At 45.6% G+C, this 59600-nt stretch overlaps 1 protein-coding gene and 1 pseudogene across 1 annotated transcript; both read right to left on the bottom strand.

The window, feature by feature from the left end:
* Positions 1-20037: 20037 nt before the first annotated feature.
* On the bottom strand, positions 20038-34974 carry LOC134453810 (uncharacterized; annotated as a pseudogene).
* A 13785-nt stretch (positions 34975-48759) lies between these two features.
* Positions 48760-53140, bottom strand: LOC134453809 (uncharacterized). Its single transcript, XM_063204558.1, has 7 exons — positions 52614-53140; positions 52115-52191; positions 51841-52027; positions 51615-51736; positions 50771-50999; positions 49771-49917; positions 48760-48965 (listed from the first exon to the last, which is right to left on the bottom strand). The coding sequence occupies exons 1-7, from the start codon at positions 52873-52875 to the stop codon at positions 48760-48762; spliced, it is 1230 nt and encodes a 409-aa protein (XP_063060628.1). The 5' UTR covers positions 52876-53140.
* Positions 53141-59600: the final 6460 nt, after the last annotated feature.

Here is a 59600-nt window from a genome sequence, read left to right as displayed (position 1 = left end):
TACCTCGTAATATGTTGAGGGTATCCACACATAAACCGAAGTGTCCAAAGCCCTTCATGTATTCTTGAAAGGTCTGCAGAATGTGTTTTGTGAAGCTACTACCTTGACAATATCTACAGTTTCGGTCAAGCCAACTATTTGACACAAAAGTCCACAAAGGTAGATTGCCGAGTGCGTCGCATCATCAGCTGTGGTTACTCGCTGTGGAAATAATCATAGCTGATGATGCGACGCACTCGGCAATCTACTTTTGGACTTTTCTGTCAAACAGTTTGCTTGACCGTAACTGTAGATATTGTCAAGGTAGTAGCTTTACAAAACACATTCTGCAGACCTTCCAAGAATACATGAAGGGCTTTGGACTCATCGGTTTATGTGTGGATACCCTCAACATATTACAAGGTAAGCGTGACGTTGTTTTGAGCTGTGCAAGACGTTAAAATGTTGTGTTTTTGATATGTGTAACCGCCGAGAAACGATGCCTGCAATCTGTCCTATTGCATAGCTGATATGGCTAATGAGGCTAACGTGATATTATGAAACTTTCCTTTTGCCTTGATTTTGCCCTAGAGTGACTGTATTTCACCCCAAACATGCAAAAATCAGGCAAACTTGTTCCAACTCCGGATAAATCCTTTAATGCCATCGAAAACTCGAGCTGTGACTCTCCCTCTTGTTGTTTTTGTTAGGTGGTGGGCCCAGTCTCATATCTTGTCAGTTCGTTGGTGTTAACGAGTGGTAACTTTATTTTTGCTTATATAACCCCCTGACAACCCATTAATCAATATTTTGGCTGTTGCCATCCTCAAAACTTGCACATTGATTTATAAAAATGACAACAAAAAATAGCCGACCGAGTGACGTCACGTCAATGCAAAGTCAACGAGGCAGAATACAGCTAGCGCGTGCATGCTACCCGGAACCGTCAGATTTCATGGCAAAAAGTTACAAGTTGGGGGGTAAGTGGGCTCACTTGTTGTGTACATGCAAAAAAAAAAATATTTTTCTCAAACTTTCAGAAGTGCTCTTTTTCGCTGTTAGTGTTCGACTGTCTGACCATCATTGGGCAACGAGAGATAAATGTCAAAAAGAGGACAGGTCTGTTCCCTCAAAGCAATAGAGCAATGAGGTGACGGGGGTAGATCAATTCGCCAAAAAACTACGTGTCAGTAAAGAAATGCAAGCTGTGTTATTTTTTCCAGTAACAGGAAAATGGTCAGGAATGAAATGCCTACGTTGTTTCAATGATTAGGTGAATTATCTGCCTATGAAAAAAGCCCGATATGCGGATAAATATTCCCTTTTCAACTTTGAGGGGCGGAGACTTCCCATTGACTGTGCATTGTGTGACGTCACCCCCAGTCTTTTTTATTTTCGTTATTTTTTAATATCAACGTGCAACTTTTCAGCGTGGCAACAGCCAGAATATTGCTTTACATATTGTCAGGAGGTCATATTAGAAAAATCAAGTTGCCACTCGAGAGTGAGAACGAAACTCGTTTTCTAAAGGAGCTACGAAATCTAGCCCACCGTCTATGTGGGGAAAAAAGCTGCAAGGCCAGATACGACAACCGTAGAGCTCCAGTAAGATTTCAAAAATCTTCTCCGGGTTTTCCTTTCCTTCTCGACAAACACTGAATCTCATCCTGTGCCTCACTCTCCAAGTGATAGAAAAGGAAATAGGATCAGTGGTGCTCCTTCATTCAAACAACCATACTCATACACTCATTCATAAACCATATAACAAATTTCCCTCTGGATTAATAAATCATATTCTATCACTCACGCTAGTGGTGCGCGGGCCGTTGATATTTACAGCCCGCCCCAACCCAACCCATCACGCAGCCAACCCAACCCAACCCGGCCCGAAATATTACACAATGATTTTTAACCCGACCCGACCCGCCCCGCTTATTTTTTGTTTTTGTTTAATAGGCCTAAATAAATGTGTATTTTGATATAGCCTATGGGCCTATTAAATAAACATAAATTAAATGTCTGCGGCGGCGCCGAGGGGATGCGTAATGTCCTAGACTGCCAGCTGCGTGTGGCAGCCATTCACCCTTTATTTCCCTCTTGGATCAATAAAGTTAGTCTAACTAGCATCTTGACCGCAGCACATCCACCTGACGATTGTGGTTTTAATTCCATTTTTCGTTGCCACATCAGACACCTAAGCTCTGTGCGTGCCATATGAATTTACTATGATGTGGGGTGCCGGTCGGGTTGTCTGTGTGCTCATGGCTGTGAGACGTGGTGGGGTCGCCACCTGTTAGGAAGCGCATGGACAGCGCTGGTTTTTCCCCTGCCCTTGTTGGAGCTTGTGGGTTGTCAATGGAAGGAGAGAAATAAGCGTGCGCGCGTGCTGGACTTTGCTATTCCCATGGAAAGATGACTACTTTCACAGAATTGCTGTATAGCCAATTGTTATTAAATAAATACTTGGAGATGAATTGCATTTTAGTAGGCTACATGCAAAAGTGACAACGATAGCGAAAGCGAATAGGCTACCTCAACAGCCGAGGTTACAATGTCCAGGATCTCCTGCTTTTAACACTCGGGAATACAAATAGATGCTATTCAAGTAAAACTAAGGAATATACCACAACACATTTATTTAGGCCAATTGATCTATTACCCCCAACACCAGGTAGCCTATCAATCAAGACCTATGGACACCCTTGCAACCTCTACCTCGCATAACATTTAAACTTCACGATAGGCTGCAATAAAGATTGCGTTTGAACTGATATGTATTGTAGCCGACATGAGTGTGTCAAGGGATAGCTGAGTTTTAAAACGTTAAATGAAGACAGGAATGGCATTATCTTACCATTTGACACATGGGACACTGCTACTCACTTTCAGCTGGCTGAGGCGGTATTCCAGGAATCAATAAGATAGCCCTGATGTCCTTATAAATGTTTCGATTCAAGTCATCGAACAATAAGCAGTGATGTCCGGGGCGCATAGCTTGTTTAAAGCCTGCGCAAGCGTCGCGTGCTTTAGTTTCTTCATTTTTTTCCAATAGCCCTGAAGTATTCCTCATCTCGCGCCTTGACCAATTATTCGACATAGTCGGTTGTCTCTTTGCAAGACTGTCCTGAACATACATGAACATAAATTATTTTCCTTTCGGACCATTCACTAGCATCTGAAGTAGGCAACCGCTCAGTAGAGCTCCTTTGATGAATGCAAGACCAACAGTTCTCTACTAATAGCCTATGATTTGAGGATGAAGTAGCCACTCGCCTATTTTCAATATGCTGGATGACAAGACCATGTAGGCTATAGACGTGTCTTTTTTGTATTGATTCTAAAACTCAACCGATGGTGGTCAATGCAAAGAATGTTACCGATAGGTTACTCTTTGTAGACTGAGAGGCGCGAGTTTAACGCATTTGAAGCGCGTTGAGTTGTGGTGCATAACACCCTGGATATCAGGCCATAGCCTATGGAAACATCCTGGGTTGGGGCAAACTTAAAAGCAGGGCATATTCGTAACGTTTACCTCGCCAGATATGCATCATAACGTTAAGCCCGCGATGGGGAAAATGCGCGTTACTCGCAAGGCTGGAACACTTCACCTTGGGAAAGTGACCGCCTCGCTATAGGAGCGGAACACAACAGCCTTCGGGGGCTGAACGCAAGCGCATTCATAAAGGACAGAGAAAGCAAAACGGATTAAATAGCCATAGTCTTTGGAGAATTCCATGATATAAAATAATAGATTAGCGTACCCTTACCAAAAAATCCTATAGGATTTCCCGTTTTTCCTATAGGATTATGAAAATCCTATAGGATTTATGTACATTCCAATAGGATTTTCGTTTTTTCCTATAGGACTGTAAAAATCCTATAGGATTTATATACATTCCAATAGGATTTTCGTTTTTTCCTATAGGACTATGGAAATCCAATTGGATTTACATACATTCCAATAGGATTTTTATTTTTTTCCTATAGGACTATGGAAATCCTATTGGATTTATATACATTCCAATAGGATTTTCTTTTTCCCTATGGGACTATGGAAATCCTATAGGATTTATATACATTCCAACAGGACTTTCTTTTTTCCCCTAATAATATTCTACAGGATTCTGGAAATCCTATTCATATAGCCTAGGCCTAAAGTTCTTTGTGGTATGAACATCCAAGTAATAGGGTAGCACCAAAAAATAAACAAATTGCACCATTTTTGAAAAAGAGGAATGTATTGAAATTAACATTTAATCTATTTCAATCATGTTCGGTTGTAGTGACACATATATACATTTATCAATATCCATAAAAACAACCTTTCTTTTTATTTCACTGTATCTCACTGCAACTGTAGTGGGTGTTGCAGTTATCAATTTCAAGTGTCCCACTGTCTCTGATGCAAACATTGCATTAACAGATTTAAAAAGATTTACAAAAAATACAGGCTCATTTCCGTCTACACTTATGATGGCTGTGATCTTTCCTATCGTTCCATTTTTTAGCTCCACAGTATAACTGTTGTGTTTGTGTGTAGACCCATACCCCTCTGTTGTGACAACTTTTCCATTTAACACTGCACGATTGTAATATTGACCAAGTGTTGTTGTGCCTTGAGCCCCCCAGATATGCGAAAGCAAGGACAGCTCTACATTGTTGAGTTCTTTTTGCTTTGGGCATCCAATTAATACAACATTTGTCAGCTCTAATGCTTTTACTCTTAACGGGTATCTTCGTATCCAGTCTGTAACTATTTTCTCAATTCTAAGTGTTATTTCACTGTCATTTTTTGAGTCTTCCAATAGATTAGGCAAAGATGGCAAAATTGAAAAACGGAAAGCTATTTGTTGCGGTATGTACTGTGTGCCATGGCACAAATTAGTTAATTTTTGATTTTGGCCTTCGAAGACAAACGCTGAAGATGACCACAGTGGGCCATGTAATTGTACAGAATCTGTGAGATGTTGTAATTGGTGGACATTGTAGGACATGTGGCACATTCCATACATTTGGAGGATCTGATTTACAAATTTTTTTATGCAAGTTGATGCATTGGCCAAATCTAAGTTTATTACTTTGTCTTTTGGCAGGAGAAAAAATGCATTAACTAATAATGACCCATGTTTTAGGTATTTGTTTGGTAAAATCATGTTTAGAACTGGCAGACTGTAAAAAAGTAACCAGCTTCTGCATTCTGCTGCTTTCCATTTATGTGCAACATGCACAGTGCGTGGCACTCTGGGAACATCAGAGGGTGGGGTAATGGGTAATAGTTTTGCATCAATTTTGTTTTGAGACGTTCCGATATACCACGGTTCACTATGGTGTTTGCTGTTGAGCCAGATGTCTAAGAACTGTTTTGTGACCCCTAGTAGTACACAGTGCATGTAGTCAATGGTGAAGCTCTTGACCATGTCAAAACCATGCAATAAAATCAATGGTGACACAGACTTCACCCCAAGAACATGGTTCACACCTTCATTGACCGCCTTTGCCCCACATTCAATGATATGCTTATGGCTTCTGTTTTCTGCCTCAACATCAGGATAAACCCTGGTATAACCCCTCCCTTTGGCCACAACCATCCCTTCATTTAAACAGTACCCACATCCATATGACCCATTGAACTGATGAACACCCTGAAGTACGCATTTTGCTACTGCATCACATGTGCAAGTAATAGGGAAAACCCTGGAAATGTGAGAAATGCCAGAGTTTGGATGGACCCACTCAATACCCTGTGTATTTATGTCTTTAATGTCTCTAACAAATTGGTGTAAAAATGTGGCCATATCAGGTTTGCCCTGTCCAAACCAGACCCCAGCCAGCATCACATTTTTGAGGCGTACCTCATCAGGCAGTTCATTGATAACACACTGAATGGGCCAGAGAGAATTAGCTGAAGAATTAAAAAGTGGAACACCATCACAGTTCCACAGTAAGGACACATCTCCTGGTTTGTAATCAGTTTTTTGAAGTAAAGGGTGCTTATTTGTATTGTCACTGATTCCCTCTTTTTGTATGATGTCACGAATTTGATTGGCTAATGAAAGGCTAATAAAGAAATCACCGTCTTTGATGTTGTCAGTATTTGATTCCTCACCACAGCTAGTGCAGTTATTGTGCTCTTTAGGTAAATGTGCTCCACAGCCTTGGCAAAAAAAATACAATTTGATTGTGTCTGAGGAATGTTTCAGGAGTTTTTTGAATATGTATAGAGAGTGTGGTAGCATGCTATTTGCTGGTAAAATGATGCTTAATAATTTCAGTAGATCTTCAATCGCTGTGCTAGATAAACTATGCCTTAGGGAAAAGGCTAGGACAAGGACAATGAATTGGGCCAATGTCACATCTGACCCAGGATGTAAAGGCATAGACCTAGGCCTATCATTTGGGCATTGGGGCAACTGGGCATTGGGCAATTGGGCATTTTGTGTGCGACATTCAAAAGGAATGTCAGAAAGTATGTCATTGTCCTCCTCCACCATGTCATCGTCCTCACTGGCCTCAGCAGAACTGTGGAACTGTCTTTGCTCATCCTGGCTAGTTCTCCATTTTGATGTCCTGGGCACCTCATCAAGGACATCAGGGTCTAAAACCCTAAAAACATGAATGGCAGATGCCATACATTCACTGAAATTTAAAATTTAAATATAGCCATATTATGCATTAATAAATATATAGCCTATATATAGGCCTATTGAAGGCAAAATATCATTGCCTTCCATAAATACCTTTTATATTTTCCCTTTTCCTTTGTAGATCTAGGCCTACTGGTTCCTGATTCCATTCAAAAGCTATAAAAGAAAAATACATAGGCCTATAAATTATGTCATATTAAATACTAATACTAAATACAGTAATTAACTAGACTGCCTGTGCAGTCGCCTTCGACTGCTTAAGGTATATCCCCGAAACGCGACGCTTCCAGTCCCCCATCATTCCTACCACTCCCGTCCACCATTTCGTAAACGTATATGATACATACAGACGTGACATGACGTGCATAGGCTTAAAACCAAACGACTATTGTGAAAATGAAGCAAAAAATGGGGCAAATGGTAATACTGTTTTAATGGTTCAGTGGATATACCACATTAGGTACAGTGTAATAACCAGTGTAACAATATTTAATACAATGTAATTTTTTTACTTACATCATGTGTTTGTGCGTAAGTGGTATTACATGGTATTGCATATTGTTACACTGGTATTACACTATATTACATGGTATTGCATACTCGTTATTACACTGTACCTGATATTGCATATTGTTACACTGGTATTACACTAGTATTACATGGTATTAAATATTGTTACATTGGTTATTACACTGTACCTAATATGGTAGATTCACTGAAATGGTGAACCATTAAAATAAGGTGTTACCGGGCAAATCAATCCACCCATTCAGAAGTTATGGGCCAAATGAAAATTCCGCCATTTTGAAAGTGTTGTCTTCCAAACTCGAATCAGTTCATGAATCTACCCTAGAGCATTCACACACAAAATCTGGGACAAATCCATCCACCCGGTCAGTAGTTATGGGCCAAAGAATAATTCGGCCATCTTGAATTCAGCCATCTTGAAAGTGTTGACCTCCAAACTCGAATCAGTTCATGAACCTACCCTAGAGCATTCACACACCAAATCTGGGACAAATCCATCCACCCGGTCAGAAGTTATGGACCAAACAAAAATTCGGCCATCTTGAATTCAGCCATCTTGAAAGTGTTGACCTCCCATCTCGAAGCAGTTCATGAACCTACCCTAGAGCATTCACACACCAAATCTGGGACAAATCCATCCACCCGGTCAGAAGTTATGGACCAAACAAAAATTCGGCCATCTTGAATTCAGCCATCTTGAAAGTGTTGACCTCAAAACTCGAATCAGTTCATGAACCTGCCCTAGAGCATTCACCCAAAAAATCTGGGACAAATCCAAACATCCGTTCAAAAGTTATCGCGTTAACACGAAAGACCTTACGCGGCGGACGCGGCGGCGGACGCGGCGGACGCGGACGCGGCGGCGGCGCACGCAAAACCATTACATCCCCGACGCTCCGCGTTTCGGGGATATAATAAACATGATTCATCAAAATAGGCTACAGCTTTCCCTTCCCTTCAGTAGGCCACATTAGGCCTACTGCGCCAGGCCCCACACTAATGAGCTCACCCGCGTGAGATGTGAGTAGTCTCTAGAACGCAGTGGGCTACTTCAAAAAGCAGCAGTTGGTAGGCCTACGTCCAGGGGGCAGCAGAAGCGGTCTGATTGACAAAAAAGGAGGACGACATCTATGTGAGTTACGGTATATTTCTGTAATTTATGTGATTTAGTTATGAGATTTGGTCAGACAAACTTGAAATGCTATTATAACAGGCTATTTAGTTTTTTTAATGTGACATTACGTCAATGACGTTAATGCTAGCTGGTCTAGGCTAGCTAACAGAAAAGTAAACACATTATTGTAGGCTTAGTACTTAGTAGCCAATCTGTTAAAAGAAATTACGACTTCACTCACTGTTGACAATGAGATAGTAGGAGCGGCGTAGTCTACCGTAATGTTAGATGTGTTGATGGTTGATTTCTAGTTTCTAGATCAGGGGTGCTCAATAGGTCGATCGCGGTCGACCAGTCGATCGCGGAGGCAGTATTGGTAGATCGTAGGAGGACACTTAAAAAAAAAAAAGTTCCCAGATACCCAGAATCTGACAGGCTAACTTCAGACGTCTACACTTTAAATAGCCTACCATAAACACAACGACGTCTTCAGATAAGGAGGATAACTGTCAAGCGCCACACTCAAACTCTTCATAAGTCGTAACATTCGTAGCACAAAAAATAGGACGGCACGAGACGTTTACCGATACCGTGCGCTGTTCAGTTACAGGCAGCGTCACCGCTCAAAAGAAACAGCCAGAGAAGAAAACAACAGCCCGCACACCGGCAATCCCCTGCTTTTTTTGAGAAGTGCAGGCAAGATGCAACTCCCGCATTGAGCGTGGAGTTGGCTATTTCGATTAGATTTCATAGGCGTGCAAGGGGAGAGTGAATGCTGTGTGCCTGTTTAACCTGAGTGCAGGTGCGTCTTTTCAAATGGTCTGTTCAGTGCGGCCGCTAGACAGAGAGCGCGCTTTTCGGTCCATTCAGTAGATGTCTCCTTGTTTATTTTTTGGAACTAGGGATGTCTGTAACGTTCACGAAGACAATATCATCCACGTGGAAACGCCAAACGCCCGCAAACCGCTCTCCTGTCTACTTCTCACAGCGGCATTAAAAAAGTCCTCCATGAAATCCCAAACCAACATCACTTCAAATAGGTGACAGCAAGCATGCACACATGAAATAACACTTCAGGGAGGGAGAAAATCGCTCTGTACTCATATTAAAATGAAAAGGGGATTACATAAAATCTGTCCAGAAACCAAGAGGGCACATCAATAACAGTCTTCATTAATATTATGTTCATTTATGAAAATTAAATGTATCATAAACTTGATAGCCTACTGGTCTCCCTTTGTGATCAAAAACGATTCACCTTTCATTATTGATGTGTAGTCATACAAATACATTTCCATATTGTGTTAAAATTGCATTTCTAACAGCTGTATTTTCAAATTTTTGCGGGGGAGAAACCCCCGAACCCCCGGTAGATCACTGTCACACAACCATTTCAATAAGTAGCTCACATGTTGAAAAAGTCTGAGCACCCCTGTTCTAGATGGTTTCTTCTTGTAATCATTGAGCCATCAGTGCTGTGTCTACGAATAGTGCAATGTTTAGCCGTTGCGAAGCAAGCGCACGGGCATAGATTGAGAATGTTTCTGTATTCTGTATTCCCCCCTATGTTATAGAATTATGTACGTGCTGATTGAATGGGTGGAGGACCCCCCATCGTGGGATGTGGTGCCGCTTAATAAAATTTTAAACGGAATCTGCGAGGTGGGCTACGTCTGCGACGTGCAGTATCAAGAAGAATCAAGCCCGGCAAAGGTCCTCCAGAAAGGTGCGTGCTTGTTTTGTTTGTTGTTTATGAAAATGGACTGAATTGTACTTATTTTGATGACTGACACCCGTGTTCTTTATTAGGGAGTCGAGTTAAATTAATGAAGGTGTTGGTGGAGATGGAGAGGCGCAGAAACGCTGGAAACGCCGTTCCGGAGTCTGACCGTGGCAGAGGATGCCGAGACAAACGCCCCCCGGCTCAGTATTCACCAGCCAGCAGTGAGGATGACGAGGTGAGTAAAGCAATGGAGAAAAACGAACACTACTATCGATGAGATTATCAAAGTGGAGGTTGTTTAGAACTAAGAACTTTAAATTATCTGAGGTTTCCTTACACCACTGCTATTATAATCTCTTATATAGGCCTACCTAACATCTTTATGTAGGCCTACCTAATTTGCTTTTATAAAATCCTTTACTTATTTTTTCTTTATCACTGTGTGACAAGCACAAGTGGAGGAGGCAAGGTCACATATTGGGATGCACCCATAGGCTACTAATGTAATGCAATAAAGTAAAATGTCCAATAACAACCAACTGTAAACTTGTTATAGGTGGAAAGCACCCCCCCACCAAAAAAGAAAAAAAAAAAATCTCTCAAAGGCACGGTCTCTGCAATTTCTGCACGAATACGAGGACAGTCAAGGCCAAGAACTCTCCAGAGATATGGCAAGTTAACTCATATTATTATTACTTTTTTGGTAGGCTAGGCCAGTTTGTAGGCTACAGTATGCAACCAGATGCCTGATGCCCCCCCCCCCCCTCCCTCTCTCTCCCCTGTTTCTCTCCCTCCCCAGAGTCCAGCATCTCCCCAGAGTCCAGCCCCTCCCCAGAGTCCAGATAACATCCTTCAGCTGAAGGACCAGCTAAACGAGCAGAGGGAGTTATTGGTGCAGATGATGGCAAAAATTGACAACTTGGAACGCATTGTGAGAGGTGTGTATTCTGCACTCTGAATATTAACACAGAGCTGAATAGTTTCTTGACAATAATTGTGGGATAAGGTACGTACCATGGCGAATAGACTAGGGATCTGTTGGATGCAATAACATATGTGTTTGAATGTGTGAGTGTATTTGCGTGATGCTGAAGGTGATACTAGGCCGGTGGTTGTGTGTGCGTGCAGTAATTTACCTTTTGAGCATTAGACATGGTAACAATGCAGGAGTTGGATTTGTTTTGTGTTACACAGAGAACATTCAGCTGCAAGCACCAATATCATCCTCACCATCATCAAGAGGGGTCAGCCCCATCACCCATTCCACCACCACCACCACCAACAACAACAACAACAACAACAACAACAACAACAACAAACCCCACCAATGCCACCACATCACCATCCCTGGTAATCCTAAAATTTCAAGACTCATTAATCATTAAAGACATAAATCTTTAAATGTAGCATAGGTCTTTGTGTAAATAACTGTTAAGTATTTATCATCTTGGGTAATCAGACCGATCTGCTCAAGCCTGGATTGGTGTTCATTAAAATGTGTGTCACTACAGTATTCTCTTCCTGTACTTTGGTCTGTTTTTTTAGGTGCAGATAGGCCCAGCTACACGCATAACAGCCAGCCAGTATGCCCACATTAAGTGGAATGACCCACGGAAGGCAACAAAAGATCTGATGCTGGCAGCTTTCGGGAGACAGGTCCTTGCCACTCATTCGTACACGGGCAAATCATCTAATGCTTTTCCGGGACGGGATCTAAAGCCACAGCTAAATTCAGCGGTAATGGCAGACATTATAAGTGAGTATCTTTTACCTACAATACCTTGTTTACACAAACAGCAAAGTTCTCAGACAAGGAGTTGTGATGCAGTGCATCCACCAAGTACTCATATCACTTTACTACTTTCACATATTGTTACATTACAGCCTTATTCAACAATGAATTCAATTACTTTCTTGAAGGCTTCTCAAAACTGTAGACATAACACCCTACAAAAGGTGTTTTAGTCTGTTTTGTAGGTGTATGCATTATGACTTGTCTTAATTTTTCATGTGTTTGTCTGCTCTGTATGTTTTTTTTCTCTCTCAGACTACATCACAACCAAATTTGGTGCAGAGGTTCAAGCAGTAAAACAAGCAATGGCCCAGAAGTGCTCAGACGAGGCAAAAATGGCCAGACGCCGTTCCAGATAACACACACACACACACACACACACACACACACACTGATTTAATAATCAAATAAAAATGAATGTACCATTTATTTTGCCTTTGTGAGCTATGTTTTAAAAATCATATAGTAATAAATCCTATAGGAATAGAAATCCTATAAGAATAAATCCTATAGGAATAGAAATCCTATAAGAATAAATCCTATAGGAATAGAAATCCTATAGGAATTATCCCATCAGAATCCTATTGGATTTCTATCATATTTTGGAACAAATAATCCTATAGGAACATTAAAATCCTAAAGGATTCTTATAGGATTATTTGTTCCAAAATATGATAGAAATCCAATTGGATTCTGATAGGATAATTCCTATCAGAATCCCATGGGATTTTTTGATAAGGGTAAGTCCTGTGGATCGGTTGTTGCAGTGTGCTTTTTTATTTAAACTGCTTAAATAGCCTAATGTTCAACAATCAATGTCCATCACCATTAAGCTAAAATATTAGACGGCTTGCTTCTCTTTGAGTGAGAGCGGGGGGCGAGAGAGCGAGAGCTTCACGTGAGTCCACGCTATAGTGATGCGCGGGAACTAGAACCAGAAGGAGAGCGAGAGCTCCACATTGGCTGCTTGCTTGCATTCTGGTTCTGTGCGCAGGGGGAGAGAGAGCAATGTGCATACACCGTCAATTGGCATTCTACTGTCTCGGATGTGCGCTGATGCCAACAGTTTAGGCCTAATTAGTGTAATTATGACGACTGTCTGTGATCTGACCCGACCCGACCGCAACCCGTGGATTCTTAAGAACATAACGGCCCGCCCCACCCGCCCTGCGGGCTAACCCGAGGGCCCCGCTGGGTTCGGGCCGGCCCGCGCATCACTAACTCACGCTAATTCCACTCTAAAAATATCATGTAAACACTTACCGAACGTCCGATTTAAGTGGGTGGTTTATTCCTCTTTTAAATCCGATTAAACACATTCCTCTGTCATGTAACCTTTTATTCGGAATTACAATAAATCCAGTCGTTCCACGCATGCTCGTTGACCACATGATGGCGCCAAGAGACCGTGCTCTTTGCCAGTGAGAAAAACATGGCAGCACTTCCTGTTGATTTTCACATGAAAGTTTTGCTTAATTTTAAGTCCCTAAGCGACTATAAATGTTGTGGCTTCCATATATTGATGTAAAAGTGCCCCACGAAGTAATGAAGCACAACAAAGTTACTCCACATTACCAGAGAGTGTTTATGGGTAGTACGAGAGAGGAATCTCGCGACTTTTTCTGGGTGGTACTGTCCACTAAGTGGCACCATCCAAGGGAGAGAATTGGTATCATCGTTTCATTTTATTTTTCCAAAAGGCAGGATTGGTTATCCTTTCAAACAGTACTTAATTTGAATGTTTAAACGCGCTGGATCTTTGTAAAATACGTCTTTATTGTCAGTTGCTACGTGTACATGATGTTTTTGAATCGGATCTAATAGATCGGATTTAAGTAGATCGGATTAAGAGTTATTTTGCGACGTGTATACATGGCAATTTCACTTAAATGCGATTAAACGTCTGGGGAAAATAAAGCATTGCGATTGGACTGAGGACGCACGTGCTGAGTGAGCCAAATAAGGCGTGGGGGCGTGGTCGCCAAACCTCCGGGGAACTACTGGGACACAAGCTTATCTTCAGCCCGAAAATGAATTCCCTCAGTGGACTCAAGGCTGGTAAAATCCCCTTTGGGTCTGGTTCTTTCAAATGCTAGTTAGCACCCTCCTAGCTTAGAAAAACGAACTGGTGAAAGGGTGATGTGGAGTAACTTTGTTGTGCTTAATTACTTCGTGGGGCACTTTTACATCAATATATGGGAGCCACAACATTTATAGTCGCTTAGGGACTTTAAATTAAGCAAAACTTTCATGTGAAAATCAACAGGAAGTGCCGCCATCTTTTTCTCACTGACAAAGAGCACGGGCTCTTGGCGCCATCGTGTGGTCAACGAGCATGCGTGGAACGACCGGATTTATTGTAATTCTGATTAAAAGGTTACATGATAGAGGAACGTGTTTAATCGGATTTAAAAGAGGAATAAACCACCCACTTTAATCGGACTTAAGTTTAAATCGGAATAAACTTAAATCCTGTTCGGTAAGTGTTTACATGATGTTTTTAAAGTGGAATTAAGTTTTAATGATATTTAAAGTGAGTTAAATCGGATTTAAATGCCTCATGTAAACGTACCAAGTATGACATCACGAGTGGCTTCACACACTGCGTTTGGGTTGGTCGGCCGGCTGCATTGCTGTGATCACGACGGCCGTAAAGCAATTTTGTTAGTGTAACCGAGGGTAGGTTGGAGATTTAAGTATTTAAGTGTTTTAACGACTACGCCACTGGTGGCCTTGCACCACCAGATATACTTGTTGAACAATGGTTCTTAGACCAGGTTTTAGCACAAGAGGGTTTCCCACACACAGGTAAGCAAGTAAGAGCAGAGACGTGAATTCAGGTGAATAATCAAATGGTAATTATTTATTGAAAACAGAAAGAAAACAGATTCAATACGAGCATTATTAAACAAAACTGAAAATAAATCAAAATGAATGACTCAAATTTAAAACAACAAAAAGGGCAACAACTGGGTGTACAAAAAGGTCTAACAGAGCAGCAGTGGCAATCGCTCTGCCAAGACAAAAAGGAAAACATAAGCTGCATGGACATGGGAAGGTTCACCTATCAACAATATTTACTGATGCTAAGCATGCAATACTATTTCATACACACCATCATGCAAATCATGCAATAAAAAGGTTAAGAAACGCCATAACACACATCATGCAATAATTTCAGGAAATCACACACACACTTTAAACAAGCCATGCAGGTTATTTTAAGATTTCACCGTTAAACAAATCATGCGACGCTACAAGCAGTAAACACTATTTACAGATGTTCAACCACACACACACACACACAGCAAGCTTTACCTCTAGGCCTCGAATGAGGATTAACCAATTGCGTCCGGCGTCTCCGGCCGTCACAGCAATGCCTACTCACAAACAAGACACTGTTACACGCCAGCCACAAACAAATAGACAATTCAAAACGCATTGCTTTCAAATGCATGTGATCATAAAATGTAATGAAACATACTTCAGGTTCCAGTCGCCAGCGATCGCCAGTGCCAGGGCGCTCCTGGCGTTCTCTGGACAAAACCTCGGGAACAGAGAACAAATTGATCATGATGACAGCATTTACATTACATTTTGTTTTAAGTGCATGTTTACAAAGTCTTCAAATACCTGCGGTACGCGAGTAGTGCACCTAACCGGACATAGGTCTAGGTCCACAGCACAACACCTATTTTAAAACATTACATTAGGTTCTTACACCGAGCACTAAGTTTAACACAATCAGTTACAGAGTATAAATACAGCACATACCTCGGGCAGCGAGCACAGTGAGCGCGGGGATGACAAGTCAGACGAACCAGAGCTTGTGTTTACCTGCTGGTGAGTGACCCTTTTTATGAATGAAAAGTTGATTGCGTAGCTACCGGCATGCTAACCAGGGGGGGTGTGTCAGCAAGGGACTACTACGGTGGCCAAGAGCAGCCAACAGGCTGCCGGTTACATTTTACCCCTCCTTTTTGTGTCTGCGTCCCGCAGATAAAAGGGGACATCTAATGAAAGATGTTCTAAAGAATTGGGCAGCAAAGACACTAGGAGTGAGAAATAACTGGGCTTGAGGCGACTACAGCAACTCTAACACCAGGGTCGGAAGACTACTACAACTTTACTGCTAGAGCCAAGCACCCGGGAGTTCATAGCCCCATCTGCCCTACCCACTGTTGATTCCGGCAGGCGATGTGGGTTCCCGTGTCTTCCTGCGGTGGTGCGTGACGTTCTCCGAAGGGTGGGTATTCCGTCCTCAGGGTTCGCCTCTGTCGAGGTAGAGGGTCGGACAGCAGTGGTTGGAAGGGATTCAGCGTTCACGGGTGGAGGGGGAACTTCTGGGGCTCCTGCCCGAGGGACAGCCGAGCTCCCCTGGTCGGGCTGTGGCAAGGGCCCAGATGCAGCGACACAGACCCAGCGTCCAAGTTCATTTGCCTCATCTTCATCAGGTAGGTTTTGAGGTTCTGCCAGCATGATGGGCAACTCCCCAGCCTGACTTGGGGGTACTGGTTTCAACATGGTCCGGTGCACTTGTCGAGTCTTGTCCAGGTCATGCCTGGGTGCTATGGAGTACACCACCCCTCCCGGAGGCGGTGCTCGGAGGACCTGGTGAATGGCTGGGCTCCAGGCATCCTGGATCTTGTTACGACCTCTGACTGTGTGATCTCGAACATAGACCAGTTGTCCCACCTCCAATGGGTCACATTGGCCCTTCTGGTCATGTCGTGCTTTCCTCTGGGCTGCTGCTGCTTCCATCCGTCCTTTGGCACCCTGGAAAGCCACGTCCAGCCGTCTCTGGTGCTCCTGCACCCAGTCGCTTACTCGGCCAGCTTCCGGTTCTTGCACCCTGCCCAGAAAGTCAATTGGCAATTGCGGCTCTTGACCGGACATTAAGAAATGAGGAGTGTTGTAACTGAATACAAGCTGAGGTAGGTAATCAGACCAGTGGTTCTTCTGCTCAAGGGAGAGCGTACGGAGCAGATTGTGCATCGTTCAGTTGAACCGCTCACACTGGCCATTACCCTGCGGGTGGTAGGGTGTTGTTCGGGTCTTCTGTATGCCATATAGGTCACACAGCTGTTGAATGATGATGCTTTCAAAGCTGCGGCCTTGGTCGGAATGGAGGCAAGCTGGGACCCATACCGGACAACCCACTCTCGAACCAGCACACTGGCCACCGTCAACGCCTTCTGGTCCCGTGTGGGTACCGCCTGGGTAAACTTGGAAAATACATCCGTCATCACTAGCACCTATTCTTTACCATCACGAGAGGGTTCTAGCAGTGTGAAGTCAATTGCCATGACTTGGTTCGGCCGGGCCGTGAGTAGGTGTCCCATTGGTGCGTGAAGCTTTGGCTGGGTCTGCTTCGACAGAATGCAACGTGTACAGTCTTTGCGCTACTCCTTGATATCTTCCCTCATGCATGGCCAGTAGCATCGCTGCCGAATCAGTTCTATGGTTCGTTCGTTGCCCTGGTGCCCATGCCTATCATGGAGTTCCCCGAGCACGTCGTCCTTCAGGCATTCTGGCAACACGAGTTGAAGGATCTCTTCTCCCCCATCAGGTCGCTGGATCTGGCGGTGCAGGACCTCACGGACATCAACCAACTTATCCCACTGCTTCAATAGCAATTTAGCTCGTTCCGACAGCCCATCGCATTCTATGGAGTTGGGTGGCTTCTGTGCACGCCAGAACGGGAGGATTGAACCGATGGTGGGGTCTGCAGTTTGCAGGGCCTTCATATCGCCTGGGGTTCGAGACGGGAGGGCCGACGTGCTTGCTTGAGTCACCTGGAGGGGCCCCTCACGACGAGCGGCTTGCAGAAGAGGAACTGGAAGGACGGTACCGGCGGTGGCAGGGCTGGTGGCTTCGCAACCTGCTGCAGGGCCCTGGCGCGAGAGTGAGTCAGCATTCCTGTTCAGGCGTCCTGAGCGGTATCGGATGGTGTAGTTGAAGACGGCGAGCTCTGCCACCCATCGCTGTTCGGTGGCACCCAACTTCGCAGTGTCCAGATGGCTCAGGGGGTTGTTGTCGGTCCAGACGGTGCACTGCTGACCCCACAGGTACTCCCGGAATTTCTCAGACATTGCCCACTTCATGGCCAGGAATTCCAGTTTCATGGAGCTGTAGTTCTTCTCGGGAGGACTGAGACTTCGGCTGGCATAGGCAATGGGACGGACTTTCCCCTCCTGTTCCTGGGACAACACTGCTCCGAGCCCGATGTGGCTGGCGTCTACCTCAAGAATAAAAGGAAGGTTGAAGTTAGCAAAGGCCAAGATGGGTGCATGTACCAACCTGTTCTTCAGCTCCTGGAAGCTCTGATCACAGGCCTCTGTCCAGGCTCCATCCAGTCTTGGGCCTCGCCCCTTACGCGTCTTCGTCCCAGCCAGGTCAGCCACCAGGCGATGCAGGGGGGAGGCAAGGGAGGAAAACCCTGGGACAAATCGCCGGTAGTAACTGGCGAACCCCAGAAATGACCTGAGGTCTGAGACATTGGTGGGGTGGGGCCAATTGCTCACTGCCGAGACCTTACCAGGGTCTGTTGCGACACCATCACAGGAGATAACATGCCCCAGGTATTGGACCTCCTTCCTGAAGAAGCAGCATTTCTCCAGCTTGGCTTTCAGTCCTTCTCGATGGAGACGGTTGAGGACCAGGTCCAGGCGGCTCACATGATTGTCTACATTGGAAGAGAAAACAATTATATCGTCCAAGTACAGTAATAAGGATTGACAGTGCTGATCCCCAAACAACCGCTCCATCAATCGCTGGAAGGTGCTCGGGGCATTGCACAACCCAAAGGGCATTCGATTGAACTCGAATAGCCCAAAGGGCGTGCAAAAGGCAGTCTTCGGGCGATCCCCCTCAGTGACCGGGACTTGGTTGTAGCCGCTCGCTAGGTCTAGGGTTGAGAACCACTGTGCCCCGGACAGGGCATCCAGGGACTCCTCAATGCGGGGGAGCGGAAAGGCATCCTTCCGGGTCTTGCTGTTCAACATTCGGTAGTCCACACACATCCGGAGGCTTCCGTCCTTCTTCCGCACAAGAACAATGGGAGAGGCATAGGGGCTACTACTTTCCCGGATGACCTGACTGTCCAGCAGCTGCCGAAGATGTGTTTTGACTGCATCATAATCGGAGGGCGGCAAGCGCCTGTACCTCTGCCTAACTGGCTTGTCATCAAGCAAGGGAATGTCATGTGAGAGGAGATTAGTGCAACCAAGGTCACCTTCAAAAGCAGAAAACACAAGCTCATGTTTCAACAGCAAAGACCTAACTTTTTCTTGTTCAGGGGGTGAGAGTACAGAGAGATCAATGCTCTGAATGTGCTCCCTCACCGAGCTAACCTGACCAGTGTGTGTCTGGAGGGTTGCTGTGAGTGTGTGCATGTCTGGCTTAGCTACCACCTCTGTGATCCCGGTTGGGAGGCTTTCAACGGTGACGTGTGCTAACCGACCTACAGAGTGACGAGGAGGGAGTGTTGCATGCGTCCTACCCACATTGACTACAGGGACAAAGACAGTACCTCGCTGCACTTTAACCAGTGAGGGAGAGATGAGAAGGCCTTCGGGGAGGGAGTCACTTGCCGGCTCCAACAAGACGGGGTTTGAGGCTGCCCCGAATAGGCTAGAGCAGGTGGCAGCTACCAACTTAAGGGTGCCGCCAGGAATGTGAACAGGTCGCCGGCTCCTCACTTTAGCAACGCCTATTCTTCTAGCCTTAGGATATCGCAACTGGGCTTTATGGCAATGCTGTAGGGCCTGTTGCCAAGGAGATGAGGCATGAACCACCGGTGGGAGGTCAAAGAGGGCTGGACCATGCTGCCCAAACAGCACATCGTAACATTCACGAATGACGTTCATCCCTAATACCCCAGGCACTACGGGTTGAGAGGGCTGACCTGGGGGGTCCTTCACAACTAGCCAACCACGTTGTGGGATGACCTTACCAAGCACTTCGACAGTTAACTCAACGTAGCCGGTATAAGGTATGTCCAAACCATTTGCAGCGCGAAGCTGCAACCAATGGCAATTTTGCAGCTGGTCTTTGAAATTTTGCATAAAGAAACTTTCTACCATGGTGGATACCATGGAGCCTGTGTCTAACAGACAATTTACCACTACACCCCCTGCTCTGACAGCTACCTTTGGGCACTGACCGAGGAGGGAGGATACGGCTTGGCGCGTGACTTTTGGGCCAAGTGAGCCAGTGGTGCCCCCTTCCAACGTGTGACTCAGCACATTGGAGGGAGCTAGTTTCCCGATGCCGGTGCGGAGGGGGAGTCATCAGGCCTGCTCTGGGGGGCAGGACTAGGCGCTGGGGGCACATACTCATTCCGACACTCCCTGGCATAATGCCCATGCTGCTGGCACCGCCTACAGATCAGGGGGGAAGAACGACTAGGCCTTGCTGGACGTGAACGGGGCTGCATCATGTTAAAACTATTGGCCAGCTGACTTATCTGCTCTTGCTGTTTCAGCACCATGGCCCTTAACTCTGCCATTTCCGAGTTAGCTGAGGGGGAAGGGACACTCTGCTGGGCCCTGCCATACTGCATCGCACAGACGGAAGGAACGGAATGACTCCTACCTCTGGCAACATCATTAGGCCTGCCCTCACGCTCCCACCGGATGGCTTCAGCCCGCACCTCCAACATGGTCATGTCTGCCTTTTGGCGAATCAGTCGTTTCAATTCCCTGCGTAGATCGGAGTCAAGAACATGTTCTGCAAATTGATAACGTAACAACTGGTCATACTGGGGTACTGAATCTGGAGAGCACTGCTTAACCTTGTCCATAAGGGAAAGAAGGGCATGAGAGTATTCTTGCAGAGATTCACCGTCACGTTGTTTCCTTGAAAAGAAATTCTCTTGGAGGGCAACATAAGATTTTGAGCACCCATGCAATTCTCTGAGCACAGTCTCAATTTTAATTGGGTCTTCACGCTCTGCTCGAGGCCTATATTTAATCTCATCTCTGGCCTCACCCTCCAAGTGATCAAACATGAAATATGCCTTGTCACGTGAACCTATATTTCTTACACGAACACAAGCATTAACCTCTTCCACCCAATCATCAATGCTAATGCCCACCCGCCCCCTAAACACAGGACATTTACGCTCCCTAGGGAGGTACAAGACTCGCTCGGTAGAAGCAGCATTACCAGCACGTGTAGTCTGTCCATTAGGGGGCCCTGATGAGGCATTGGAGGTCTCGGGCGTGGCAGCGGGGGCTGCCGCAACTGGCCTGTTAGCCGCTTCCTGGGTGAGTCGGTCATTGTCCGAGCGGAGCTGACGCACTAGCTCCCTTAGCTCCTCCAGTTCCTCCGCCATCACTAAAAGGGAAGACAGTCAGGTGATGTTAACGAGGAGGAGGAGAGGTCGGAACAGGGGTGAAGATTTCCAGGCGTGGTGCGGTTCTTCAGGTCAGCTGCAGGGTCCCTCGATGCGCCGACTGCTGCTCTGCCTCTAAATGAAACCACAGTTATTGCCCTTCAAAAAAACAAACAAACAAAAAAAAACACTTGCAATCCACGCCTCTGTTTACATATTCTGCCAACTACTGCCACTTTGTAACCGGGGGTAGGTTGGAGATTTAAGTATTTAAGTGTTTTAACGACTACGCCACTGGTGGCCTTGCACCACCAGATATACTTGTTGAACAATGGTTCTTAGACCAGGTTTTAGCACAAGAGGGTTTCCCACACACAGGTAAGCAAGTAAGAGCAGAGACGTGAATTCAGGTGAATAATCAAATGGTAATTATTTATTGAAAACAGAAAGAAAACAGATTCAATACGAGCATTATTAAACAAAACTGAAAATAAATCAAAATGAATGACTCAAATTTAAAACAACAAAAAGGGCAACAACTGGGTGTACAAAAAGGTCTAACAGAGCAGCAGTGGCAATCGCTCTGCCAAGACAAAAAGGAAAACATAAGCTGCATGGACATGGGAAGGTTCACCTATCAACAATATTTACTGATGCTAAGCATGCAATACTATTTCATACACACCATCATGCAAATCATGCAATAAAAAGGTTAAGAAACGCCATAACACACATCATGCAATAATTTCAGGAAATCACACACACACTTTAAACAAGCCATGCAGGTTATTTTAAGATTTCACCGTTAAACAAATCATGCGACGCTACAAGCAGTAAACACTATTTACAGATGTTCAACCACACACACACACACACAGCAAGCTTTACCTCTAGGCCTCGAATGAGGATTAACCAATTGCGTCCGGCGTCTCCGGCCGTCACAGCAATGCCTACTCACAAACAAGACACTGTTACACGCCAGCCACAAACAAATAGACAATTCAAAACGCATTGCTTTCAAATGCATGTGATCATAAAATGTAATGAAACATACTTCAGGTTCCAGTCGCCAGCGATCGCCAGTGCCAGGGCGCTCCTGGCGTTCTCTGGACAAAACCTCGGGAACAGAGAACAAATTGATCATGATGACAGCATTTACATTACATTTTGTTTTAAGTGCATGTTTACAAAGTCTTCAAATACCTGCGGTACACGAGTAGTGCACCTAACCGGACATAGGTCTAGGTCCACAGCACAACACCTATTTTAAAACATTACATTAGGTTCTTACACCGAGCACTAAGTTTAACACAATCAGTTACAGAGTATAAATACAGCACATACCTCGGGCAGCGAGCACAGTGAGCGCGGGGATGACAAGTCAGACGAACCAGAGCTTGTGTTTACCTGCTGGTGAGTGACCCTTTTTATGAATGAAAAGTTGATTGCGTAGCTACCGGCATGCTAACCAGGGGGGGTGTGTCAGCAAGGGACTACTACGGTGGCCAAGAGCAGCCAACAGGCTGCCGGTTACATTTTACCCCTCCTTTTTGTGTCTGCGTCCCGCAGATAAAAGGGGACATCTAATGAAAGATGTTCTAAAGAATTGGGCAGCAAAGACACTAGGAGTGAGAAATAACTGGGCTTGAGGCGACTACAGCAACTCTAACACCAGGGTCGGAAGACTACTACAACTTTACTGCTAGAGCCAAGCACCCGGGAGTTCATAGCCCCATCTGCCCTACCCACTGTTGATTCCGGCAGGCGATGTGGGTTCCCGTGTCTTCCTGCGGTGGTGCGTGAAGTTCTCCGAAAGGTGGGTATGCCGTCCTCAGGGTTCGCCTCTGAGGAGGTAGAGGGTCGGACCGCAGTGGTTGGAAGGGGTTCAGCGTTCACAAGTGGAGGCGGAACTTCTGGGGCTCCTGCCCGAGGGACAGCCGAGCTCCCCTGGTCGGGCTGTGGCAAGGGCCCAGATGCAGCGACACAGACCCAGCGTCCAAGCTCATTTCCCTCATCTTCATCAGGTAGGTTTTGAGGTTCTGCCAGCATGACGGGCAACTCCCCAGCCTGACTTGGGGGTACTGGTTTCAGCATGGTCCGGTGCACTTGTCGAGTCTTGTCCAGGTCATGCCTGGGTGCTATGGAGTACACCACCCCTCCCGGAGGCGGTGCTCGGAGGACCTGGTGAATGGCTGGGCTCCAGGCATCCTGGATCTTGTTACGACCTCTGACTGTGTGATCTCGAACATAGACCAGTTGTCCCACCTCCAATGGGTCACATTGGCCCTTCTGGTCATGTCGTGCTTTCCTCTGGGCTGCTGCTGCTTCCATCCGTCCTTTGGCACCCTGGAAGGCCACGTCCAGCCGCCTCTGGTGCTCCTGCACCCAGTCGCTTACTCGGCCAGCTTCCGGTTCTTGCACCCTGCCCAGCAGAAAGTCAATTGGCAATTGCGGCTCTTGACCAAACATTAAGAAATGCGGAGACTCGCCGGTTGACTGGTGAATGGTGGTGTTGTAACTGAATACAAGCTGAGGTAGGTAATCAGGCCAGTGGTTCTTCTGCTCAAGGGAGAGCGTACGGAGCAGATTGTGCATCGTTCGGTTGAACCGCTCACACTGGCCATTACCCTGCGGGTGGTAGGGTGTTGTACGGGTCTTCTGTATGCCATATAGGTCACACAGCTGTTGAATGATGATGCTTTCAAAGCTGCGGCCTTGGTCGGAATGGAGGCGAGCTGGGACCCCATACCGGACAAACCACTCTCGAACCAGCACGCTGGCCACCGTTGACGCCTTCTGGTCCCGTGTGGGTACTGCCTGGGTAAACTTGGAAAATACATCCGTCATGACTAGCACCTGTTCTTTACCATCACGAGAGGGTTCTAGCAGCGTGAAGTCAATTGCCACGACTTGGTTCGGCCGGGCCGCAAGTAGGTGTCCCATTGGTGCATGCAGCTTTGGCTGGGTCTGCTTCGACAGAATGCAACGTGTACAGTCTTTGCGCTACTCCTTGATATCTTCCCTCATGCATGGCCAGTAGCATCGCTGCCGAATCAGTTCTATGGTTCGTTCGTTGCCCTGGTGCCCATGCCTATCATGGAGTTCCCCGAGCACGTCGTCCTTCAGGCATTCTGGCAACACGAGTTGAAGGATCTCTTCTCCCCCATCAGGTCGCTGGATCTGGTGGTGCAGGACCTAACGAACATCAACCAACCTATCCCACTGCTTCAATAGCAACTTAGCTCGTTCCGACAGCCCATCGCATTCTATGGAGTTGGGTGGCTTCTGTGCACGCCAGAAGGGCAGGATTGAACCGATGGTGGGGTCTGCAGTTTGCAGGGCCTTCATATCGCCTGGGGTTCGAGACGGGAGGGCCGACGTGCTTGCTTGAGTCACCTGGAGGGGCCCCTCACGACGAGCGGCTTGCAGAAGAGGAACTGGAAGGACGGTACCGGCGGTGGCAGGGCTGGTGGCTTCGCAACCTGCTGTGGGGCCCTGGCGAGAGAGTGAGTCAGCATTCCTGTTCAGGCGTCCTGAGCGGTATCGGATGGTGTAGTTGAAGACGGCGAGCTCTGCCACCCATCGCTGTTCGGTGGCACCCAACTTCGCAGTGTCCAGATGGCTCAGGGGGTTGTTGTCGGTCCAGACGGTGCACTGCTGACCCCACAGGTACTCCCGGAATTTCTCAGACATTGCCCACTTCATGGCCAGGAATTCCAGTTTCATGGAGCTGTAGTTCTTCTCGGGAGGACTGAGACTTCGGCTGGCATAGGCAATGGGACGGACTTTCCCCTCCTGTTCCTGGGACAACACTGCTCCGAGCCCGATGTGGCTGGCGTCTACCTCAAGAATAAAAGGAAGGTTGAAGTTAGCAAAGGCCAAGATGGGTGCATGTACCAACCTGTTCTTCAGCTCCTGGAAGCTCTGATCACAGGCCTCTGTCCAGGCTCCATCCAGTCTTGGGCCTCGCCCCTTACGCGTCTTCGTCCCAGCCAGGTCAGCCACCAGGCGATGCAGGGGGGAGGCAAGGGAGGAAAACCCTGGGACAAATCGCCGGTAGTAACTGGCGAACCCCAGAAATGACCTGAGGTCTGAGACATTGGTGGGGTGGGGCCAATTGCTCACTGCCGAGACCTTACCAGGGTCTGTTGCGACACCATCACAGGAGATAACATGCCCCAGGTATTGGACCTCCTTCCTGAAGAAGCAGCATTTCTCCAGCTTGGCTTTCAGTCCTTCTCGATGGAGACGGTTGAGGACCAGGTCCAGGCGGCTCACATGATTGTCTACATTGGAAGAGAAAACAATTATATCGTCCAAGTACAGTAATAAGGATTGACAGTGCTGATCCCCAAACAACCGCTCCATCAATCGCTGGAAGGTGCTCGGGGCATTGCACAACCCAAAGGGCATTCGATTGAACTCGAATAGCCCAAAGGGCGTGCAAAAGGCAGTCTTCGGGCGATCCCCCTCAGTGACCGGGACTTGGTTGTAGCCGCTCGCTAGGTCTAGGGTTGAGAACCACTGTGCCCCGGACAGGGCATCCAGGGACTCCTCAATGCGGGGGAGCGGAAAGGCATCCTTCCGGGTCTTGCTGTTCAGCATTCGGTAGTCCACACACATCCGGAGGCTTCCGTCCTTCTTCCGCACAAGAACAATGGGAGAGGCATAGGGGCTACTACTTTCCCGGATGACCTGACTGTCCAGCAGCTGCCGAAGATGTGTTTTGACTGCATCATAATCGGAGGGCGGCAAGCGCCTGTACCTCTGCCTAACTGGCTTGTCATCAAGCAAGGGAATGTCATGTGAGAGGAGATTAGTGCAACCAAGGTCACCTTCAAAAGCAGAAAACACAAGCTCATGTTTCAACAGCAAAGACCTAACTTTTTCTTGTTCAGGGGGTGAGAGTACAGAGAGATCAATGTTCTGAATGTGCTCCCTCACCGAGCTAACCTGACCAGTGTGTGTCTGGAGGGTTGCTGTGAGTGTGTGCATGTCTGGCTTAGCTACCACCTCTGTGATTCCGGTTGGGAGGCTTTCAACGGTGACGTGTGCTAACCGACCTACAGAGTGACGAGGAGGGAGTGTTGCATGCGTCCTACCCACATTGACTACAGGGACAAAGACAGTACCTCGCTGCACTTTAACCAGTGAGGGAGAGATGAGAAGGCCTTCGGGGAGGGAGTCACTTGCCGGCTCCAACAAGACGGGGTTTGAGGCTGCCCCGAATAGGCTAGAGCAGGTGGCAGCTACCAACTTAAGGGTGCCGCCAGGAATGTGAACAGGTCGCCGGCTCCTCACTTTAGCAACGCCTATTCTTCTAGCCTTAGGATATCGCAACTGGGCTTTATGGCAATGCTGTAGGGCCTGTTGCCAAGGAGACGAGGCATGAACCACCGGTGGGAGGTCAAAGAGGGCTGGACCATGCTGCCCAAACAGCACATCGTAACATTCACGAATGACGTTCATCCCTAATACCCCAGGCACTACGGGTTGAGAGGGCTGACCTGGGGGGTCCTTCACAACTAGCCAACCACGTTGTGGGATGACCTTACCAAGCACTTCGACAGTTAACTCAACGTAGCCAGTATAAGGTATGTCCAAACCATTTGCAGCGCGAAGCTGCAACCAATGGCAATTTTGCAGCTGGTCTTTGAAATTTTGCATAAAGAAACTTTCTACCATGGTGGATACCATGGAGCCTGTGTCTAACAGACAATTTACCACTACACCCCCTGCTCTGACAGCTACCTTTGGGCACTGACCGAGAAGGGAGGATACGGCCTGCCGCGTGACTTTTGGGCCAAGTGAGCCAGTGGTGCCCCCTTCCAACGTGTGACTCAGCACATTGGAGGGAGCTAGTTTCCCGCTGCCGGTGTGGAGGGAGAGTCTTCAGGCCTGCTCTGGGGGGCAGGACTACGCGCTGGGGGCACATACTCATTCCGACACTCCCTGGCATAATGTCCATGCTGCTGGCACTGCCTACAGATCAGGGGGGAAGAACGACTAGGCCTTGCTGGACGTGAAGGGGGCTGCATCATGTTAAAACTATTGGTCAGCTGACTTATCTGCTCTTGCTGTTTCAGCACCATGGCCCTTAACTCTGCCATTTCCGAGTTAGCCGAGGGGGACGGGACACTCTGCTGGGCCCTGCCATACTGCATCGCACAGAGGGAAGGAACGGAATGACTCCTACCTCTGGCATCATTTGGCCTGCCCTCACGCTCCCACCGGATGGCTTCAGCCCGCACCTCCAACATGGTCATGTCTGCCTTTTGGCGAATCAGTCGTTTCAATTCCCTGCGTAGATCGGAGTCAAGAACATGTTCTGCAAATTGATCACGTAACAACTGGTCAGACTGGGGTACTGAATCTGGAGAGCACTGCTTAACCTGGTCCATAAGGGAAAGAAGGGCATGAGAGTATTCTTGCAGAGATTCACCGTCACGTTGTTTCCTTGAAAAGAAATTCTCTTGGAGGGCAACATAAGATTTTGAGCACCCATACAATTCTCTGAGCACAGTCTCAATTTTAATTGGGTCTTCACGCTCTGCTCGAGGCCTATATTTAATCTCATCTCTGGCCTCACCCTCCAAGTGATCAAACATGAAATATGCCTTGTCACGTGAACCTATATTTCTTACACGAACACAAGCATTAACCTCTTCCACCCAATCATCAATGCTAATGCCCACCCGCCCCCTAAACACAGGACATTTACGCTCCCTAGGGAGGTACAAGACTCGCTCGGTAGAAGCAGCATTACCAGCACGTGTAGTCTGTCCATTAGGGGGCCCTGATGAGGCATTGGAGGTCTCGGGCGTGGCAGCGGGGGCTGCCGCAACTGGCCTGTTAGCCGCTTCCTGGGTGAGTCGTTCATTGTCCGAGCGGAGCTGACGCACTAGCTCCCTTAGCTCCTCCAGTTCCTCCGCCATCACAAAAAGGGAAAGCAGTCAGGTGATGTTAACGAGGAGGAGAGGTCGGAACAGGGGTGAAGATTTCCAGGCGTGGTGCGGTTCTTCAGGTCAGCTGCAGGGTCCCTCGATGCGCCGACTGCTGCTCTGCCTCTAAATGAAACCACAGTTATTGCCCTTCAAAAAAACAAAAAAAAAACCACTTGCAATCCACGTCTCTGTTTACTTATTCTGCCAACTACTGCCACTTTGTAACCGAGGGTAGGTTGGAGAGTTAAGTATTTAAGTGTTTTAACGACTACGCCACTGGTGGCCTTGCACCACCAGATATACTTGTTGAACAATGGTTCTTAGACCAGGTTTTAGCACAAGAGGGTTTCCCACACACAGGTAAGCAAGTAAGAGCAGAGACGTGAATTCAGGTGAATAATCAAATGGTAATTATTTATTGAAAACAGAAAGAAAACAGATTCAATACGAGCATTATTAAACAAAACTGAAAATAAATCAAAATGAATGACTCAAATTTAAAACAACAAAAAGGGCAACAACTGGGTGTACAAAAAGGTCTAACAGAGCAGCAGTGGCAATCGCTCTGCCAAGACAAAAAGGAAAACATAAGCTGCATGGACATGGGAAGGTTCACCTATCAACAATATTTACTGATGCTAAGCATGCAATACTATTTCATACACACCATCATGCAAATCATGCAATAAAAAGGTTAAGAAACGCCATAACACACATCATGCAATAATTTCAGGAAATCACACACACACTTTAAACAAGCCATGCAGGTTATTTTAAGATTTCACCGTTAAACAAATCATGCGACGCTACAAGCAGTAAACACTATTTACAGATGTTCAACCACACACACACACACACAGCAAGCTTTACCTCTAGGCCTCGAATGAGGATTAACCAATTGCGTCCGGCGTCTCCGGCCGTCACAGCAATGCCTACTCACAAACAAGACACTGTTACACGCCAGCCACAAACAAATAGACAATTCAAAACGCATTGCTTTCAAATGCATGTGATCATAAAATGTAATGAAACATACTTCAGGTTCCAGTCGCCAGCGATCGCCAGTGCCAGGGCGCTCCTGGCGTTCTCTGGACAAAACCTCGGGAACAGAGAACAAATTGATCATGATGACAGCATTTACATTACATTTTGTTTTAAGTGCATGTTTACAAAGTCTTCAAATACCTGCGGTACACGAGTAGTGCACCTAACCGGACATAGGTCTAGGTCCACAGCACAACACCTATTTTAAAACATTACATTAGGTTCTTACACCGAGCACTAAGTTTAACACAATCAGTTACAGAGTATAAATACAGCACATACCTCGGGCAGCGAGCACAGTGAGCGCGGGGATGACAAGTCAGACGAACCAGAGCTTGTGTTTACCTGCTGGTGAGTGACCCTTTTTATGAATGAAAAGTTGATTGCGTAGCTACCGGCATGCTAACCAGGGGGGGTGTGTCAGCAAGGGACTACTACGGTGGCCAAGAGCAGCCAACAGGCTGCCGGTTACATTTTACCCCTCCTTTTTGTGTCTGCGTCCCGCAGATAAAAGGGGACATCTAATGAAAGATGTTCTAAAGAATTGGGCAGCAAAGACACTAGGAGTGAGAAATAACTGGGCTTGAGGCGACTACAGCAACTCTAACACCAGGGTCGGAAGACTACTACAACTTTACTGCTAGAGCCAAGCACCCGGGAGTTCATAGCCCCATCTGCCCTACCCACTGTTGATTCCGGCAGGCGATGTGGGTTCCCGTGTCTTCCTGCGGTGGTGCGTGAAGTTCTCCGAAAGGTGGGTATGCCGTCCTCAGGGTTCGCCTCTGAGGAGGTAGAGGGTCGGACCGCAGTGGTTGGAAGGGGTTCAGCGTTCACAAGTGGAGGCGGAACTTCTGGGGCTCCTGCCCGAGGGACAGCCGAGCTCCCTTGGTTGGGCTGTGGCAAGGGCCCAGATGCAGAGACACAGACCCAGCGTCCAAGCTCATTTTCCTCATCTTCATCAGGTAGGTTCTGAGGTTCTGCCAGCATGATGGGCAACTCCCCAGCCTGACTTGGGGGTACTGGTTTCAGCATGGTCCGGTGCACTTGTCGAGTCTTGTCCAGGTCATGCCTGGGTGCTATGGAGTACACCACCCCTCCCGGAGGCGGTGCTCGGAGGACCTGGTGAATGGCTGGGCTCCAGGCATCCTGGATCTTGTTACGACCTCTGACTGTGTGATCTCGAACATAGACCAGTTGTCCCACCTCCAATGGGTCACATTGGCCCTTCTGGTCATGTCGTGCTTTCCTCTGGGCTGCTGCTGCTTCCATCCGTCCTTTGGCACCCTGGAAGGCCACGTCCAGCCGCCTCTGGTGCTCCTGCACCCAGTCGCTTACTCGGCCAGCTTCCGGTTCTTGCACCCTGCCCAGAAAGTCAATTGGCAATTGCGGCTCTTGACCGGACATTAAGAAATGAGGAGACTCGCCGGTTGACTGGTGAATGGTGGTGTTGTAACTGAATACAAGCTGAGGTAGGTAATCAGGCCAGTGGTTCTTCTGCTCAAGGGAGAGCGTACGGAGCAGATTGTGCATCGTTCGGTTGAACCGCTCACACTGGCCATTACCCTGCGGGTGGTAGGGTGTTGTACGGGTCTTCTGTATGCCATATAGGTCACACAGCTGTTGAATGATGATGCTTTCAAAGCTGCGGCCTTGGTCGGAATGGAGGCGAGCTGGGACCCATACCGGACAACCCACTCTCGAACCAGCACACTGGCCACCGTCAACGCCTTCTGGTCCCGTGTCGGTACTGCCTGGGTAAACTTGGAAAATACATCCGTCATGACTAGCACCTGTTCTTTACCATCACGAGAGGGTTCTAGCAGCGTGAAGTCAATTGCCACGACTTGGTTCGGCCGGGCCGCAAGTAGGTGTCCCATTGGTGCATGCAGCTTTGGCTGGGTCTGCTTCGACAGAATGCAACGTGTACAGTCTTTGCGCCACTCCTTGATATCTTCCCTCATGCATGGCCAGTAGCATCGCTGCCGAATGAGTTCTATGGTTCGTTCGGTGCCCTGGTGCCCATGCCTATCATGGAGTTCCCCGAGCACGTCGTCCTTCAGGCATTCTGGCAACACGAGTTGAAGGATCTCTTCTCCCCCATCAGGTCGCTGGATCTGGCGGTGCAGGACCTCACGGACATCAACCAACTTATCCCACTGCTTCAATAGCAATTTAGCTCGTTCCGACAGCCCATCGCATTCTATGGAGTTGGGTGGCTTCTGTGCACGCCAGAACGGGAGGATTGAACCGATGGTGGGGTCTGCAGTTTGCAGGGCCTTCATATCGCCTGGGGTTCGAGACGGGAGGGCCGACGTGCTTGCTTGAGTCACCTGGAGGGGCCCCTCACGACGAGCGGCTTGCAGAAGAGGAACTGGAAGGACGGTACCGGCGGTGGCAGGGCTGGTGGCTTCGCAACCTGCTGCAGGGCCCTGGCGCGAGAGTGAGTCAGCATTCCTGTTCAGGCGTCCTGAGCGGTATCGGATGGTGTAGTTGAAGACGGCGAGCTCTGCCACCCATCGCTGTTCGGTGGCACCCAACTTCGCAGTGTCCAGATGGCTCAGGGGGTTGTTGTCGGTCCAGACGGTGCACTGCTGACCCCACAGGTACTCCCGGAATTTCTCAGACATTGCCCACTTCATGGCCAGGAATTCCAGTTTCATGGAGCTGTAGTTCTTCTCGGGAGGACTGAGACTTCGGCTGGCATAGGCAATGGGACGGACTTTCCCCTCCTGTTCCTGGGACAACACTGCTCTGAGCCCGATGTGGCTGGCGTCTACCTTAAGAATAAAAGGAAGGTTGAAGTTAGCAAAGGCCAAGATGGGTGCATTCACCAACCTGTTCTTCAGCTCCTGGAAGCTCTGATCACAGGCCTCTGTCCAGGCTCCATCCAGTCTTGGGCCTCGCCCCTTACGCGTCTTCGTCCCAGCCAGGTCAGCCACCAGGCGATGCAGGGGGGAGGCAAGGGAGGAAAACCCTGGGACAAATCGCCGGTAGTAACTGGCGAACCCCAGAAATGACCTGAGGTCTGAGACATTGGTGGGGTGGGGCCAATTGCTCACTGCCGAGACCTTACCAGGGTCTGTTGCGACACCATCACAGGAGATAACATGCCCCAGGTATTGGACCTCCTTCCTGAAGAAGCAGCATTTCTCCAGCTTGGCTTTCAGTCCTTCTCGATGGAGACGGTTGAGGACCAGGTCCAGGCGGCTCACATGATTGTCTACATTGGAAGAGAAAACAATTATATCGTCCAAGTACAGTAATAAGGATTGACAGTGCTGATCCCCAAACAACCGCTCCATCAATCGCTGGAAGGTGCTCGGGGCATTGCACAACCCAAAGGGCATTCGATTGAACTCGAATAGCCCAAAGGGCGTGCAAAAGGCAGTCTTCGGGCGATCCCCCTCAGTGACCGGGACTTGGTTGTAGCCGCTCGCTAGGTCTAGGGTTGAGAACCACTGTGCCCCGGACAGGGCATCCAGGGACTCCTCAATGCGGGGGAGCGGAAAGGCATCCTTCCGGGTCTTGCTGTTCAGCATTCGGTAGTCCACACACATCCGGAGGCTTCCGTCCTTCTTCCGCACAAGAACAATGGGGGAGGCATAGGGGCTACTACTTTCCCGGATGACCTGACTGTCCAGCAGCTGCCGAAGATGTGTTTTGACTGCATCATAATCGGAGGGCGGCAAGCGCCTGTACCTCTGCCTAACTGGCTTGTCATCAAGCAAGGGAATGTCATGTGAGAGGAGATTAGTGCAACCAAGGTCACCTTCAAAAGCAGAAAACACAAGCTCATGTTTCAACAGCAAGGACCTAACTTTTTCTTGTTCAGGGGGTGAGAGTACAGAGAGATCAATGTTCTGAATGTGCTCCCTCACCGAGCTTACCTGACCAGTGTGTGTCTGGAGGGTTGCTGTGTGTGTGTGCATGTCTGGCTTAGCTACCACCTCTGTGATTCCGGTTGGGAGGCTTTCAACGGTGACGTGTGCTAACCGACCTACAGAGTGACGAGGAGGGAGTGTTGCATGCGTCCTACCCACATTGACTACAGCGACAAAGACAGTACCTCGCTGCACTTTAACCAGTGAGGGAGAGATGAGAAGGCCTTCGGGGAGGGAGTCACTGGCCGGCTCTAACAAGACGGGGTTTGAGGCTGCCCCGAATAGGCTAGAGCAGGTGGCAGCTACCAACTTAAGGGTGCCGCCAGGAATGTGAACAGGTCGCCGGCTCCTCACTTTAGCAACGCCTATTCTTCTAGCCTTAGGATATCGCAACTGGGCTTTATGGCAATGCTGTAGGGCCTGTTGCCAAGGAGATGAGGCATGAACCACCGGTGGGAGGTCAAAGAGGGCTGGACCATGCTGCCCAAACAGCACATCGTAACATTCACGAATGACGTTCATCCCTAATACCCCAGGCACTACGGGTTGAGAGGGCTGACCTGGGGGGTCCTTCACAACTAGCCAACCACGTTGCGGGATGACCTTACCAAGCACTTCGACAGTTAACTCAACGTAGCCAGTATAAGGTATGTCCAAACCATTTGCAGCGCGAAGCTGCAACCAATGGCAATTTTGCAGCTGGTCTTTGAAATTTTGCATAAAGAAACTTTCTACCATGGTGGATACCATGGAGCCTGTGTCTAACAGACAATTTACCACTACACCCCCTGCTCTGACAGCTACCTTTGGGCACTGACCGAGGAGGGAGGATACGGCTTGGCGCGTGACTTTTGGGCCAAGTGAGCCAGTGGTGCCCCCTTCCAACGTGTGACTCAGCACATTGGAGGGAGCTAGTTTCCCGCTGCCGGTGCGGAGGGGGAGTCATCAGGCCTGCTTTGGGGGGTAGGACTAGGCGCTGGGGGCACATACTCATTCCGACACTCCCTGGCATAATGCCCATGCTGCTGGCACCGCCTACAGATCAGGGGGGAAGAACGACTAGGCCTTGCTGGACGTGAACGGGGCTGCATCATGTTAAAACTATTGGTCAGCTGACTTATCTGCTCTTGCTGTTTCAGCACCATGGCCCTTAACTCTGCCATTTCCGAGTTAGCCGAGGGGGACGGGACACTCTGCTGGGCCCTGCCATACTGCATCGCACAGAGGGAAGGAACGGAATGACTCCTACCTCTGGCATCATTTGGCCTGCCCTCACGCTCCCACCGGATGGCTTCAGCCCGCACCTCCAACATGGTCATGTCTGCCTTTTGGCGAATCAGTCGTTTCAATTCCCTGCGTAGATCGGAGTCAAGAACATGTTCTGCAAATTGATCACGTAACAACTGGTCAGACTGGGGTACTGAATCTGGAGAGCACTGCTTCACCTGGTCCATAAGGGAAAGAAGGGCATGAGAGTATTCTTGCAGAGATTCACCGTCACGTTGTTTCCTTGAAAAGAAATTCTCTTGGAGGGCAACATAAGATTTTGAGCACCCATACAATTCTCTGAGCACAGCCTCAATTTTAATTGGGTCTTCACGCTCTGCTCGAGGCCTATATTTAATCTCATCTCTGGCCTCACCCTCCAAGTGATCAAGCATGAAATATGCCTTGTCACGTGAACCTATATTTCTTACACGAACACAAGCATTAACCTCTTCCACCCAATCATCAATGCTAATGCCCACCCGCCCCCTAAACACAGGACATTTACGCTCCCTAGGGAGGTACAAGACTCGCTCGGTAGAAGCAGCATTACCAGCACGTGTAGTCTGTCCATTAGGGGGCCCTGATGAGGCATTGGAGGTCTCGGGCGTGGCAGCGGGGGCTGCCGCAACTGGCCTGTTAGCCGCTTCCTGGGTGAGTCGGTCATTGTCCGAGCGGAGCTGACGCACTAGCTCCCTTAGCTCCTCCAGTTCCTCCGCCATCACTAAAAGGGAAGACAGTCAGGTGATGTTAACGAGGAGGAGGAGAGGTCGGAACAGGGGTGAAGATTTCCAGGCGTGGTGCGGTTCTTCAGGTCAGCTGCAGGGTCCCTCGATGCGCCGACTGCTGCTCTGCCTCTAAATGAAACCACAGTTATTGCCCTTCAAAAAAAAAACAAACAAACAAAAAAAAACACTTGCAATCCACGTCTCTGTTTACTTAAATCTCCAACTTATCCTGCCGACTACGCCACTTTGTAACCGAGGGTAGGTTGGAGATTTAAGTATTTAAGTGTTTTAACGACTACGCCACTGGTGGCCTTGCACCACCAGATATACTTGTTGAACAATGGTTCTTAGACCAGGTTTTAGCACAAGAGGGTTTCCCACACACAGGTAAGCAAGTAAGAGCAGAGACGTGAATTCAGGTGAATAATCAAATGGTAATTATTTATTGAAAACAGAAAGAAAACAGATTCAATACGAGCATTATTAAACAAAACTGAAAATAAATCAAAATGAATGACTCAAATTTAAAACAACAAAAAGGGCAACAACTGGGTGTACAAAAAGGTCTAACAGAGCAGCAGTGGCAATCGCTCTGCCAAGACAAAAAGGAAAACATAAGCTGCATGGACATGGGAAGGTTCACCTATCAACAATATTTACTGATGCTAAGCATGCAATACTATTTCATACACACCATCATGCAAATCATGCAATAAAAAGGTTAAGAAACGCCATAACACACATCATGCAATAATTTCAGGAAATCACACACACACTTTAAACAAGCCATGCAGGTTATTTTAAGATTTCACCATTAAACAAATCATGCGACGCTACAAGCAGTAAACACTATTTACAGATGTTCAACCACACACACACACACACAGCAAGCTTTACCTCTAGGCCTCGAATGAGGATTAACCAATTGCGTCCGGCGTCTCCGGCCGTCACAGCAATGCCTACTCACAAACAAGACACTGTTACACGCCAGCCACAAACAAATAGACAATTCAAAACGCATTGCTTTCAAATGCATGTGATCATAAAATGTAATGAAACATACTTCAGGTTCCAGTCGCCAGCGATCGCCAGTGCCAGGGCGCTCCTGGCGTTCTCTGGACAAAACCTCGGGAACAGAGAACAAATTGATCATGATGACAGCATTTACATTACATTTTGTTTTAAGTGCATGTTTACAAAGTCTTCAAATACCTGCGGTACGCGAGTAGTGCACCTAACCGGACATAGGTCTAGGTCCACAGCACAACACCTATTTTAAAACATTACATTAGGTTCTTACACCGAGCACTAAGTTTAACACAATCAGTTACAGAGTATAAATACAGCACATACCTCGGGCAGCGAGCACAGTGAGCGCGGGGATGACAAGTCAGACGAACCAGAGCTTGTGTTTACCTGCTGGTGAGTGACCCTTTTTATGAATGAAAAGTTGATTGCGTAGCTACCGGCATGCTAACCAGGGGGGGTGTGTCAGCAAGGGACTACTACGGTGGCCAAGAGCAGCCAACAGGCTGCCGGTTACACTAGCAAGATGCTAGCGGAGCCTGACTCATAAATGCCAAAGCTGTAGGAAATCAGACGGACGTAACTCCCAGGTTATTGTACATTTAATTGAATTCCACATTGGTTTCTCAGAACTTACAGTAATATTGTCAAGTTTCAGCCGACAGCGAGCACAATTGTCAGTTATTAGCGCCAGCCTTATGAGCTCTGCTGTAGAGATGGGATTTATGGCTCTTTGACGGGATCCGGATCTTAGTGGCTCGTTCCTTTCAAAGAGCCGTTCAAAAAACTGGCTCTTTTGGCTCTTTTTTAATTATTTATTCAGTGTTTAGAGTGTAATATTTTGACTCCACCTGAAAGTGATTTTGTTCAAACAACAGCTGATTATTCTCCTGCTTCTAAAGACCGTTTTTGTCACTCTTTAAGGCCAACAATTGTGTTTTTTTCCCAAATTGGATTACTCTGGTCAAGGTCACGTGCTTAAAATGAATGAAAAATGAACAAAATAACAGTCGAGTGGCTCCCCCAGCTGTGATCCGGTTCCCATCGTTCACTTCAGGGAGCCATTCAAAAGAACCGGCTCGTTCGTGAACGACACATCTCTACTCTGCTGTCTCGACAGCGCTCCCTAGGTGAACTGCAGGCACGGGTTGGAGGGCGAGATTCAACACTGTATGTAAACCCACTGTGACATTACCATTTGACCACTCATTTTTCTATGCTAACAGGGTAGCTAATGTAGCATTGTAAATGATCCAGGGAGAAAGGGGGAAATGTTGTGATTTCAGTCCGCCTGAGGCAACGATTTTCGTGGGGAAGATGACCTGTATCTCCGTGGCATTGGACCACGCCCCCGTGCCTTATTTGGCTCGCTCAGCACGTGCGTCCTCAGTCCAATCGCAATGCTTTATTTTCCCCAGACGCTTAATCGCATTTAAGTGAAAGTGCCATGTATACACATCGCAAAATAACTCTTAATCCGATCTATTTAAATCGCATTTATTAAATCGGACTTAAAAACATCATGTACACGTAGCCAGTGTTCAGTCTGTGGCCAAATTAACTACAGCTGTCGGTCATCAGTAATTGCGGGAGCTAATTAAGGACAGCTGACAAACATTCACGTTGTCCTAAGACCTGTTCCACACTCTGACCCTGGTGGTAGTGGCATTGCACTTTACCACGCTTTCAATACTGACCGTAGAAGAATTGTACTCCCCTGGTAAAGATTCTGTACTATGCTCCGATTACGTCAGTACACCCTCCTATTTTAAGTCTCCTTGGTTTTCAGTTTGTGGCCAAATTAACCACAGCTGTTGGTCAGCATTAAATGCAAGGAATAAGTAATGACAGCTGTCAACAACGACGACAACAAGAGGCTGAAACTGCCCTCACACAAACCATCAATGGACCCAAGTCACCAGGTTGCACAGCCCAGTATACTGGAGATGCAAGTTACTCAAATAAGTTAAACAGTTCTTTCCCATTCACTCACACTGAAGAACAAAGACCCGTACGCCACCAACAGTTGGGAATGTCACGGTTCCTGTTAAAAGTGTAAAATGGAAAAAAATTAGACATTGATAACCAGTTCTGAATTCGTCAGATTATTGTACAAGCAAACACATTTGCTACTGGTCAATATGAGCCTAAATCAAATATGTATATAATTCTCACCCTAATGATGTGGAGAGCTTTTCATAAAAGTTCTCTGAAGTGCCAATATTGCATGTGGGCATGTCTATGAATCTGGTCACAACCTTCAGAGTGTCCTCAACAAACAGCCTTGCGAGCAGGACAAACTGCTTCATGTTTTTTGTTGTTGTTGTTCGACTCATCGCACATAAGGGAGAAGGGCTGGGATCTGCACAATTTGTTTATGTTGTCATCCAAATCTGCAGCAGTGTTGCCAGATTTTCTACGACAAATAAGCGACTGACGTCCTGAAAACAAGCCCAAAAGAAGCGACTGACGGGCGTAGTGAAAACAAGCCCAAAATAAGCAACCGAAGGGGTGGGTCGTCAGTCGCGTGCCTAGTCAGGGAAGACCTTGCTCTTTGCGGGGGTCTGCGTGGCAGCTAAAATCCCCTCAAGTGACCACAGAAAGTGGGAGTTAACAATGCTGTAGTAGGGTCACTTGTAAAGATGAGTGAGAAAAAACGAGTTGCCATTGAGAAACACATTCAAATGACCGGCAGAGCAGGAGAAAACAGCAAGCCCAAAAAAAACGCAACCCGCGACTTTACAAAATTCAAAGCGACTGCTCAAAAAAAGAAGCCCAAGGTCGCTTATAATAAGCGGACTTGGCAACACTGATCTGCAGCTCTGGCACCTGTTCAAGAAAATCATAACTAGTCAGTTAAATCACGCAAAGGGGAACTTTTTGTGTGGCCAATGGCATCAGAATATTAAGTCTGGACTAGAAAATGTCCACTGAAACATTTTCCCCAAGCACAGCTTTTCATGTTTCCGTTTGATTATCAGTTATGTTTAGACATTTCCACTGAAAATTACAACAAAAATCGTGTCATGTTAAACAAAACAAACGGATATTTGACGCCATTATGCAGGAAAGAGACTTGAGATAAACAGTGGGCTAGCAGCTAACATACCTTTAATGATTTGCGTGGCCTTAAGCTGGGCTTACACTGTGCGACTTTTGCCCCGATTTTGCCCCGATTTGGCACTCGCACGACTTTTTGAGAGTCGGGCCGATTTCTTGCTCAATCGCAGGTCAATCGTGAGTCTCGCATTATGCAGTGTACATGGGGTAAAGACAAGCGATTTCGCCTCACGATCGTGCAATCGCAGGGTTGCAAGAAAATCAAAGAGGTTTGAAATTCTGGTCGTGGCTCGTGCGTAAATCGCACAGTTAAGGGGCATATACACACAAAGCTAACTTTTCACTTGCTCGCCTACTCGCCACTCTTTCATGGAACGTTCGCTGAAAGTTCCCGCGTCTTTAACTGCCAATGAACAGGCGAGAAGTACCGAACTCTGCATTCCAATTGGTTACTCGCTTACTCGCCTCGCTCGAAGATAAAATATTTTCAACTCGGAATCCGCCCACATCGCATCGCTTGTACAGTGCTCGCCTACTCGCCTGCGAGTCTCGCTGGAACACATCGACATTCTATTGACTTCATCCGCTGAGCGAGTAACTAGTAGCGACGTGTGTGTACGGCCCTTTAAAGCAGTGCGACGACCCGATTTGACACTTCACATGCACAGATGAATAGGGCCGTGCGATTCGCTGTTGAGCGCAACCTCATCTCCACCTCAGGTGTGCATGTTCCCTCCTCTGCAGACCGGGGAAACATGCTGTCGCGTTGTACGGTGGAAGCATTTCGCTCGCATCCGACTGTCGGCTCGTGTAGTGTGAGGACGTGAGTCGTGAGTTGTGAACTTTTAAACAGTGAAATTCCATCGTGCTGTGTGAGCAGAAGCTTAAGACCCACGAGTGAAAATATCGCACAGTGTATGCCCGGCTTTAGTTCTCCCCATGGACAACCGTATCTCGTACCATTCGTGAAATATTAACAACAAAAACAGAACTAATCAACTGTTAAGTTTGTGGTGCCGTCCAGTGTTGCCGATTTAGCGACTTTGTCGCTAAATTTAGCGACTTTTGGCCACCTCTGGCGACAAAAAAAATCATTTAGCGACTTTTCAGGCTCAATCTGGCTGAATCTAGCAACTATTTCGCTTGCCTTGTGAGAGACAAATCGGTCTCCCTCCCCACGACACCACACAATGCATTTTCAGTGGCGGGTAGAGACTAGGGTGACCAGATTTTTGTAGTCTGAAACCGGGACACTTGTGCGTGACTGAAGGACAATATTTGACGGGCGGGTCTGGGGGTCCTCCCCAAGGAAAATTTGTATTTTTTAGATGCAATTTCCTGCATTCTAATCAATTTTAGAGGGAGGAATTAGCCTGGTAAACCAGCGCCACCTGCTGGACGCTGAAAAATTTTCAGCTGCGGGTGGGTCTGGTATCGAACAACTATTCATTTTGAATCTGGCAAGATGGCAACTAAACCAATCACAACGCAGAGATGTGTTTTGAATCAACGCGGGCGGGGCAGAGGGTTCTGGGGCGGGGTTTTGAGGGAGTGACGACATAGCAGTGAGACGCTGGGCAGTGGAGAAAGCACAAGAAAGATGGCGGCGGCAATGGAACAGCGCTCGTTTGATTCTGCATTGGCATCAGTTTTGGAAGAATTAGACTTGGGGTTTTCGTTAAAACGTGAGCAAGAGGAGGCTCTACGTTCATTCATTTTTAAGAAGGACGTTTTCGCCGTGTTACCGACAGGCTATGGCAAAAGTGATGGGGCTCTTTGAAAACCCGATGGTAGTACCGGTAGTCGTCTCGCCCTTGTTAGCCCTAATGGTAGACCAGGCGAAGGAGGCGAGCAATTTTGGACTCACTGCCATGCAACTGGGCGTCGATAACCCAGCAAACATAAAAATGTGTCGTCAGTGCCAGTTGGTCTTCGGAGCAGTCAGGAGGCATGGCTTTTGCTGAACGCGACGTGTTGTCTTCCAAGACAAGGTCCTCGGAGTGGACAAGGTTCACCTCATATAATGGTAAGTGGCATGCTCTTAACAACGTCAGGGTGTGTGTAAAGTATATTCCCAAAAGATGACGGTAATGATTTGGTAAACGCTTCACCCTGTTGCCATTGTAACAGATGGACTGTCGCCCCGGACGTCTCCCTTTTTAATCTCAGTTTACAGTCTTTAATGTTGACTATCTAAACAAAGTCTGTGGTCGCAAGATTGAAGTTTACATGGACGTTGTGTGAGATGAACGTGGGGCTGATTGACTGGGGATGACAGATAAACGGCTGTGTACGGCGGCTAGAGGTTAAATTTTACACTTTGGAAATTAGTACACTGCACTTCGACGAGACCAGCATCGCGTCGCACTAAAATAACATCGATGTTATGGAGCTAATAGTTCCATACCGGTGGAGTGATCTACACTACAATCACACTGATACCGTGTATTCAGACAGTTAATACACCGAGTAAACCAACGAAAACACTTCTGAGACTCATTCTTGTGCGTGATTGTATTCTCAAACACTTCAGTGCGGTGAGCATTCCGAGAAACCATCCCCAGTCAATCGAGCCCCACGATGATCTCTCACAACGCACTTGCTCAATTATGTTGAATTAATTGTTCCGTTGATGTGGAAATAACACTAAGAAGCTAGTTTATATGGACTTAATTGCTTTGTGATTGAAGAATAACGTACTGATTTTCCACAGGGGGAAACGTGACAAAAGGAAGGCCTTCAGGTATTTTTTTGGCAAGCTAGGAGAACACATCTGACAGACAAAAAGGTTTCATCAAAGACACACAGCTAGTTCTATCATCTGTGGAAAGATGTCTTGGTTGTACTTTATCATAGCCAAATGTTGTGTTTGAGTTAAGGACTGTTCCCCACCCCATCTGAGTTATTGAGGGGGTCTGTGTTAACAATATCCAGCAGTCTATTAGGCCTACAATCTGTTGTCACAAGTTAACACACTGATTGTAATAGGTAGTGTGAATGTTAATGAGGATCATGTCTGTGTGCTTGATCTTAACAATATGCAACTGTACCAGTTCACCAGCGAAAATATAGGCTACTGTTTGTCTGCCAGCTACATTCTTTTTTTTTTCTTTTGTGCAAGCTCCTGAAGTAAAGGACCTACACAGGACCTTCATATCAAGGACATTGACTGTGTGGATCTCGAGGTGCAGTTACCCAAAAGTTGCTACCCACGGAATACCAGGTTTTGAGGGATCCTGCCAGAGCAGAGAATCAACAGTAAGTCATATCTTAACTTCACACAAATACACATACAAGGGTGTGCCCAACACACATGTACTTTATAATATATTATTTTCTAAGTAATGAGACAAATTGAGGAATACATATTGGCCTGGTTCAGTCAAGTGGAGTTGTTGTCTGTTTCAAGCTACAGGTGTTTGCAAGGCAATTTATTATTTGTCGAAATAAAGGCAAATTTCATACATGTGTGTGACCATTCATCTTGCCACCTGTATTATTTTGTAGTAGGAAGGCAGAATTTAAAGAGTATAGTTTACCTTCCTTAAAGCAATGTTGGGATATATGCCTTGCTCAAGGGCACTTTAGGCATGGATGGAGGTGTATGCAGTGGTCAGAGATTTGAGTCAGCAACCCTAGTCTGATCTTAAGACCACCTCACTAATCATTATGCCACACTGCCCACCATGTTAACAAACTACAATATCAAGCCCCCCTTTGCCGGTATTCATGACTCATGAATTTTTCTGTTTGATTTGTTGTTATTGACAGGATACATTGAAGAGGAGACTCCAACATGACCGCCGGCATCTTGTGTTATTCACCCCCACCACTTGTAATACTGAATGCCTGAATTGTTGTTTGCTGCTCAGACTTTGTCAACAGATATGGTCTTCGACATGTTACCCTTAGGTGTGGAAACAGATTGTGACAGTCCAGCAAAATGAGCCAGACAGATAGTAACACTGAAAAAGGACAACGTTGTTCCCATGGCCTCCCACTGCAGAAGACTACAGACGCTCAGTAAAGCACAAACAGCTGTCCCTCTTGTACTTAATAATTTAGTCAGCTGGATTCTAGGTGCCACTAAGGAGCCAACAGTGGATAATTTTGTCAACATTTCAATGGCATACATTAAAAGGGCAGCCTGTAATTGTTTGCCTTGCCTCCATCTTCCTTGCCACCAAGGGGTTGTAGACCGATGCCCTAGTCCTCCTGTTTAGGTACAACCATGCAGTTAGGCCAGTCTATTGAAGCATATACTTATGACTGTTTGTATGTGTTGTGTATCTAGTAATGGATAAATTACCACATGAATAACTGCATATTCATTATATTGATAATTATAATGGCTTCCATTATTGATTAAAAAAGGGATCTACCACCACTTGCATTATTGTTTTGTTATAAATGAAGCACTGTTAGGAATCCAGGAAGACGGATGCCGAGGCACTCAAGGTTGCATTTTTTTTTTTTTTGGCTACAATGCCTCAGCATCTGTCTTCCTGGACCAAGTTTGACAGCCCCTACACTGATGAGCACCAAGGAAAAAAGGTGAAGACCCAGAAGCACTCCAATTACCTGCTTGTGTTTGATAATGTTAGGATCCATTTATCCCACTTTAAATGCATGAATGAAAATCACTGAAAACTGGAATTGTTTCCATTTTTTTTTTTTTTTTTAAAAATGTATATATCATGAAAGGTAACTTGCATTGCCTTTCGAAGTACAGTTTAACAGTTGGACCACTTTGTATAGCCTATATGAACGATCATTATTGATGATCTTGGATATTATTGATATTGTAGGCCTATTTCTATTTGGGCTAATGTCTTTGCCTTTGGCACCCTCATGCATTATTGTTCTTCAAGATAGAAATGAATCACGGTCATTCTTAACTGTTAAGAATCAATCTGTCTTCCTTAGAGAGATATATATTTTAAAAACCTTATTTTAGTACAATTTGTGGAACGCAAGAGGATTGATAGCTGTCCAAATCGGCAACGTGATTGGTTTAGCGCGGTCACGTGGTGTATCGTGTCTCCTCATTCAGCTAAGGAAAATATTCTTCTGTAAACGAACCTCTCTGAAGTGACACATAGTGTAGCGTTTGGTAGCCAGGGAACACACAGGATGTAGACAGAAGTGTCCGTTTAATGGAGACAGGTGGCCACAGCCACGCCACATAAAAATAATGAACAAGTACACTGCTTACTAGTCTAGGCAATGGGTGAAAAAAATCGCTCGCAAGGTGATAAAAGCATGAAACTTGGCACAAGTGTTCATTAGGACATGCTTATCAATTTCAGGGGTGGAGCCACCCAGAATTCAATGTTGCATAGCAACGGTTGCTAGGCAAAGCATTTTCTTAAGCAACCAGCATCACGGATAGAGTTTCTTAGCACTTTTGTGGTGTCATGATGTCTGTCCTTGTTCATTAGGACATGCTTATCAGTTTCAGGGGTGGAGCCACCCAGAATTCAATGTTGCATAGCAACGGTTGCTAGGCAAAGCATTTTCCTTAGCAACCAGCATCACGGATAGTTTCTTAGCACTTTTGTGGTGTCATGATGTCTGTCCTTGTTCATTAGGACATGCTTATCAGTTTCAAGGGTGGAGCCACCCAGAATTCAATGTTGCATAGCAATGGTTGCTAGGCAAAGCATTTCCCTTAGCAACCAGCATCACGGATAGAGTTTCTTAGCACTTTTGTGGTGTCATTATGTCTGCCCTTGTTCATTAGGACATGCCTATCAGTTTCAGGGGTGGAGCCACTCAGAATTCAATGTTGCATAGCAATGGTTGCTATGCAAACCATTTTCCTTGGCAACCAGCATCAGTGATAGTTTCTAAGCACTTTTGTGGTGTCGTAATGTCTGAATCTGGAGTACTTGTCCTAATATCACTGCAATAATGGTTAAAGAGTTGATATACCTTCAATATCGGAGATAATTTCCTCTTTGTTATTCTTGCCATTCTAACTCGTTCTTGTATGTGCTCATCTAAATTAAGACACTCATACAATTTTACAGTTGCTATTCCTGTATCCAAAGAAAAAGGCAATTGCCTGACAACATACAACATTTAGGAATTACACTTTCAAATTCCTGACAGTAAAACACATACAATTCAGATAATAACCATAGACAATGCTTGCTTGGTTCACACCAGACCATACCACAAGTTAGATATGGTCTGTAGACCGCCTACTGATTTCTCATAGAGAGGAGTGGTTTGCGATTGCTAACGGCCATTTATTTGCTGTTATCATTAAAGGGACACTCCGGGGCATTTGAAACGAAATCCCATTGCTAGAGGTGGTCAAATACTGACCGTAGGCAAAAAATGGTGCAATTCGGCGCTCCCTGTGCGAAGATTGCGCCGTTTGCGCAACCTGTCAAACTAGCCAAATACGTGGCAGCCAAGGGGCAACTTTGAAACCTCTCACGTAAAACAACAACTTGCACGCCACAGAAACATCAAACCTCTTTATGAACCATCTGACAATGAAGCCACAGGCCTTACCATCAAAACCATATGCCTGGTTATCATGTTACTGCCATGGGGACGTTGCAAAACAACTTTATAAGAAGACTGTCACTCACCTGTTGTTGGTGTGCGCGTGCATGTGAAAGCCCAAGGAGTCGACGGCCGACATTCCCATATCCGAAGTAATTATCTTCTCTAAAACAACTGTGTTCAAGTATTAAAAACATTACTGCAGCAATATTACTGGTCATGTCACAACATGTAGTAATGCTAACCTAGCAGTATATCATATTGTTGCCTTGATTTCAAAACGAATGCAAGTCTCGTTCCGAATTCACGCGAGAGTTCAATGCTGAACAGCGTTGCGCTACAGCAGGCCCAAAAAAGTGGGAATAGACGCAACCAATCAGATAAATTAATGAGATGAGGGCATTGCTTTGTCTTTCAGCAAGAAACAAAGCTTTGTAAAGCTAAGGCCGTCATGAAATAGTTTTAAACAAAGTGCTATGAAACTCTATATCCAACAGTTATATTACAATAGGAAATCCTCAGCCAATCAAGAGACCCCCCCCCTTTACATTAGCCTCTGTTTAATATGAATTGATGCTACAGTCCCAGGAAAAAGTTTGTACACCCTTTGAAATTTCTTACATTTCTGTCAAAATTGATCATAAAACATGGTCTGGTCTTCCCAGAAATCTCAAGAAAGAACAATCAAAGTCTGCTTTAATTAATTCCACCCAAACATTTACATGTTATCATATTTTTGTTGGTCATAAGGCCATAACATTCACATGAGAGCAGGGCATAAGTAAGTACACCCTTGCATTAAGTAGGTTTTAACCCCTCAGTTAGTTGCAATATCATCAACCAGACTTGTCCTGTAGTTGCAGATCAGATGAACAAAACAATCTGTTTGTATCTTGTCTCCCTTTTCTTTAGAGAACTGCCTCTCGTCAGCAAGGTTTGTGGGATGTCTGGAGTGCATAGCTTTCTTGACTTCATGCCATATAATCTCAATTGTTTTTTGTCAGGGCTTTGACTGGGCTATTCCAGAATGTGTATTTCATTATTGTGAAGCCATTCTAAAGTTGATTTGCTTCTAAAGTATGGGTTGTTGTAACATTTCAGGACCCATACTCTTGTGTGCTTCAACTGTGTGGCAGACTTCCTCACGTTTTTTCTGTAAAATATCACAATAAACTTGAGTTCATTGTTCCACTGATAATAGCAAACTGTCAAGGGCCTGAGGCAGCAAGGTAGCCGCATATAATGATGCTCCCGCCACCATACTCAGAAGAGGAGATGTAACCAAGAATAGCTAAAAATGGGATTCATTCTGCCAATCTAAAATTAATGGGAATTCTGTCCAAAAAAATATTGCTGCACCTTTGAGGTTTGCGAAAAAGCATTTTTATGCTTCATAGAATTACTGCTAAATATTCTGTAGACCAACGTTGAAACCAAAGTTGAATTGTTCAGGGGAACACACAATGTCAAGTTTGGAAGAGAACTGGAGAACCACACCTTCACCAAAACATCATCTCCACCTTCGAGTATGGTGGCGGGAGCATCATTATATGCGGATACCTTGCTGCCTCGGGCCCTTTTCAGTTTGCTATTATCAGTGGAACAATGAACTCAGAAGTTTATTGTGGTATTTTACAGAAAAAAGTAGTAGTCTGTCACACAGTTGAAGCACACAAGAGGATGGGTGCTGAAATGTGACAACAACCCATACTTTAGAAGCAAATTGACTTTAGAATGGCTTCATAATAATGAAATACACATTCTGGAATAGCCCAGTCAAAGCCCTGACAAAAAACAATTGAGATTATATGGCATGAAGTCAAGAAAGCTATGCACTCCAGACATCCCACAGACCTTGCTGACGAGAGGCAGTTTTCTAAAGAAGAGGGAGACAAGATACATCCAGATTGTTTTGTTAATCTGATCTGCAACTACAGGAAACATCTGGTTGAGGTTATTGCCACTCACTTAGGATTAAAACCTATTGAATGCAAGGGTGTACTTACTTATGCCTTTCCAGTGAATGTTTACATCTTATGGCCAATGAAAATATGAAAACTTGTAAATGTTTGGATTGAATTAGTTAAAGCAGACTCTGATTGTTCCTTCTTGTGATTTCCGGTAAGATCAGACCATGTTTTATGACCAATTTTGTCTGAAACGTAAGAAATTTCAAAGGGTGTACAAACTTTTTCCTGGGACTGTATATAAATACTATTATGTTTAGAGCATTATATTCAGTACAGTCAAGCAATTGCTTTTTTTGCCATTTTATGTGGCAGTTAATTTTGTTAAATCAATACTAAGGATGTAACAACAGCACACCACAAGTACAAAAAATGAAATGGCCCATCACAAGAGCAGTGCCGTGCCTGCAAAATATGGGTACATAGCATTGGCTTTCTGCAAGAAACAAAGCTGTGCAGAGCTGTGTAATAAAATAGTTTTAAACAAAACATGTCCACATGTTACAGTGACTCAAAGAATTGAGTATCTTGAGAGATCTGAGAATAGTTGTCCCCAAAACTCACCTTCCAACCCAACTAAGATAAAGCTTTTTTCGGGAAAAAATAATGAACCAAATGTTCAATCTCTGTGCATGTAAAACTGAAGACACATTATCTTTAAAAAATGTATTTCAATAATGGAAACAAATTAAATTGCACACATTTTTTATTTGAGAAAAAAGTAACCAAATGTTGGCAAACAAATAAGTAATCAAATGTTGATAAACAAATAAATTAAATTGCACACAACTAGCTCACACCTTGCAAACCAAAAAAAGTAAGAGCATATTTACCCCCCGCCAAGGAGGCAAGAAAACAAGAAAGACTTGAGATGAAAAAATGGTTTGAAACCCAGCCTTTCTATCAGTAGGATAACTGAAAAAATTATGAAAGAACAAATTTTGATGGAGGTATTGTAAATGTCTAAAGGAACAAGTGCTTACATTTTGGTGATCATCCGAAACACGAACCAGATCCAGGAAATAAAAAAAAAACCTTCACCATTGCGGGACAGGACAAATTTTGACATTGCAGTTTCTAACTCCACTAAAACAACACAGAAAAAAAATGGTTTGAACCCCATGGCTTTGGCGGAGCTTTGTACGCATTGACTGCTTCTAGTTATGAATGAAAACGGGACGTGGCCTTAGCCACCAGATCAGTAGTATCAGGTCTTGGCACTGGGGCGATGTTGTGGAGCAACCTCCGAGGCCGTGCTGGACGAGGAGGTTCTGAGAATATGACGGTTGTGTCTCCTGTCCAAGACACGCTGCATGAGGTCGTCACGGAATGCCTGTTGCGTCTTTCTGTAGATGGGCTTGGCAACCCAATGGTCGCTCTGCTTTGGATAGACAAATCTGTGCCTAAGTTCCCCTAAAAGAAAGAAGAAAAAAAGATTTAATGCCTTATAGACGCCATAGACGTACACCTTCTTTCCACGTGAAGCAGGGTCAACTTTCACCACAAACACCAGTCACTGATCATCAATGGTGCTGCTGCAGAGAGAGACAAAATTACTTTCAGGGAACATCAGAGGGGGCCTCTCCTGGAACACCAACACTTCCTTCACAAACTGAAGCTGCCAAGTGCACATTCAAACAGAGTGACCATCAACAGCATCCTCTACATCCGCATGACTGTATGGGGAGGAAGCAACATGTACAAGAGAGCCATGCAGTGAATGGTGAACACAGCTATGAAGATCAAACAGCGATGCACCCCTGGACTTCCTGGAGCCTACATTCCCAAACCACTACAGTCACCAACAGCCCCTATCCCATAGCCATGAGGGAGCTATGGTCTGCACAAACAAAAACTCACATGGGACTCCAGTGATATTTACATTTTTTACAATTGCAGCACTTATGATGGGTCATGACAACACAACATCCCTCATATGTAATTATATATTTCAGACTTGCATAGCATGTTATTGTCCACCTTATCCCGGTCTAGACATGGTATAGTGAGAAATGTAATTTCAATTACTTTCCATGTCCATAATATATGAAATAACCAACAATAAACCGGACTTAGACTCTTTCTGCCACAATATGCTTCATGTAAATATGACTGGGACAGTTGATTTATTTAAACACTGAAAAACATGTTTACTTTGATAGCTAAGGGTGAAAAACTGTCATAGTTCAACTTGCATAAGACATCTGTCCAATCATACCCTTTTTTGTTGTTGCCTGTGGTCGCTCAACATTGGCGTTATGGTCCAGGATAGCAAGTTGGGTGCGGGCCCTCATGCCGTCGTAGCCGTAATGCACCCGTTTCTGCGCATATTTTAGCATCGAGGAATGGTACACCTCCAGAGATCCTGTGTAAAAGCAGACATGCACCCAAAAACAGACATTCAAAGACAAGCAAAGCCATTCTAATGTTCTTGGTCATGGTGCAGCGTTGTATTTCAAATACTGTAGCTCAGTGTTTCTCAAAGTGGGGCGTAAGCCCCCCTGGGGGGGTGCGGAGGCATCTCCCCCCCAAGGATAAGTTTAAAGCCCCAATAAGTTTAAAGCCCTCACCCACATTATATGATTAATTGTCATGAATTTGAAAAGCATAGGAAATTAACACACATCTGTATTCAACTGCAGTCCCTCTTTGTTTAATATCACCAATCACCTTTCCCTTTCCTTTGATTCTGTGCAGTGATTGCAAAATCAGTCTGCGCGAGTACTACTGTGTACTGCCGGGGGGGGGCTCGGAAGCATTCAGACCCTCTGAAGGGGGGAAGGATGGAAAAAGGTGTAGCCCAGACGTGGGCAAACTCAGGCCCGGGGGCCACATGCGGCCCGCTCAGCCATTTCATGCGGCCCTCAGAGCCTTTCCAAGAAAAAAAATGCATATTCATATGGTCATTCATTCTTATATTGGCTACCTAAAACAAGGGTCTTGGAAACCTAAGATTACTAAGTCTACATCTGGATACAATCAGTAGGAAGGGTATAACTGACAATGGTTAATTATGTTGGCGTACACCATTTTTTATTATTGGCACGGGCAAGCTACCTACTACATCCGGCCCTTTGGTCAACTTTCTAAACCCAATGCGGCCCTTGGCCCAAAATAATTGCCCACCCCTGTAGCTATTGCTGATGGTCAAATTGTGTTGACTTCTTAGCTTAGTCGACCATTAGAGATTAAATATTTTTATGCGAGTAAATGAATACCTGTGAGCTTGCAGAGCGCCATTTGATTCAGGTCTCTTTGGAGGTTTTTATCCATGACTACTGACTGCAGTCCAAGAAAAGCAGGCGAGTTTTTGTCCAGCCACTTCTTGCGCCTCTGCTGGTCCTCAGTTAGTGGTGGATGTTGGCAAGTGTATTCGGAATCACCATCTTCCCATCTGTGAATTCCGCTGATGTGGTTGAGGAGAGACGTCCAACGACCAACGCAGACCTTTGAAAGACAGAGCCAATAACAATCACAATCATCTTACACAAATGACAGTAAATTCAACAAAGGGATCTACAAACCAACAGAGGTGTCAAAAGTAAAAGTGAATTCATGGTGTAAGTACAACACTGGCAAATGATATTATATAGCATTTACACCATTTACTCCATTGCACCTAATGAGTTATATAATAGACTGTGTGTTATCGAAAGACACTAAAAAACAAAAAGAACAAACCACAAACTTGATCCAACCACTAAAAGAGTCAGCTGATCCTAACATAAGTACACAAATGTACTGGTTACTCTGATAATTTACAGGTGTTGGAGGGAAACTCACTATTTTGTTATTGTTTACCTTTGACACCTCTGCAGAACCTTTCCTTTTTAAAAGGAATGAATTTGTAGACCACCTCTGCAATCATATTGTACAATGTATGCCTCACAGTTTCCCATTCACACACACTGACTGAGGCAACCATGCAAAGCTGCCATGGGAGACTGTATCTACTAGCACAACTGCAATTTCAAACCCTGTGGTTGATGACACACCTCTACCACATGTATCATCACCATGCCCAAGATCTACTAATTTGATTACATTATAGTTCATCATTACCTCTTTATCTCCCTTGGATGAGCCACATGAATAGTACAAATGATTTGTAATGGATTTTATCCATTCCTCAAGGGGTTTGGTGTCCTTCTTGCTTGAAATGGCCATCAGCTTTTTCTTCACACCTACAAAAAAAGGAAAGGATGTTGTGTTTCGTATTTTTCATAGGCATACAACGGCAAGCATAACTGTACAGGTGCAAAAGTTATTTTTCTTATATTCATTTCACCTTTCGCGACGTGCCAAATGTCAAATTCGTGTTGAATGCTGCTGTAGTTCTCCCTCATGAATTTGCGAACTGACGGCGATCTGTCAGTTGTCACAACACCAACTTTCAGTCCCCTCTCCAGTAAATAATCAAGTCCCCTCTGGAACCCTGTCAGCTCCATTGCAACAGAACTGGATGCCTCGGTGACCTGGAAAGTAAGCACATCATCTTTACAAAAGTTCATGCACTGCTGACAAGAGTTTCTGAAATTACATTCATTTGCTAAAGGATTTACCTGGACCAACTCAAAGTGCACAATTTCTTTTGTGGCGTCATCAAGAAAGCTGTAAGTGCAATACTTGCTACTGAAACCTGTTGTAATAAATGGAAAAAGATAAATGATTACAGAAAGTACATGCATTTTTGCAACAAAAACATGCTTGTGACTTGTGTCACTGTATGGCCTTCCTGTGAGTGTGTGTGTGTGAGTGAGTGTGTGTGTGTGAGTGTGAATGTGTGTGTGTGCATATAGTTACTGTATTATAGTACAACGGCAGGCCAGGCATATTGTAAAACAAGAATTCTAAGGAGATGGTGTTCATATGATTGCGTGAGAAAGAAAGAAAGAAAGAAAGAAAGAAAGACTGAGTGAAAGAGTGATAGTTTGCTGTGTGAGAGAGAGAGAGAGGGTGAGAGAGAGTGAGAGTGAGTGTGTGTGTCCACTGTCCAAGTGTACTTATAAGTGGTAAAAGTAGAACTAATAAGTACAAGTCCCTGTCCAGCATCAGACTCACTGGGGCTGTCACATCTTGCATCACCACTGAGGTCAATTGTATGGCCCGATGCACAATGTTCCAGGAGACGTTTGATTATTTCTTCGTGCTGGTCTCTGTAGGCCTGTTGTACAGTCGGTATGATGTAGACCTCTTGCATCTTGTAGAACTGTGTATTCTTGGGGATTGGTGTGTGTAGAAGATTAGCCCAGTCCAGTAGGGTTGTGTGCGAAGCCCCAGTGAAAAGTATGGATGCGCTGATGAGGAGGTTATTTTCAGCCATCCCTCGCCGATCAGGACAGGAAGCCCATGTACCGGAGTGATTATTCAGGCAGATCCACTGAATTTTGATTTGGCTTGAATGAGTTGTGGTCGTCGTGTCTGCAAGAGCTACACCTCATACTGTACATTTTACAAAAAGTTGAAGGAGTCTTGATTCAGATACCAGCCACTTCCTTTCGGCCCACCCATCTCCATTGGCAGAAGCTGAACCAGAATCACTATCAGGACTTGATTGAGATGATCCACTGGGAGGTAAGTAGCTGACGTCTGAGGGATTGTCCTCCAGTGACATCTCCTGGAAGCTCACACTCATCTCTGAGGCAGCTACATCTTCTTCAGCTTCCTGTGGAATGTGATCATATGGATGGCATGTTTACAATTACATTGTAGGATGCTATGTTGGAAATCAAGGCCAAATTGTAGATAATTAAAATCACTCACGTGTGTATCAATCCATGTTGATGTGTTGTGGACCATCAAATCCTGTGTTGGTGTTGTGGCACTGGTATCCTTGAATAGAATTTACAGACGGTTATGAGATCAATGACAATGAGTACATTTACACATATTATGGGTTTGGAAACGTGATGAAACCATGACAGACTTACAACTGTTTGCTTGCAAGAAGGAGGTCTCGCTAGGTACATCCCAGACAGTGATGGCCTAGTCTGTGTAGAGGAATGTTCCAGACTTGTGAGAAGTAGAGTCAGACTGTGTTGGAAGTTGGCTGTTCCTGATGTCCGGGGTCCGTGTGTAGCCTTCGTTGGTGTAGACTGTGGGCATGCAGCGAATTCTGGTCCCGAAACAGTGGGAAACTCACCACTCCTCTAAATATGAGAAACAAAAAGAGGATGAGTGACAAGACAGTGGGCTACACAACACAACCTAATGATATATCTCAGTTCTCTCTTGTGTAATTTTTGGAGTAATTCCCCACATATTTCACCCATGATAAGAACTTGCAATAGCCTCAAGTCAAACTCCATTGGCTACCTCCTAACATGTTCTATGAATTGGAAGGCATTTACTCACTTTGGTTATGCTGCAAAATGTTTCAAATAGAGGAAAACGTTTGGTTTTATTCGCTGATCATACAGTCTAAAGACTTCACTAAAAATCATCTACTGAACACAATGTCGTGAAATAGCAAACAAAAATCTTAGCACCTGCAATCATGGCCTTCCCCTACAGATAAATAACTGTGACATTACCATCGCGCTTCCTCCAAGGCTCGTAGCGCTTGGAATAGCGTTTCTCTTCAGGAATCTGTGTTTGCTTGATGAGGTAAAGTCATCCTTGTCGAAATGTGCGCTGCAGACGCGGTAATCCTGGCGGCGGAGGGTGTCCATCGAAGTGTTCATGTCGAGATGGAGAACCAGCATCCACATTCTCAGTGTGTCATTGTCACCGTGTCTGAGTGGCAACCGGTGAAAGCTCAGGCCTCTATTACTGCGCATTTTGTTGCCACAGTGGGGGAAAATACATTCCCGCACCATTTTGTGGCTTTAGCAATCCCACTTTTCCTCCGTCCTAACGCGATCCCTAAATTTTGCTCATCGTTCTTCCTGTACTTCCTGTAACAAAACTCGCGTGACGTCAACGAGATTACACCTACTTTTAATTAGTGAGATTCACTGAAATGAAAGCATTGCTCTCAATGTCAATTATTTTGCAATACCATAATAATTTAAATGGCATTAATAAACTCAAATCCGACCAATTACGCCTCTGTAACTTAACATTTAGACAAATTCAGATTCATGCAACGAAACTCTCACGTGATTTCACAACCTGAACGAGACTTGCATTCGTTTTGAAATCAAGGCAACAATAACTATATACTGCTAGGTTAGCATTACTACATGTTGTGACATGACCAGTAATATTGCAGTAATGTTTTTAATACTTGAACACAGTTGTTTTAGAGAAGATAATTACTTCGGATATGGGAATGTCGGCCGTCGACTCCTTGGGCTTTCACATGCACGCGCACACCAACAACAGGTAAGTGACGGTCTTCTTATAAAGTTGTTTTGCAACGTCCCCATGGCAGTAACATGATAACCAGGCATATGGTTTTGATGGTAAGGCCTGTGGCTTCATTGTCGGATGGTTCATAAAGAGGTTTGATGTTTCTGTGGCGTGCAAGTTGTTGTTTTACGTGAGAGGTTTCAAAGTTGCCCCTTGGCTGCCACGTATTTGGCTAGTTTGACAGGTTGCGCAAACGGCGCAATCTTCGCACAGGGAGCGCCGAATTGCACCATTTTTTGCCTACGGTCAGTATTTGACCACCTCTAGCAATGGGATTTCGTTTCAAATGCCCCGGAGTGTCCCTTTAAGTGTTATCATTTGGTCTATATGTAGCCCATAGCCAATTGTGTCAGTTACTGTATATTGAAACAAACTGAAAGCTTCCGTTTGTCAAGTACTGTAATACACGTCATCATCTTTCCACCCCTCCCCACTTGCTGATTGGCCCCCAAGATCTAGTTGCCTCGCTGAGGGATAGGGTTCATGCAAGCTTTTCAGACTGGAATGTGCAAAGCAACATAGGATTTCCCAGGCTAAGACAACACAACTGATACTGTGTAGGCAGCAGTGGCTTAAGCACTCATTCAAACCCAGATTGTCTGTTTTTGTTTAGATTCAGCCTATTAAGGTTAAGGTTAAGTAAGGATAAGGTTAATAAGAGTGTTTTCCACACCTTCATATATGGCTGAAGAGAGTTTGAGCCCCAGGAACTGTCATTAACTGTCACAGAAAGATGACTGTAACAATACGCATCGCATAAGCTAAGCACTTGGCAGTGAAATTGTATATTTTGTACACATTGCAATAATCAGGTTAATGATAGAATGGTACGTCAGTAGGTTTTTGGATAGAGAAACAGTACAGCGCTTCTATTCCATTTGATAAAGGTTCAGTGTAAATACTGTAAGAATTAAGTTAAGACAAGGATGTGAAACTCAGGCCAGGGGACCAAATTTGGCCCACGGAACCACTTCGGCCATTAGGCCCGCAAGATCTTTGCAAATTTGTATTACAGTTGGCCCACATACACCATCAATACATAGACAATGTGACTTGAAGGCAAAATTCAGTCAGTCCGAGTTAGAGTACTTTTATAAATCCACAAAGCATTTTTTTTTCATCACAAGAATTATGAGTGTGTCCAGACTAGTGTAACAGCACATACATAGTTTGTTAGTTTTAAATTTGGATATTTGGAATATACAAAAAGTAATTATATATTAATACAGTAATAGGCAAACAGTACCCATGATTGTAACCAACTGCTAAGCTGACAACTATTGGTTAAGAGAAAAACATTTATTTGTATTTCATGACTATAATCTGCTCCTATTTAACCATATAATTTTAGACAGACTCAATTCATTTTGAAAACATGTTACAGTTGTCTAAATGATTCGTAACACATAATCCATTTAGGATTTTATAATTAGTTCCTGGGTATGCATGTCAATAATCACTTTGTCATTTGACACAACACAGGCAAATGATGTTGTTCATGCAGGCATCTTTCTTTCCAAAGTTGTAATTTTGTGCTCTGAATGATCAGTATGCAGTAGGCACATGTAAAATGCAGTGAAATAAAGAGAGGCCTGACTTGAAGTGACACTTAAAGCCCCTCATTACTACAAATGTGTTCAAGAAGAACTTAAGTGAGAATAATATTCACATAATTGCAATGCTCTGTGATTTCTAGAATGACACCAAAGGAGTCACAATGCCCCATTTGCTATATAACCTTTTAATGTATTAATACAGTGATATAGCGAAGTCAAGATACACATATCATACCACAGAACTGATTAAACTGTTGTTGATGTTTGTTGCTCAGGAAAGTTCATTGATTATGAAAGGTCATAATCATACATATTGCAGTATTTGAAGCATTATGATGCATTATTTTAGTGATATTAGGGCAAGGAGTCAATATTTAGACATAACAACAAAATTGCTGGGAACTGTATTACTGATGCTAGTTGCTAATGAAGATGCTTTACCTAGCAACTGTTGCTAGGCAACATTGGATTTTGAGTGGCTCCACCCCTGATATTTAGTGATATTTGGGCAAGGAGTTAATATTTACACATCATAACACCACAGAATTGCTGGGAACTGTATTACTGATGCTGGTTGCTAAAGAAGATGCTTTACCTAGCAACGGTTGCTAGGCAACATTAAATTCTGAGTGGCTTCACCCCTGATATTAAGTAATATTAGGGCAAGGAGTCAATATTTAGACATCATAAAATCACAAAATTGCTGGGAACTGTACTACTGATGCTGGTTGCTAAGGAAGATGCTTTACCTAGCAACGGTTGCTAGGCAGCATTAAATTCTGAGTGGGTCCACCCCTGATATTAAGTAATATTAGGGCAAGGAGTCAATATTTAGACATCATAACACGACAACATTGCTGGGAACTGTATTACTGATGCTGGTTGCTAAGGAAGATACTTCACCTAGCAACCGTTGCTATGCAATGCTGAATTCTGAGTGGCTCCACCCCTAAAATTAATAAGCATGTCCTAATGAACATTTGTGCCAAGTTTCACGCTTTTATCACTTTCCGAGCGATTCTCCCATTATATTGCACCCATTGCCTAGACTATACCAGTAACCCAACTGTAGCACAGCTGCTACATAGATCTCTCACAGTAAACAGAGAGAACTCCAACAGTGCCTCGCACCCACCAAACCATAGAACAGAATCATAGAACATGCGTACACAACTGAAGTAACCCCCCAGACTCGCGCTACAATAGCTTTGGTCAGTTCATCATCTTATGGGCATCGTGTTCGGATGCTGTGGAGCGAGAATGAACGAAAATTGAGGTGACCTGACGGCCTATAAATACAGGAAGATCTCTTTCAAGTATGTTTAACACCGTGGGCTTCCTCGATGCATGCGAGACGTTCGCTGAAACCGACAAAGCTGAAGTTGAACTTTGGAACAGTTTTGTATAGTGTTGTAGTACACCGGCAACTCGCATGTCTTTTTGGCAAAAGCGACATAAAGTCCGACTCCATCTCAAAACGTTAAAGTTATCCACTGTCCTGCTCACAGCTTCACCACTTCCCTTGTTTACAGTCCCCTCCCTCCACCACAGATTCTGTCGCGCTTACTACGTCACAATCAGTTGCGCTGATTGGTCAGAGCGTTGGCCTATTAGCACAGACATGGTTTGAAAGACAACGGGGTTGTGCTCATCAACAATGTTCCGTTTTATCCATTCATCGGAGCCAGACTAAATTAAGACATCCAATACATTTAGGCTGGTTTATCAGGCTAGGGAGGAATGACAAATCGCAACTGACTCCTTCAGACTTTCTATACAAGCGCTGGCTGTGATTAATTGTGGCCGGTAAACATGTAATCTTTTCCATATATTTACCCCGATAGACATGGCGCAATGTAGTGGGTGGCCAAAACCGGGACATATTTGTGTCCCGAGAGGGTTTGCTCGGGACCTGGGACACACAACTCCAAACCGGGACTGTCCCGGTCAAACCGGGACGTCTGGTCACCCTAGTAGAGACAGACGTGACACATGATGCACTACGGTGTGGCAGCTTTTGTGATACGCACAGGAATTCTCATGCACATGTACATCTGCTTGTATGAGGCTACGGCAAGCGATATGGGACAAAGATAGCAGGAACCTGAATGTCAACATAAGCTGAGATTACACAATCTTCGATATGGTCACCAAATGTTTTGGGACTGTCATTTATGTTAGGCTATGCCTACACTTTGGAATTAGATCAGAGTCTTGTTGTTACACAGGTATATTTGATTTACCTAAACGGTACCCTGTACTTAACTTTACTCAGTCTACTCTACAAGCAGATACAGGGCAGGGGGCATGAGAATCTGGTGCGTATCACAAAAGCTACCACAACGGCTCCTTGGGATATGCATATGACAAATTTAAATGAGCACTAGCAGGCTGGCCGCACCGACCGCAGTGAATCTCGGGCACATGGCGACAAAAAACTCATCTAGCGCCTTCAGCGAATTTTAGGTGCATCTGGCGACTTTTCAAAACGTGCATTTCCAGTAACAAATTCATAGTTTCCCCACAAAATTTTGACTCTGCGCTGCCGTCAGAAGTGTTTCCCACGGTTAAGCAGCGCTGCAGATAAGCTCTGATCTCCAAAAAGTAGCTAGCACTGCCCAGTTGTACTGTGGACAAAGGCATGTGGGCACGTTTTCTGTAAATCAGTGCGTTGTGCCTGACATTGTGACGTCATACGTAATGTCATGACATCATCTAGCAACTTCTAGCGACTTTTCAGCAAGCCCATAGCGACTTAGGCTGATTTTCTTTTGGCAACACTGGTGCCGTCAGGAGATAGCCTCGTTTGTCGTGGTTGGGTGACGAAAGGGGGAATTGACAATTGGGGTAGTTTGGTTCTTGGGGGAAGAATAATGGGGACGGACGTCAACAATCAAACGTGAGCGAAGGGTAACTGGAAACGGGACTCACTAGTTTCATACGGTAATCAAATATTTCAAACAAGTGATTTAGGGTTAGGTTTAGGGACAACGTTGGAGGAAGGGAGAGATGACATGAAGCTGACACGACGACAGGGCTCCCCTCCCGGAATGCACGCTGCTTGGGGCACTCGCTCTCTCTCTCTCTCGCCCTTTCTCTCACCCACTCTCTCACTCTCGAAGCCTACGGACGACAGCGA

This window comes from Engraulis encrasicolus, chromosome 8 (assembly GCF_034702125.1).
Source record: "Engraulis encrasicolus isolate BLACKSEA-1 chromosome 8, IST_EnEncr_1.0, whole genome shotgun sequence".
NCBI lineage: Eukaryota > Metazoa > Chordata > Actinopteri > Clupeiformes > Engraulidae > Engraulis > Engraulis encrasicolus.
The sequence above is the reverse complement of the archived record's forward strand: the minus strand, read 5'-3'. Positions and strand labels throughout refer to the sequence as shown.

Coding starts and splice junctions, on each gene's coding strand:
- LOC134453809 (XM_063204558.1), bottom strand. CDS start 52,875: ATGGCTGAAAATAACCTCCTCATCAGCGCATCCATACTTTTCACTGGG. Junction 52,028..52,114: donor TGCACTTTGAGTTGGTCCAG/GTAAATCCTTTA, acceptor CTTACTTTCCAG/GTCACCGAGGCATCCAGTTC. Junction 49,918..50,770: donor GGCGCTCTGCAAGCTCACAG/GTATTCATTTAC, acceptor GCTTTTACACAG/GATCTCTGGAGGTGTACCAT.